The sequence below is a fragment of the Lacerta agilis genome, chromosome 5 (assembly GCF_009819535.1).
Source record: "Lacerta agilis isolate rLacAgi1 chromosome 5, rLacAgi1.pri, whole genome shotgun sequence".
Taxonomy (NCBI): domain Eukaryota; kingdom Metazoa; phylum Chordata; class Lepidosauria; order Squamata; family Lacertidae; genus Lacerta; species Lacerta agilis.
The window spans coordinates 91,810,148-91,881,266 of NC_046316.1; the positions used below are offsets into that span (position 1 = coordinate 91,810,148).

The 71,119-nt window shown below is 46.3% G+C and overlaps 2 protein-coding genes and 2 non-coding genes across 6 annotated transcripts in view; 3 read left to right on the forward strand and 1 right to left on the reverse strand.

The window, feature by feature from the left end:
- Window positions 1–41,218: 41,218 nt before the first annotated feature.
- On the forward strand, window positions 41,219–51,835 carry NCL (nucleolin). 3 transcript variants are annotated; one of them, XM_033150870.1, is made up of 15 exons: window positions 41,219–41,359; window positions 43,214–43,321; window positions 44,105–44,357; window positions 44,672–44,815; window positions 45,335–45,517; window positions 45,753–45,839; window positions 46,754–46,883; window positions 47,444–47,580; window positions 47,762–47,885; window positions 48,137–48,288; window positions 48,726–48,852; window positions 49,572–49,723; window positions 49,835–49,961; window positions 51,031–51,248; window positions 51,358–51,835. In XM_033150870.1, the coding sequence occupies exons 1-15, from the start codon at window positions 41,342–41,344 to the stop codon at window positions 51,438–51,440; spliced, it is 2,043 nt and encodes a 680-aa protein (XP_033006761.1). In that variant the 5' UTR covers window positions 41,219–41,341; the 3' UTR covers window positions 51,441–51,835. The 3 variants fall into 3 exon arrangements, with proteins under 3 accessions (XP_033006761.1, XP_033006762.1, XP_033006763.1); XM_033150871.1 differs by having other exon boundaries at window positions 45,335–45,509; window positions 45,751–45,839; XM_033150872.1 differs by lacking the exon at window positions 44,672–44,815.
- Window positions 44,948–45,013, forward strand: LOC117047649. The gene has a single exon (XR_004426715.1). It is a non-coding gene; the product is annotated as a small nucleolar RNA SNORD82 (small nucleolar RNA).
- Window positions 50,105–50,243, forward strand: LOC117047644. Its single transcript, XR_004426710.1, has one exon. It is a non-coding gene; the product is annotated as a small nucleolar RNA SNORA75 (small nucleolar RNA).
- A 10,823-nt stretch (window positions 51,836–62,658) lies between the features above and the next one.
- B3GNT7 (UDP-GlcNAc:betaGal beta-1,3-N-acetylglucosaminyltransferase 7) overlaps window positions 62,659–71,119 on the reverse strand; it is a 21,108-nt gene continuing 12,647 nt past the window's right edge. Inside the window, exon 2 of the mRNA XM_033150873.1 lies at window positions 62,659–64,024. Within this exon, the coding sequence (XP_033006764.1) occupies window positions 62,833–64,024 (1,192 nt within the window). The 3' untranslated portion in view covers window positions 62,659–62,832. The remainder of the gene's footprint in view (window positions 64,025–71,119) is intronic.

Sequence of the window (71,119 nt, forward strand, 5' to 3'; positions counted from 1 at the left end):
GATTTCCAAGCAGCTCTTGTTTATTCTCAGGCTGGAACAGAAGTGAGCTGAAGGGCTCAGCAGCCTGCTTATATGGAACTCAGCTACAAAGCAACAGTAACAACTTTCTGTAGTTACCCAATCCCTGAACGTCACTTTTCAATCCCTCATTTGCATGTGCGGACCTGAGTGAAAACTGCAGCAGAATGAACTATATACACACACACCCCTAGTGGCCTAGGGTGAGAACTTCAATACATAACACATCCGGTCCAACATCCTGTTCTCACAATGACCAACCGGGTGCCGCAGTGGGAAACCTGCAAGCAGGATGCAAGCACAAGAGCAGAACTCTCTCTTGCTGTGATTTCCAGCAACTGGTATCCAGAAGCAATGTTGTCTCCAACCGTGGAGGGAGAGCATAACCATGTTAGTCACTACAAAATAAAATAAAATAAAAAATTCCTTCCAGTAGCACCTTAGAGACCAACTAGGTTTGTTCTTGGTATGAGCTTTCGTGTGCATGCACACTTCTTCAGAGACACTGCTTTCCATTTCATGCAGCTCAATGTGGTGCCTGCGTATCTGAAGAAGTGTGCATGCACACGAAAGCTCATACCAAGAACAAACTTAGTTGGTCTCTAAGGTGCTACTGGAAGGAATTTTTTATTTTATTTTGTTTTGACTATGGCAGACCAACACGGCTACCCACCTGTAACATGTTAGTCACTGGTAGCCTTGATCGCATGGCACTGCTGCTGTGCACAGCAGGGATGGGAAACCTGTGGCCCTCCAGGTGTACACTTGTACTACTATTCCCATCATCCCACGCCACCAGCCATGCTGGCTGGTACTGCTGGGAGTTGAAGTCCAACAACATCTGGTTGCCCCCAGGGCATTTGCACGGTGCGTGTGTTTGTAACATCACATGCACAACATGTATCACGACAGTGCGCAGGCTGGTGCAGCCTTCTGCGACGTTGCACCAGGCCCCTTCAACATGGGGGGGGGAGGGACTGGGCCCCCTTCAAACAAATATTGAGGGAGCTGAAGACACCTGCACCCTCTAGAGTTGGTGGCCCTGATGTGGCGGGCTACAGGCAGTGGTACAGCTAGGCCAGGGGTAGGCAACCGAAGGCCCGGGGGCCGGATGCAGCCCAATCACCTTCTCATTCCGGCTCGCGGACGGTCCGACGATCAGCGTGTTTTTACATGAGTAGAATGTGCCCTTTTATTTAAAATGCATCTCTGGGTTATTTGTGGTGCCTGCCTGGTGTTTTCATATGAGTAGAATGTGTGCTTTTATTTAAAATGCACTCTGGGTTATTTGTGGGGCATAGGAATTTGTTCGTTGTTGTTTTTTTCAAAATATAGTCTGGCCCACCTCAAGGTCTGAGGGACGGTGGACCGGCCCATGGCTGAAAAAGGTTGCTGACCCCTGAGCTAGGCTCCCTTGCCCCCTTGGCAAGAAGCTGCATCAGTGCCGCCAAAGTTTGCTTTTTGTTGCCTTTTGCACTCTGCCTGTGACTTCCTCTGTGGCCATCGGGGTTGGGTCTGCTCTGCTGCACTGCCACTGCCTCCTCCTCCTCCTCCTTCTGCAGGTCCATCTGCCTGCTTCCCTCCCTCTGCCCACTGCTTTGCCTCCTGCCTCCCTTCCTTTTTCCTCCTCCAGCAACTCTCGTCCACTCTCTCCATCTTTCTTCCCTCCAAGCCCCCCTAGGCACCCCCACTCACATTTCTAATAACGCCACCGACCAACTGGGGAGTGGCTGCTGCGATGGCCCATGCCAGCTACCAGATTCAAGGTGCTCAGAGGAGCCTGTGCCCAGCTGCCCAGAGCAGCAGAGGAGTGACCCCGGCCAGGCTCCCAGACACTTGGTGCCAGAGAGGAGAGTCAGGATTTTTGCACCCCCTATCTAGGCCTGTGGGTGGCGCTGTGGTCGAAACCACAGAGCCTAGGGCTTGCCGATCAGAAGGTCAGTGGTTCAAATCCCCAAGACGGGGTGAGCTCTCGTTGCTCGGTCCCAGCAGTTCAAAAGCACGTCAAAGTGCAAGTAGATAAATAGGTACCGCTCCGGAGGGAAGGTAAATGGCGTTTCCGTGCGCTGCTCTGGTTTGCCAGAAGCGGCTTAGTCATGCTGGCCACATGACCCGGAAGCTGTACACTGGCTCCCTCGGCCAATAAAGCGAGATGAGCGCCGCAACCCCAGAGTCGTCTGCAACTGGACCTAATGGTCAGGGGTCCCTTTACCTTTACCTTTACCTATCTAGGCCTGCACCCCTGACAGGGGGCAGCCTATCCAACCCCTAGGTATGCCCCTGGTCAAAGGTTTCCCACCTCTTTGGCAGAGCATGACAGGAGCATGCTGCAAACCACAACCAAGCAGTCCCTGAAACAGGCAGGCAGGCTCTTCTGTGGCACGCACACAAAGCATTTTACTGATGTTTTCATTATCTCTTCCTTCTGTGGCGATCACTCGTAGCCAGGTAAGATTGCTTTCCATGAAAGTGTGTCTCTATACACACTGCAAACATTAACCAACATTCAGTGTGCCGCAGTCTCCTGCAATGTCAACTGATCAAGGGGAACAAATGGACAAGATGCACCTGTGGGAGGGTCATGGTTCAAGGGCCGGTGGATTGCAGCTGGAGATGTCTCGCTTTCCCTAGAATCACCCCGTTAACAGGCACAAGCACCCAATTACAGCTGCCTTAGCAAAGAGGGTTTCTCTGTTATTAATTCCGCAGCCAGCCTCTGCTACCCTTTCGACAACAGCAGCAAAGAGAAGCAAAAGCAATTGGTGCCAACCGATGTTGTTGTTTAGTCGTTTAGTCGTGTCCAACTCTTCGTGACCCCATGGACCAGAGCACGCCAGGCACTCCTGTCTTCCACTGCCTCCCACAGTTTGGTCAGACTCATGTTGGTAGCTTTGAGAACACTGTCCAACCATCTCGTCCTCTGTCGTCCCCTTCTCCTTGTGCCCTCCATCTTTCCCAACATCAAGGTCTTTTCCAGGGAGTCTTCTCTTCTCATGAGGTGGCCAAAGTATTGGAGCCTCAACTTCAGGATCTGTCCTTCCAGGGAGCACTCAGGGCTGATTTCCTTCAGAATGGATTGTTTTGTTGTTGTTCAGTCGTTCAGTCGTGTCCGATTCTTCGTGACCCCATGGACCAGAGCACGCCAGGCACCCCATCCTCCACTGCCTCCCGCAGTCTGGCCAAACCAATGCCAGTCGCTTCGAGAACACTGTCCAACCATCTCATCCTCTGCCGTCCCCTTCTCCTTGTGCCCTCCAGCTTTCCCAACATCAGGGTCTTTTCCAGGGAGTCTTCTCTTCTCATGAGGTGGCCAAAGTATTGGAGCCTCAGCTTCAGGATCTGTCCTTCCAGTGAGCACTCAGGGCTGATTTCTTTAAGGATGGATAGGTTTGATCTTCTTGCAGTCCATGGGACTCTCAAGAGTCTCCTCCAGCACCATAATTCAAAAGCATCAGCTCTTCGGCGATCAGCCTTCTTTATGGTCCAGCTCTCACTTCCATACATCGCTACTGGGAAAACCATAGCTTTAACTATACGGACCTTTGTCGGCAGGGTGATGTCTCTGCTTTTGAAGATGCTGTCCAGGTTTGTTATTGCTTTTCTCCCAAGAAGCAGGGGTCTTTTAATTTCGTGACTGCTGTCACCACCTGCAGTGATCATGGAACCCAAGAAAGTAAAATCTCTCACTGCCAACCGATAAGGCTAGCCAAATGCCTGTGAGAAACAGGACAGGCAAACACCCACTAATTATCTAAATATAAGACATTGGGTGCGGGGGTTAGAAATCCAGTCTGCAAAACAGGTCAATAAATGGGACAAAACCAACAATTAGAGGGACGTAGAATAAATTCAGCATTACAACGAAATAAGCCAGAGCTAAAGTGCAGAGTAAAATGAAAGTTAACAAGCAATAAATAAATGAATATAGTTCATCTCTGGAGTGTACATGGTCTTCTCAGCAGGCTAGATGATTCACAGCTGGCTCCCCTCGTTTCTTCTTCCGAGGAGGCTGATTGAAATCAAAAGGCTGGGGAGGATAATGGTGGCGCTGAGTCCTTTTCCCCGGCTTCCCAGATGCTGTTTCTGGACTTACTGCCTTGATGCTATATGGCTGCGTACACACCATACTGGAGCTTGGTAAGAGGCTGGGAATTGTAGCACTGTGAGGGGTAAACTACAGTTCACAGGGTTCCTTGGGTGCGTGGAAGCCATGTGCTTTAAATGTGATCCTCTGCATAAGCTTCGTGCAAGAGAAACAAAGGACCAAAGATTGTTTATGTATGCAACCACCGCAGCAAGGATACTTTTAGCCCCAAAATGGAAATTGTACAGGAATTACCGACGATTGAGGAGTGGCAGATGAAGATGATGGAATATGCTGAACTTGCAAAACTGACCGGTAAGGTCAGAAACAAGGATAACTCAAAATTCCAAAGGGATTAGAGTAAATTTGTTGAATATATAAGATTGAATCATGGAAGTTTGAAGACACTAGCGGGATAACCTTATGACACAGTATGATGGACTTAAGTAAGAAACTGTGCAATTAGAGTGGACTAGAAAACCGGCTGACAGGAGGGAGAGAAGTCGTAGCTCGGCAGAGTGAAGATATAAGTGGATTTGTATGTGTGCATTTATATGTTTTTGTTTGAGTCAAGTTGTTTAATTGGAAAATATAATAAAAATCATTTCACAGGGAATCCTGGCAAATGCCCCCAAAACAGGCTGTCTGGGGGAGCCTTGTGTGCTTGCTGTAAAGGGACCCCTGACCATTACGTCCAGTCACAGATGACTCTGGGGTTGCGGCGCTCATCTCGCTTTACTGGCCGAGGGAGCCGGCGTACAGCTTCCAGGTCATGTGGCCAGCATGACTAAGCCGCTTCTGGCAAACCAGAGCAGCGCACGGAAACACTGTTTACCTTCCCACCAGGGCGGTACCTACCGGTATTTATCTACTTGCACTTTGATGTGCTTTCGAACTGCTAGGTGGCCAGGAGCAGGGACCGAGCAACGGGAGCTCACTCCATCGCGGGGATTCGAACCGCCGACCTTCCGATCGGCAAGCCCTAGGCTCTGTGGTTTAGACCACAGCACCACCCGCGTCCCCTTGCTGTAAGACCCTCTCATTGTCTCATGAAGGATCACAGCCCAAGCGCCGCCACCTCTGCCTGGTGCCTGGCACTCTCAAGTTCTGTCACGTTAGCCTTTCTGATATTTAGCCTGGAGAAGAAAACACTAAGGAGATATGATCGTCATCTGCAGGTATTCCAAGGGCTGTCCCGTGGAAGGTGGAGCAAGCTTGTTTTCTCCTGCTCCAGAAGGGAGGACCTGGACTAATGGATTCATAGAATCATAGAGTTGGAAGAGACCACAAGGGCCATCCAGTCCAACCCCCTGCCAAGCAGGAAACACCATCAAAGCATTCCCGACAGATGGCTGTCAAGCCTCCGCTTCAAGACCTCCAAAGAAGGAGACTCCACCACACTCCTTGGCAGCAAATTCCACTGTCAAACAGCTCTTACTGTCAGGAAGTTCTTCCTAATGTTTAGGTGGAATCTTCTTTCTTGTAGTTTGAATCCATTGCCCCATGTCTGCTTCTCTGGAGCAGCAGAAAACAACCTTTCTCCCTCCTCTAGATGACATCCTTTTATATATTTGAACATAGCTATCATATCCCCCCTTAACCTTCTCTTCTCCAGGCTAAACATACCCAGCTCCCTAAGCCGTTCCTCATAAGGCATCGTTTCCAGGCCTTTGACCATTTTGGTTGCCCTCTTCTGGACACGTTCCAGCTTGTCAGTATCCTTCTTGAACTGTGGTGCCCAGAACTGGACACAGTATTCCAGGTGAGGTCTGACCAGAGCGGAATACAGTGGTACTATTACTTCCCTTGATCTAGACGCTATACTCCTATTGATGCAGCCCAGAATTGCATTGGCTTTTTTAGCTGCTGCATCACACTGTTGACTCATGTCAAGTTTGTGGTCTACCAAGACTCCGAGATCAATTGTAGAGTTTGAAGGGACTCCCAGGCAGTGGTGGAGCTTCATGCTCCAGCACCGGGGGCGAGAAGCAGGCGAGGATGGAGCTGGCACACATTCTGGGGGCGGGGCGCACAGAGATGGAACCCTATCGGAAGTGGCATAGGAAGGGTGGGGCATAGGGGGCGTTGCACCCCGGGTTCCAGGAGAGGGGGGTGACACTCCCTTGCCCCTCCCCCACCGCCCGGCACCCCATCCAGACGGGGCAGCCCCACAACCCACTGCTCGCTCCCCTGCTCGCAGCAGCACCGGCCAGATCCACTACACATTCAGGCATGCGCAATGCATCTGACGTGTTGTGGCGTCACGACGCACGTGCCATGACGTCACGACGCACGCGCCGTGATACCCCGCCCCCAAGGGGGCGCCTCCACACCGCCACCCCGGGCAGCGAAAAAGCTTCCTACGCCACTGCCTATCAGGATCCCGCTGCCCAGGGCGCCCTGCCCCCCTACTACCCACCCTTCCTACGCCAGTGCTCCCTGGGTCATCTATTCCAACCCCCTGCAATTCAGGAATCTCAGCTACAGCATTCAAATGTCAAGAAAGGAAATTCCAACTAAACATTAGGAAGAACGGTGTCCCTTGGGAGGTGGTGGACTCTCCTTCCTTGGAGGTTTCTAAGCAGAGGTTGGGTGGCCATCTGTCAGGGATTCTTCAGCTGTCATTCCTGCATTGCAGGGGGTTGGAATAGATGACCCTTGGAGTCCCTTCCAACTCTACAATTCTATGATTCTATGTAGGTTCAGGTCCTCCCCTCCGGAGCAGGAGAAAACAAGCTTGCTCCAACCTCTAGGTGACAGCCCTTGAGATATCTGCTGGTGGCTATCATATCTACAACTCTACAGTTCTGTGGCGCTCCAGTGTTTTCATTTTCCTGCTTTGACCTCAAGACTTCCTTCCCCACAATTCACAACTCATCTGTGGGATTATTCCCCCACCCCACTCCAATTTGCATCACCCCCACGCTTATTAACTTGTTGCCCGCTGATTGATGAGGTGCTACCGAGCAGTTTCATGTAGTAAATCATGTTCCGATTTCATAAAACCAGACTTTTTCTCTCTTTTTGGTGTTTATTTATTTAAAAGGCCAAAAACTGACAGTAAAGAGAGAGGAAAAGAATACATATATATTTTCCCCCTGGCTTTCAGACAGCCTTTAATTATAAAAAAGGCAATTTTCTCTGCTCACAGCCCAACAATTCTCTCTCTCCCATTGCCGCCCTGCTATTGTGTCTCAAGGATGTTGCCAGCCCCTTGAAGCTTCTGCTGAAGAAGTGGGCTGTGAAATTGACTAGGAGGAAACCCAAAACAGACCATGCCTGCAACCCAAGAGTGCAAAGCTGGGAATGTGAACGGCAAAGGGGGAAATGATGTGCCCTTCCCTTTCTTTAAAACTCTGCCTGGCATGGCGCATAAGCGCACACAGACTGAGTGCTTCACATCAACACCCTCCAAGGGGGAAGAGAAGGGCCTACTCATCAGTCCAAGTCTCCCCTTCTCTTCCCCGCTCCTCCCGATGGCCAACTGCAGGGGGCTGATTTTGGTGAATCACTTACCAAACCTTTATTAGGCATTGGACTGTGTAGTGGACAATAAAAGAGAATATGCTCTACAGTATCAGGGACATTCAGGGAACATCTGCAGTATCTCTTGTTTCTGGGAATATTCTGATATCTACCCCTGACAAATGCCGAGGGAAAGAAGGGGAAGAAATGGAGGCAATGAGAGATTTCACTTTCTTGGGCTCCATGATCACTGCAGATGGTGACAGCAGTCATGAAATTAGAAGACGCCTGCTTCTTGGGAGAAAAGCAATGACAAACCTAGACAGCATCTTAAAAAGCAGAGACATCACCTTGCCGACAAAGGTCCGTATAGTTAAAGCTATGGTTTTCCCAGTAGTGATGTATGGAAGTGAGAGCTGGACCATCAAGAAGACTGATCGCCGAAGAATTGATGCTTTTGAATTATGGTGCTGGAGGAGACTCTTGAGAGTCCCATGGACTGCAAACAGATCAAACTTATCCATCCTTAAAGAAATCATCCCTGAGTGCTCACTGGAAGGACAGATCCTGAAGTTGAGGCTCCACCTCATGAGAAGAGAAGACTCCCTGGAAAAGACTCTGATGTTGGGAAAGATGGAGGGCACAAGGAGAAGGGGACGACAGAGGACGAGATGGTTGGACAGTGTTCTCGAAGCTACTAACATGAGTCTGACCAAACTGCAGGAGGCAGTGGAAGACAGGAGTGCCTGGCGTGCTCTGGTCCATGGGGTCACGAAGAGTCGGACACGACTGAACGACTGAACAACAACAACATATGTAAAATCTAGAATTTCCTCCTGTTAAAGTACTCCTTGAAGCACTGCTGCCAAAAACTCGGCTACCCCCACAGTCACCCCTTGGTCAATGTCTGAGAGACAGAATCCAACACTTCCACCATGCTGCGGTTTCAAATCACCCAAAAGGGGGGACAACACGCGTTCACGCCGTGTACTGTGTAGTGAACAATAAAAGAGAATGTGCTCTACAGTGTCCGGGACATTCAGGGAACATCTGCAGTATCTCTTGTTTCTGGAAATATTCTGGTATCTACCCCTGACAAATGCCGAGGGAAAGATATTCAGTTGGGCCAGCATAAATGCCCTACGTTGGGCTGGTATTATTAGTTTAGTAACATAGTTGACCCTGCTATCTAAGATATTTAAATCACAGAATATGGGAGAGCATATTTTATTTACAGCTGCTGCAATATTTTGTCTCTCAACATCCTTCAGTCTAGTTAGGACATTGTGAAGGATATGTTGCTAGCTTGAATTGTACAAGGGCTCCAGCTCAATGCCTATCGATCTGATTTTATTTTCTAGGAGTTGGTACATTTAGATTTATAGGAGTCCTTAAGGAGGTCAGAGAGCAGGCTTGATGGTGGACAGCGGAAATGGCAGCACAGCCAGTATTTTATAGCGGTGGTCCAGGCCCAGTATTCCATTGTGTGTATGCCTAATTCTGCACACATTGTTTCATATTTAATAACATTTGGGAGTCCAAGGATACGTCTCAAGAAACGGGAAATCATAAGCTCCAGCTTTGCAAGCCACCCAAGAGGTATTTCATTTATTTATTTCATGAAATTCACACATTGCTTGATTGCAAAACACACACACACACACACCTCCAAGCAATTTACAAAGAGAATAAAACAATAAAATTATAGTATTTTTAAAAAAAACACCCAGCACTTTGAAACATTCAAAAGATAAGATTTTTAAATAAGAGCCAGTGTAGTGTAGTGGTTCGAGAGCTGGATTTGGACCTGGGAGAGCAGGGTTTGAATCCCCACTCAGTGATAAAACTTACTGGGTGACCTTGGGCCAGTCACCATCTATCAACCTAGCCTACCACGCAGGGTTGTTGTGAGGAGGAAATGGAGAGGAGGAAAACCATATGCACCACCTTGGGCTCCTGTGAAGAAAAGGTGGTCTGTGGATGTAATAAACACAAACACACACTCTCTTATTAATATCTTTAAGAATTATTTTTTTAAGTATCGGTAATTGCAATGATTACTATGCCAAGGTTTTGGGTTTTTTAAGCACATTTCACAGCATAAGTAGAATAAATACCACGGGAAAAGTCAAAAAGTACAAGACTTGCAGGAAAAAGACATGAACTTTGTTGTTGTTTAGTCATTTAGTCGTGTCCGACTCTTCGTGACCCCATGGACCAGAGCATGCCAGGCACTCCTGTCTTCCACTGCCTCCCGCAGTTTGGCCAAACTCATGTTAGTAGCTTCGAAAACACTGTCCAACCATCTCATCCTCTGTCGTCCCCTTCTCCTTGTGCCCTCCATCTTTCCCAACATCAGGGTCTTTTCCAGGGAGTCTTCTCTTCTCAGGTGACCAAAGTACTGGAGCCTCAACTTCAGGATCTGCCCTTCCAGTGAGCACTCAGGGCTGATTTCTTTAAGGATGGATAAGTTTGATCTTCTTGCAGTCCATGGGACTCTCAAGAGTCTCCTCCAGCACCATAATTCAAAAGCATCAATTCTTCGGCGATCAGCCTTCTTTATGGTTATGGTGCCACTGCAAAAGTCAAAAATTTCACAAGACTTGCAGTAAAAAGGCATGAACTACCGGTATATTACTGTATACATGAACCCCTTAAACAAACAAGGGAGAGTTTGGACCCTGAACACAGGGCGAAGTGGCACCATGAAGGAACAGGTACTATTCCACTGAACAAAATGTTTTTAGGAAACAAAACAACCCCCCCCCCACTAGATATAGTGCATTAATAGTAAATTTCCCATCCCATTCCCCCCTCCACCAGATACAGGCATATGGTACAGAAAGCATGAAACTTTGGCCTACAATACACCCATTGGCACATTTAAATGCAAAGTGCCCGTTCGGTTTCAGCAAAGGAGCATGGAAATCAGGAAGGTAACAAATGCAGGGTTGTGGGGGTTTGCTAGCATCCGCTGGCTCTGAAATAGGGACGCCTTCCAGGAGATGGCATTCTCTGTCAAAATATGCACCCCACTTCTGCAGGGCTGGAAATTATCATAAGGCAGATCCTCCGGGGGGACTTTCGGAGAAGAACAGAACAGCGTCTCTCCACTCTGAGTTCATGTAAGCAGAAGAGGGAAGTTTGGTAGAATATTAAAATGCTTCCCTGCCCCACCCCAGGGATGGCAATTAATACGAAGTTTGAAGATGGGTTTTTTTTTTTATCCAGGGGGAGAGGAAGCAAGGAGCAGGCAAGCTCTGACAGATTAATCGTGGCTTCAACTGCAGGATAAAAGAGAGCATTTTGTAAAGCCAAAAGATCTGAAATGATTAGAGATGTGGTAAATCTGGAACGCGGGTGGCACTGTGGGTTAAACCACAGAGCCTAGGGCTTGCCGATCAGAAGGTCAGTGGTTCGAATCCCCATGATAGGGTGAACTCCCTTCCCGTTGCTCGGCCCCAGCTCCTGCCAACCTAGCAGTTCGAGAGCACGTCAAAGTGTAAGTAGATAAATAGGTACCAGTCCGGTGGGAAGGTAAACAGTGTTTCTGTGCGCTGCTCTGGTTCGCCAGAAGCGGCTTAGTCATGCTGGCCACATGACCCGGAAGCTGTACGCCGGGGCCCTCGGCCAATAAAGCGAGATGAGCGCCGCAACCCCAGAGTCATCCACGACTGGACCTAATGGTTAGGGGTCCCTTTACCTTTTAAAGCTGCATATATTATGGGTTGTAGCTGCAGGAAGATGAGATGTGGAGGTGATGACCCCTACTTGATATGGCTTTCTTTTTTCTTTTCTTAAAAAAAGGATCAGACAAATTTGTAGAGGGAAATTGCCTTATTAAGAGCTCTGAACCAGGATTGTGGAAAGGAGCCTCCCTATTCAGAGGCACTCTACCTCAGAGTTCCAGCTGCAGGGACAATCAGCTGATTAAGAACAGGACTTAGGGTCTTAGTAGACCACAAGCTTCACATGAGACCACAGTGTGATGCAGCAGCAATGAAAGCAAATGCTGTTCTAGGCTGCATCAACAGAAGTATAATGTCCAGATCAAGGGAAATAATATTACCGTTCTATTCTGCCTTGGTCAGACCACACTTGGAATACTGTGTCCAGTTCTGGACGCCAGAATTTAAAAAGATTGACAAGCAGAAACATGTGCAGAGGAGAGTGACCAAGGGTCTGGAAACCAAGCCTGATGAGGAAGAGTTGAGGGAATTCGGGATGTTTAGCCTGGAGAAGACTGACAGGTGACATGAAAGCTGCCATCAACCTCAGGAAGAACTTTCTGACAGTAAGCGCTGTTAGTTAGACAGTGGAAAGGTCTCCCTCTGGAGGTTGTGGACTCTCCTTCTCTGGAGGTTTTTAGGCGGCGGTTGGTTGGATGGCTGTCTGTCATGAATGTTACAGGTAGGTAGCCGTGTTGGTCTGCCATAGTCAAAACAAAATAAAGAATAAAAAATTCCTTCCAGTAGCACCTTAGAGACCAACTAAGTTTGTTCTTGGTATGAGCTTTTGTGTGCTTGCACACTTCTGAAATAGAAGTCACCAGACTCTTATATATAGTGAGAGAGTGAGGAGGGGTATTACTCAGAAGGGTGGTGGGAATGGGAGATTGGCTGCTGGGTGTGGAAAACCTGTTGACGACTGTTAACGACTGCAATTAGTCCTAAAGGAAAAAGCAAAGGGTGAGATGGCTAAAGATAGCTTTGTCATGTATAATAAGATAAGAATCCAATGTCTTTGTTCTGACCAGGTCTCTACATGGTTTTGAGTTTGGTTATGAGTTGCAATTCAGCAACTTCTTTTTCCAGTCTATTTCTGAAATTCCTTTGTATTAAGACAACTACTTTGAGATCTTGTATAGCAGGCATGTCCAACAGGTAGATTGTGATCTACCGGTAGATCTCTGAACGTCTGCGGTAGAAGCCGAACAACTGTGGCTCCCTTTAAAAAACTCAACATTTTACCTCCTCCCTGAAAAAACTCAACAACTTTGACCTGAACCCCCCCAAAAAGGGTAGATCACTGCCAGTTTTTAATTCTGTGAGTAGATTGCAGTCTCTTGGGAGTTGGCCACCCCTGTTGTATAGAATGTCCTGGGAGATTGAAGTGTTCTCCTACTGGTTTTTCTGTCGTCAACAGGTTTTCCACACCCATCCCCTGGCTGAAACTCTGGGAACGTCCCCTGGCTGAAACTCTGGGGGGCTGCTGCCAGTCAGTGTAGGCAATATAGAGGTTGATGGACTGGTGGCATGACAATAAGGCAGATTTCTGTGTTCCTATCAGAACGTCTCCACAGCTCTCTGCTCTTGTGACCTAAACAATTAACAGACACTTTTTGATAACCTTATAAAGATCTACGGTGCAGCCATGTTTGGAGCCAGACCCCAAAACATATCGGAGAGCTGAAGAAACAGCAGCTAAGAAGATTAATGGGCTGAAGCATCTCCCCTATAAGAAATATTTACGACAGGGGGGGGGTATTTAATTGGGGGCAGGGGCATGATCAGCGTTTATAAAAATTACACATGCTTTGGAAAAAGTGGGTGCAGAAAGTGTTTCTCCTCCTTCCTTCCTTCCTTCCTTCTTAATTACATTTCTCTCCCACTTTTCCTGCAAGGAGCTCAACGTACATTTCACCCCTCACCATCTTATCCTCACAACAACCCTGCAAAGTAGGTTAGGCTGAGAGACACTGACTAGCCCTAGGTCACCTAGCGAGCTTCATTCCTGGGTGGTGATTTGAACCCAGGTCTCCCAGGCCCTACTCCAACACTGCCCCCCCACCGCCTCCCACAGCCCTCCAGGAAAGCCACGGCAAGGCTATTAATTACTGTATTTATGCCTATTGAACAGTACTACTGCCAACAATGTAGTCGGGCAAAAGTTAGGCCCCTGCCTCAGGGCGCATACAATCAAAAGAAGGCAGAGGTTGGGCAGAGGAGGGAGAGGCAGGGGTATCAAGCACACAGGATGACTAGTGTGATCATCTACTTCCAGTGGTTTATAATTAATCTTCATTATCCTTTGCCGGAGACTAGTTATTGATTTTATAAGTCCAGCAAATACATCTCCAGTCCACCTGACTTCCAGAATTCAATTAATCTGGAACTTTTTCAAAGGCAGGCAAATGCGATACGCTCTGTATAATGATTCAATGAGCTTTTTAAAATAATAATAATAATAATAATAATAATAATAATAATAATAATAATAATGGAAGAAGAGCCCATGAGAATTGCTGTTACTTTTCACGCCTCCCCCTTAAAATCCCTGGTCTTCCTTCTGCTGAGAATGTTTCACCTCACAAAACTATCAATTTGCCTTCCCTTGGTCCTTTTTCCAACAGAAGAGAATAAATCTTAGCCGACAGCCCTTTAATCTCCCCCAGGTTAATGTGAAATCTTCTCATTTGGTAATGGCCTGTAACAGCCTATTAAAAAGTGAAAAGTGGGACAGAATCTGACTTGGACGTCTTGAAGACCTGCGAGACCAACTCATATCACTTTTCAGCCCGTTCCCTTAACTTTCAGAAATTAACTCAAGTTTGTGGTCAAATTCCCAGACTCAGTGCTATTTTTCAGGTGCAAACTGGCAACTCTCCTTTTATCATTATTCAGCCTTGTAACATTCTGTACCCATTTCATGTGCAGAAAAACTGAGGCAGAGCTTCCATTCAAGTGACTCAGGGCAGGGGCTAGGATCCAGTCTGTCTGTCTGTCTGTCTGTCTGTCTGTCTGTCTGTCTGTCTGTTTGGTTTGTTTGATAAAATTTATATACCACTTGATTGTAGAAAGAACCTCAGAGCAGTTTCCAAAACGGAAGGAACAAAAAAAATAATTCAGTGAATATTTTATTTTTACAGCAATAATTTAAAATGTACAAAAAGTTAAAGCCACAATAGATGAAAAGAAATTAAAACTCACACCAGCACTCTGGGTTTTGTTGTTGTTGAGTCGTTCAGTCGTGTCCGACTCTTCGTGACCCCATGGACCAGAGCACGCCAGGCACGCCTATCCTCCACTGCCTCCCGCAGTTTGGCCAAACTCATATTAGTAGCTTCGAGAACACTGTCCAACCATCTCATCCTCTGTCGTCCCCTTCTCCTTGTGCCCTCCATCTTTCCCAACATCAGGGTCTTTTCTAGGGAGTCTTCTCTTCTCATGAGGTGGCCAAAGTCTTGGAGCCTCAACCTCAGGATCTGTCCTTCTAGTGAGCATTCAGGGCTGATTTCCTTAAGAATGGATAGGTTTGATCTTCTTGCAGTCCATGGGACTCTCAAGAGTCTCCTCCAGCACCATAATTCAAAAGCATCAATTCTTTGGCGATCAGCCTTCTTTATGGTCCAGCTCTCACTTCCATACATTACTACTGGGAAAACCATAGCTTTAGCTATACGGACCTTTGTCGGCAAGGTGATGTCTCTGCTTTTGAAGATGCTGTCTAGGTTTGTCATTGCTTTCCTCCCAAGAAGCAGGCGAGCACTCTGGGTAGGCTTGTCTAAACCAGAATGTTTTTAGCAGGTGCAGAAAAGAATACACTGAAGGCGCCTGATTGCTATCAAATGGCAGGGAGTTCCAAAGTGTAGCTGCTGTCACACTAAACAGTAAAGTTCCTACAACGGTGGAATGGGTATTATGTGGGCAGCTGCAATATGGCAATTCTGCCAATCAAAGCAGTTGTGTTGGAACATGTGTGGTAAGACGGTTTTGTAGGTAAGCTGGTCCCAAGTTGTTAATGACTTTATATGCTAATAGAAACACCTTGAACTCGGCACAGTAGCTAATCTGCAACCAGTACAGATCTCTGAGCCACGTGTTCTCTGCTGACAAAGCCCAGACTTGCACACTGTCCCACATCTCATGAGTCGGGGATACCACCTTCAGAGGGGCAAAAAAAAAAAAAAAATAGCACACAAAAATGCCGTAAATTAGGGAAATTTATTTGAGAGAATGAGCGTGCAAAGAGAAATTTGCCCTAAAATGCTGGTTAATTATCTTCTTTCCTTTTCAAATTGCAAACAGGTGTTGCAAACTGAAGAGAGAGAGAGAGAGAGCGCAAAATGGGCAGGTCCACCCACCCATGGCATATGCAGAAAATGGATAGGATCCAATGACAGCAACACTCATAAAGTTTAGCATTATTCATGCCTGACTTTACCTTTGTGGAAGCAGAAATAGAGAAATGTAATGAATGGGGAACGGGATTCATAACACAGTGAAGGGGTCTGTCTGTGTGAAGCAGATGAAAAAGAGCATTTTCTAGAGGAAAGTTAGAAAATACTCCCCACCCCCCAGGTCAGATGAGAACATAATAACATAAGAGGCTGCTGGATCAGACCAATGGCCATGAGTCCAACATCCTGTTTTCACAGTGGCCGACTAGATGCTTACAAGAAGCCTGCAATCAGGATCCGAGTGCAACAAAATCTTCTTCCCCACTTGCGATTCCCAACGAGTGGCATTCAGAAACACACAACATTTGACTGCGGAGGGAGACTATAGCTGCCCTATGCTCAATGTATTGGCCAAATCCTCTCTTAAAAGCCCCTCGAAAGTGATCCCCATCTTGTACCATACACCGAATTTTTCACCCCATAGGGCGCACTGGACCATAGGGCGCACCTCATTTTTAGAGGAGGAAACAAGGGGGGGAAATCTGGTTTTCCTCCTCTAAAAGCCCTGTTTTTTTGAGGATCAGCTAAAAGTTTTGCAGCTTTTTTGCAAAGGGAAAAGCCCTGGTTTTTTTGAGGACCAGCTAAAAGTTTCGCAGCTTTTTTTGCAAAGGGGGAAAAGCAAAGCTCCTTTTGCAAAGGGGGAAAAGCAAAGAGGAAAAGCCGCATTTTTATGGGGTTCAACTCACATTTCTGCAGCTTCTAAAGGAAAGAGACACTGTCCTACAGTTTCCAGACAGATAATCTAATCAGCCAGTCACATGTCGCTGGGGAAACAAACAACCTCTCTCTGCAGCACATTCAACAATGGAGGGCGGGGCTAAAAGGGAGCGGGGACTCTTATCTCTCACCCAATCTCTTGCTGCTCAGCTGCTGGGCGGGGTCCTTTCAACACCCCCTTTTTGCTCTGTAAAATAAAAAGCATGATCCTCTTTTGGCCCCTGGGCAATTCAGCTCCAGGGACCACCATTCGCTCCATAAGATGCACAGATATTTCTCCTTTTCAGGTACTTGTTATGTATTGAAGTTCTCACCCTAGGCCACTAGGGGCGTTTTGTATATAGTTTCACTCTGCCCACCGCGGCTGCAGTTCTCACTCAGGTCCACAACATGCAAATGAAGGATTGAGAGTGACGTTCGCGGATTGGGTAGATAGAGTTGTTACTGCTTGTTGCATGTTACTTGCGATGGCCTGGGATTCGGACTCGGATGCTGGACCCGAGGGATCCCAGCCTGCACAGGATTCCCCGCCTCCAGAACCAGCAGAGCCGGGGCTAGGGCTTGAGTCTGAAGGGTCCTCAGGTGCAGGCATCAGCGGAGTCTGCTCTGGCTCCTGATGGGATGGAGGACCCATTGCCTGCAGGTGCCCCACTCTCAGCCCCGTCAGGGGAAGCTGAGGTTGCCTCTGGGTCCGGTAACCCACCAGCCTCTCCTGAGCTGCAGAGGCTCAGGGCAGAGAGGCTCAGGGAACTAAGTTCCTGCAGGAGGAGTGCTCGCCTCCAGGCCAGGAGAGGCGAGCCACCAGAGGATCGGGGCCGCCCTATGCCTCGGGGGTAATAAAAGCCAGCCAGCCCCAAGTTGCAGGAGCAACATTGTTGGTGACCAGTTCCTGCCAGTGTTCCTGCCAGAGCTCCTGACCCGCCCTGGTTCCCTGCCTGCATACCTGTTCCTGACTTCACCCGACTCCCTGCTCTGCACCCGGTTTCAGCTACTATGGACTTCCTCTACGTTGCACCTTTGACCACGGACCAGACTTGGACCTCGCCTCTCGGGTAACCCACGGGACCAGCACATTGTTGTTGTTATTGTTGTTCAGTCGTTCAGTCGTGTCCGACTCTTCGTGACCCCATGGACCACAGCACGCCAGGCATTCCTGTCTTCCACTGCCTCCCACAGTTTGGTCAGACTCATGCCCGTCGCTTCGAGAACACTGTCCCACCATCTCGTCCTCTGTCGTCCCTTTCTCCTTGTCCCTCCATCTTTCCCAACATCAGGGTCGTTTCCAGGGAGTCTTCTCTTCTCATGAGGTGGCCAAAGTATTGGAGCCTGAACTTCAGGATCTGCCCTTCCAGTGAGCACTCGGGGCTGACTTCTTTAAGGATGGAGAGGTTTGATCTTTTTGCAGTCCATGGGACTCTCAAGAGTCTCCTCCAGCACCATAATTCAAAAGCACATTACTGAATACTATATAAGCAGGCTGGCTGAGCCCTTCAGTCCAGTTCTGTTCCAGCCTGAGAATAAAGAGAGCTGCTTGGAGAATCACTGTGTCGTCTGCTATGTCCACCCACAACTTAATAATTAATAATTAATAATAATTTATTTATTTTTTATACCCCAGCCATCTGGCTAGGTTTCCCCAGCCACTCTGGGCGGCTTCCAACAAAGATTAAAAATACATGTAAATGTCACACATTAAAAGCTTCCTTAAACAGGGCTGCCTTCAGATGTCTTCTTAATGTCATGTAGTTGTTTATCTCTTTGACATCTGGTGGGAGGGCGTTCCACAGGGCGGGCGCCACTACCGAGAAGGCCCTCTGCCTGGTTCCCTGTAGCTTTGCTTCTCGCAGTGAGGGAACCGCCAGAAGGCCCTCAGCGCTGGACCTCAGTGTCCGGGCAGACTTTGGTCTTCTTGCTATTAGCTACCACAAGACAAGAAATAACCTCCCACTGGAAATCTCGAGAGTCAATGCCACTAGAGATTGCTGGAGGGAGAACTTTGGGACAGAGATTGCTGCTCTGCAATGGCACAATGCTTCAAACATGTTAAAACTTGGCTAGATTTGCACCTGCCCTCATCCACATTTAAACAAACGTTTCTCACTTAGGCAAGAACAAATCACAGACACTTATCTTTGCAAATAAGTGAATGCTTTGCTCACAGGGTTTCCAGAAGTTACAGCAAACAAGTCTCCATCCGTCGGCATTAAAATGAAGACGAAGTACCGGTAGGTTCCTTACAAAAGGATCCTGCAATATTCTGGCTAACAGAGATGCAGGCTTCAAAATCTCCCTTTTGGAGATTCAGTTCACTTGGTTTTTCTTCCAGCTGGGAGCCAATAGCTGCATGGCTCCTTGCTAGTTCCAGTAAGCATGAAGAGAAAAAACTGGGGGGGGGGAAGCAAAGGCTACAGTGGTACCTACCTCTGGTTACATACTTAATTCGTTCCAGAGGTCCATTCTTAACCTGAAACTGTTCTTAACCTGAAGCACCACTTTAGCTGATAGGACCTCCCGCTGCCGCTGCGCCGCCAGAGCATGATTTCTGTTCTTATCCTGAAGTAAAGTTCTTAACCTGAAGCATTATTTCTGGGTTAGCGGAGTCTGTAACCTGGAGTGTATGTAACCCGAGGTACCACTGTACTGAGTCCTGCTAAGCCCCACCCACTTGCAACTTGAGCTCAGGGCTCAGGTTAACCCTTTTGTACACACAAGTGTGAGTTAGAAACTATATTACAAAGAGATGTGGTATAAACTCCATAAGGGATTATAGCTCTCTTAGAACCCCTAATTTACCACCTTCAAGTGATTCAAGGGAGACTAAACTCAAGTCCTTTGACAAAGAATGGCTCCCCTTTTTAAAGTTTATTAAGGATGGGTGCGGATTAGACAGCCTCCAGTGATTCAGTCATCTTCATGGCAGGGTTATTTGATGTAGTTTGGGCTTGCTTCAGGATAAGAACAGAAATTGTGCGACAGCGGAAGGCCCCATTAGCTAAAGTGGTACCTCAGGTTAAGAAATTAATTCGTTCTGGAGGTTCATTCTTAACCTGAAACTGTTCTTAACCTGAGGTACCACTTTAGCTAATGGGGCCTTCCGCTGTCGCACAATTTCTGTTCTTATCCTGAAGCAAAGTTCTTAACCTGAAGCGTTATTTCTGAGTATGTAACCTGAAGCGTATGCAACCTGAAGCATATGTAACCTGAGGTACCACTGTATAGAAGACTTAATATTTTATGTAATTCTGTCATACTCCATTTTACCAAAGTTGCCCATTATTTTTGTCTTTTGTTTCTGTTGAAGAGAACAAATCGTAAAGTGAATAAATGAAGGAAAGCCATCCAAGTTGGTGGCCACCTCTGCTGCCTCCTGCGTCTCTCTTCATATTTTCACTTAGCATGAGGTTTTCCTCTGCCGGCTACTCTGTGCCCGTGTCATTCCTCCCCAGCTTGTGAATTTGCAAGCTGCTTTATAGAAGTCTCTGCGTTCTCTCCTCCCAAAAGAAGCTGAGGCGGCTTGCTGAGGACTTCTCGCCAGCCAGGGCAAGGAAATCGAAACCATGGTGCCTGCTGTCGGAGTCACCTGCCGCGGCGCCTGAAAATGAATCCGCCCCAAATCTGGCCACTTCCATGAAAAACAACTCATCATCTCGTTTCCATGTGCGGCTATGGCTTCAGAAATGGAGGCATGAGCACACACACAGCCTGCCGCCGGGATGCCCTTTCGCAGGGCTAATGAGCAAAGGCAATCAGGGAGAGGAATCATAGAATCCTAGAGTTGGAAGAGACCACCAGGGCCATCCAGTCCAGCCCCCTGCCAAGCAGGAAACACCATCAAAGCATTCCTGACAGATGGCTGTCAAGCCTCCGCTTAAAGACCTCCAAAGAAGGAGACTCCACCACACTCCTTGGCAGCAAATTCCACTGCCGAACAGCTCTTACTGTCAGGAAGTTCTTCCTAATGTTTAGGTGGAATCTTCTTTCTTGTAGTTTGAATCCATTGCCCCGTGTCCGCTTCTCTGGAGCAGCAGAAAACAACCTTTCTCCCTCCTCTATATGACATCCTTTTATATATTTGAACATGGCTCTCATATCACCCCTTAACCTTCTCTTCTCCAGGCTAAACATACCCAGCTCCCTAAGCCGTTCCTCCTAAGGCATCATTTCCAGGCCTTTGACCATCTTGGTTGCCCTCCTCTGGACACCTTCCAGCTTGTCAGTATCCTTCTTGAACTGTGGTGCCCAGAACTGGACACAGTATTCCAGGTGAGGTCTGACCAGAGCAGAATATAGTGGTACTATTACCTCCCTTGATCTAGATGCTATACTCCTATTGATGCAGCCCAGAATTGCATTGGCTTTTTTAGCTGCTGCATCTGGGCTGTGCTGGGAAATGATCTATGGTATTAATAAAGCAAGAGGGTGGATCTCCAACCGCAGGCCATGTGCCATGATACTATTCATATTTCTTGTGCCTGTACTCTTTTGCTCTCCACTAAATATGTTTTATGTTAGAGGGCTTTTGCATAAATTAGCTCAGAAATTATTTCTATAAACAGAACCCCTGTTGGGGAAATTGCCCGGCCGATCAGAGAAAGATTACACCAGATATCTCCTAGCAGACAAAGATTTAGAGACCACTAGGATCGTTGCAAAATTTTGTTATATCGCGACAAGAGTAAGACGAATAATGATGCCGGCAAAGAACAGTGACTGAGATTCGAGCTTTACCTTCAGAAGGAATGTTAGTAGGTGGGAAAGTTCCATTAATCTATAATTCTAAAAAATTTAATCTTAAATTTTAAGCCTAAAAGTAAGTACCAATTCTATGAATTGATTGTAATTTTATTTTATACTTTGTCCTTCAGTGCTGTATCCGATTACGGATTGTCATTATCTGTTTTCTGGTCTTTGACCGTAATAAAGATATTTGATTTGATTTTGATTTCTATAAACACACATACGTGCAGCTTATTCGTGTTCAGTGACTGCAGTTGTTTGTTGTTGTTGTTCAGTCGTGTCCGACTCTTCATGACCCCATGGACCAGGCACGCCTATCTTTCACTGCCTCTCGCAGTTTGGCCAAACTCATGTTGGTCGCTTCAAGAACACTGTCCAACCATCTCGCCCTCTGTCGTCCCCTTCTCCTTGTGCCCTCAATCTTTCCCAACATCAGGGTCTTTTCTAGGGAGTCTTCCCTTCTCATGAGGTGGCCAAAGTACTGGAGCCTCAACTTCAGGATCTGTCCTTCTAGTGAGCATTCAGGGCTGATTTCTTTGAGAATGGATAGGTTTGATCTTCTTGCAGTCCATGGGACTCTCAAGAGTCTCCTCCAGCACCATAATTCAAAAGCATCAATTCTACGGCGATCAGCCTTCTTTATGGTCCAGCTCTCACTTCCGTACATTACTACTGGGAAAACCATAGCTTTAACTATACGGACCTTTGTCGGCAACGTGATGTCTTTGCTTTTTAAGATGCTGTCTAGGTTTGTCATTGCTTTGCTTTTTAAGATGCTGTCTAGGTTTGTCATTGCAGTTGTTTAGCATTCCTTTTTTTAAATATCTCTCTTTATTATTTAAAAATACAAATACACATATACACAAACACACAAAATAGACATATACATACTACTATCCTTTTCTTTTCTTATTTACAAACAAATTCTTGCACCTCCAATTATCCTCATTGCAGTTTGAACTATTATATTTATATCGCGTACAGTTATAGATTTCATTTACAAATCATATTTTTCCATCCTTAAGTCTCTATTTATTACTTTAAAGGTTCAGTCTGCATCTGCCATTAGGATTCCACTTATACCACTATTCCTTAAGTATTCTTTAAATATCCTCCACTCTTTCCATACTTCTTGGGTCATCTGTTTCCTAACTTTACTTGTTGTTTTTGCTAATTGCAGATATTCTATCATTAAGTTTTGCCAGTCCGTTATAGTTGGTGCGACTGGGTTTTTCCAGTTCCTGGCCACTAGCATTCTTGCTGCTGTTATACCGTACATACATAGTACTCTTTCTGTTTTTTTAATCTCTTCCGGCAAAATACTTAACAAGAACATTTCTGGTCTTTTTTTGAATGTGTACTTTAACAATTTTTTATGTTCTTCATATACAGCATTCCAATAATTACATATAACAGGACACGTCCACCACATGTGTCTGTACGACCCGATTTCTTTATTGCACCTCCAGCACAAAGGGGATCCATTTCTGTACATTTTGGCTAATTTTTCTGGTGTCTGGTGCCACCTATACATCATTTTTAAGATGTTTTCTCTAAGGTTGTAGCAGGCAGTGAATTTAATGTCCTCCTGCCACAATCTCTCCCATTGTTCCATCAGTATATTGTAACCTAAATCCTGGGCCCATCTCACCATTACTGATTTTACTTCTTCCCCTTTAAGTTCCCATTCCAAAAGTATGTTGTATATACGTGAAATAAATTTCCCTTTGCTTTGGAGGACCTCTTTTTCAAATTTAGATTTTTCTTTTGCTAAGCCAATTTTTTTGACAGTCACAAATCTCTGGTATATTTGAAAGTATTGCAGCCAGTCGGTGAGGTGTTCCTTGATTTCTTCGTATTTTTTCAGGTGTAGTTCATTCTGTTTTTCTTCTAACAACATTTGATATGTGGTTCTTCCTCCTTCCATATTTACCTTTTTAATTGTTATTACATTGTCGGAATACACTGCGTGGATCTGTTAAAAGATCCACGGTTAATTGTTTATTTTAATGGTTATTGAGAACTACTTTTGGTATCCTTACGCGTAAAAGCGAAAGTGAAAGTAAGAATGAACAGTCGGTTTGCCAATAAGATTAATCCGCCTTTACTTCCGGCGGCGACGCCATTGCGGGTGGTCATGGGCTGCTTCGGCTGCGAAGCGCCCAGTCCATCCCGGGGGTTTGGAGCCCCGCTACCGCAAAGCGGGGCTCCGGTGGGGTGCGGGAAGAGCGTCCCGCACCCTGGGCTCCCCGGCTGTGCCCGTTGTGGCTCCGAACCCTTCCCTCGCTCCCCCTGTAAAGGGGGAGTGGGGGTGAAGGGACGACGGAGCCGGGCTATAGGGGACATGCCCCAACCGCGATGTAAATGCGGCGACAAATCCTGTGATGAGCGTCTAAGTTCTACCTTTGATGCATGGATTTAAAGAAACCCGGTGGTCGAGAGTACTAGATTGGACTAGATAGTATGTTTTTTTGGACGATCCGGGGGAAGGAGAAAGGCAGCCTGCCTCCCTCCCTTCGAGTGTAAGAAGTTAGCCAATTTGAGTGACTGCTGCTACAGAACTAGCTACAAAGTACTTGAACTTTGATACATGAGACTGTTAAAATTTTCTTTTGGGAAGTAAATTCGCGGAAAATATCTCCGTCTAAAGCTGCGGTCTTTGCGCTCCGGCTTAGGAAAAATGGCGACGGAAAGTTTAAACTGAGGTGAAAAACAACTCTTACAAAAGGAAGAACATAGAGACAGAAACTGTAATTTGACACTCACTCCCACCCCCTCTACCATCATGTTGGGCTTTGTCTTCGAACTTGTTTTGAACTCTGGACTAACGGAAGAACAAAGGCTCAATGCTTTGAGGCTGGAACTGCTTTATCGGAAAGTGAAAGTCTTGTGTGGGGATTTGAAAAGAAATCTACTTCCCACAGAGGAGGCTCTCAAAAATTTTGACACTTTGGAAGAAAACCTTGGCAAGGAGCTGAGAGGGTTGCTGGAAGGATGGAGAGAAATGATAGGGCGACTCCGGGAAAAAGATTCGTTCTTGGGGGGTGGCAGCCCCAGGACGACGATAAGATTTGTTATATCCAGACCCCGAGGTGTGAGCTCGGGGGCAAGGGACAAAGAATTAAGATATTTACAAGAAGAAGAAGAATGGTATAAAGAAACGGAGCAGCTGAAAGAAGATGAGATGGATACCCTGAGGCTCGTTGCAAGGAGTGTTCTGAACTGTGCCTGGATCTGTGGACATTTGGAAAAAGAAGGCAACTGGAAGTTTGGTTCTGGCGTCATCAGGAGAAGGATAATGGATAGAGGGGGAGTGGGGTGAAGTATTAAGTAAAATCTAAAATGGTCTGTTATGACATTCTGAAATCGGAGGGTGAAGACTGTTAGCTGTATGTAGTTTTTCTTAATAAGAAAGGAGATATTTGAAGTTTTTATGTTATTAGCAGCAGATTAAAGAACAGAGGAGATAGTGTAGATTTTATAAGAACGATTTGTGAAGATTTATGATGATGTATTGTTAGTAAATCTAGTATAAGATGATTAAGTTTATAGACTAAGACGATTAAGATGATTGTTTTATTTTATATATATAATTGTGTTTAATTTTTGGTTAAAAAGCAGATTAGGGGTATAAAACCGAAGGTGAAAAGGTAGGGGAAGTCAACCGTCAAGATTCAGAAATAGAAATTTTTTTTTTATGAGATGCTTAAATAAAAAGAAGAATCCTGGCAATGTTTGTATTTGGTTTATAATTGTATTTGTTTTGTATGTGTATAAATGTAGGTGTGGATATGGGTGTATGTTGTTATAAGGAAAAAATGCCAATAAATTCTTATTAAAAAAAAAAAAAGATTAATCCGCCTTTAATTTATAGTCCCGGTAATGTTTCAAAGTTATCAATGAGCGTTAACCCTGCTTCCCGCCTTTTTGGAGGGCAGCAACAGTAGTTTTATTGGTTGGAGTGTCAATCGTGATGTCACATCTGTTCCCTAATAAAAGGCTGAGGCTCCCCGCTTAGGCACGTTTTTCTTCTTTTGGGTCCTTTTACTTTCAGTTCAGGTCAAGTTTAGTTTAAGGGTTTTTGGGAGCGGGCTGGATGGGTTGGATGGGTTTTTTCTTTTAGTTAGGTTTAGTTCGCGGAAGATATTCGGTTTAGCTTTAGTTAGGCTTTTAGGTTTAGCCTAGGGCTAGATTTGCGGAAGATATTTCGGTTTAGTATTATTTAGTTCAGTATCGCGGAAGATTGGGCGCGCAGGGACTGAGAGCTTAGGGAAACTTAGCTTAGGGCAAGAAACGAGCCTACGCGGGTTTTGCCAAAGCCACTAAAAGATATACTCGGTGTCTGTCGTTCTTTGGGGAAAAGGGAAAAAGGTTTAAAGATTTTTTTTTAACTTTAACCAAAACTTAGATAACGTCCTTAGTTTGGTTTTCCTGGTTCAGATTCAGGGCATCCATTGGTTTTCGAGGCATCCATCAGTTTTCGAGGCATCCATTAGTTTTCGAGGCATTATTTTAGTTAGAAGGCATTCAAGAACTCACACACCTTCAGAGTCATTTTCCGTCTTACTCAGCTTCCTTCAGATTGTGAGACTTGGCCGGCGCCCGTGCTCATAAGCATGTGGAACGCTGGCCGCTTTTCCCCGCTACTGGTACCTCGTGCGCGGGCAGCTTAAGCTTACACACGAGGAGCTCCAGCACCCGAACCCCGGCATTACATCTATTGGTGAGGTCCACAGTGGTATTTTTGGTTCTATTGCGCTTTTGAATTTAATCCAAATTAAATATAACGATTTTCTAATTAGATGGTTAAGAAACCCCTTGTGGACCTTCACCTTTTCATAAAATAAGTATGAATGCCAGCCATACCTGTTGTCCACACCTTCCAGGTCTAGTAGTTCAGTATCTTTCAACATTACCCAATCTCTTAACCAATTTAACCCTGCCGCCGCATGGTAGAGCTCTAAATTTGGCATGGCGAATCCTCCCCTTTCTTTCCTGTCTGTTAATAACTCATACTTTATCCTCGGTCTTTTACCATTCCAGATGAATTTGGAAAGATCTCTTTTCCATTCTTTGAAACACTTCATTCCCCCCAGGATTGGTATTGCTTGAAACAGAAATATCATCCTGAGTAGGACATTCATTTTTACAACCGATATCCTACCCCAAAAAGAAAGGTGTAATTTATTCCATATTTCCATTTTTGTTTTAATTTCCTTCCATGCCTTTTTGTAGTTATCCTTGAAGAGATTAATCCATCTTGGTGTTATATAGATTCCTAGATACTTTGCTTTATTTTTAATTTCTAGACCTGTCAGTTGCTGTAACTCCTCTTTTTCTTTTTTATCTAATTTTTTAGTTATTAATGTCGTTTTTTGGTAGTTTATTTTCAATCCTGCCACTTTGCCGTATTCATTAATTATTTCTAATGCTACAGGTATATATTCTTTGGGATCTTGTGTTGTTATTATCAGGTCGTCAGCGAACGCCCTTACTTTGTAGGTGTTTTTCCCAATTACTATCCCTTTTAAGTTTTTTTCCTTTCTGATATTATTTAGAAGAACCTCTAATACTACTACAAAAAGTAGAGGTGAGAGAGGACACCCTTGCCTTGTTCCTTTAGTTATTGGGAAGCTATCTGTTACACTCCCATTTATTATAAGCCTAGCTCTTTGATGTCTATAAATCGCTTCTATGGCTCTTCTCATGTTTTCCTTTAGACCTATTTTTTCTATTTGTCCTTTCATGTTTAGCATTCCTTTTAACAAGGCTTGAGAAACATTTGGATTCAGTTCTGGAAGGCTGAAATCTTATATACCCTTCCACCATTCTCTGGTGAAAATAAAATAATAATAATAATAATAATAATAATAATAATAATAATAATATCACTCCTGTTCTACCCTCACAAGGTCTCTGGACGGAGTAACTCCCATCTGACTGGGTTGCCCCAGCCACTCTGGGCAGCTTCCAACATATATAGGGACACAGGTGGCGCTGTGGCCTAAACTACTTGAGCCTCTTGAGCTTGCTGATTGGAAAGTTGGCAATTCAAATCCTTGCGACGGGGTGAGCTCCCATTGCTCTGTCCCAGCTTCTGCCAATCTTGCATTTTGAAAGCACACCAGTGCAAGTAGATAAATAGGTACCGTTGCAGCGGGAAGGTAAACGGCGTTTCTGTGAGCTCTGGTTTCCGTCACGGTGTCCTGTTGCGCCAGAAGCGGTTTAGTCATGCTGGCCACATGACCCAGAAAGCTGCCTGTGGACAAACGCTGGCTCCCTCGGCCTGAAGCGAGAGGAGTGCCACACCCCTTTGACTGGACTTAACCGTCCAGGGGTCCTTTACCTTTTTACCTTATATAAACATAATAAAACATTAAACATTTTTTAAAAAACTTCCCTAAAGGGGGTTGCCTTCAGATGTCTTCTAAAGGTTGTCTTCTTGGCTTGGGGGTTGCATAACCCCATACCCTCCAACATTTCTCTGATGAAAACAGGGACATACTACAAAAATCAGAGGTTTCTATCTTCACACACCTCTCCATCCTTCACCAAGCAAGAAGCACAATCACTGTTCTGTTCCACCGCCGTGGAATAGGTCCAATGGCAGGTGTGGCATGTAGAGACTCCTGAGGGCCAGAGAGAGAGGTATGGAGGGATGCATTTGGGCCCCGGGTCCTGACACTTACCACCTGAACACTGAGACATCAACCACTCTGATGAAACTGATAACATCTGGAAACAGAATCTCTCTCCGATGGCAGCAAAGGAAACCAGCAGTGGAGCTATGGAAAGGGGGGGGGGGGAATCTGTGGAACACCAGCAGAAGAATATTGACAGTATCAAAATACCAATTTATTTGAATCAAATCTGACCAGATTTATTGCAAGCCATTTAGGAGTCTCTTCCAGAAAAGGATACATGATTTGATAAAGAAAGCGCATGATAGGAGATATGGGCAATTGAGAGGTGTCTTAATAAATTCCTTCACTCTTGTGAAAAATACAATAGAGAACATATATAATTATGTTGAGATGATATCCGATTGGGTCGCTTACTTAATTGTGAAATATGATGAACGCCAAAAGGCTAAATATTTTTAGTGTCTCTGGTGCTTTTTCTTTCGGCCTCTGAATATATTGGTACTTTTATTGTATTTGTGTGGTGTATTTGTGATTTGTTGTTTAATGTGGAAAACCAATAAACTTTAAAAAAATGAATATATTGGTACTTAATCTAGGAATCAGTGAGTAATATCTGTCTTACTTTAAATGTGGTTTTAAAAAGGGGCGGGGAGCGTTTCGGTTTTAATAATAATAATAATAATTTTTTATTTATACCCCACCCTTCCCCGCCAAACCGGGCTCAGCGCGGCTAACACCAATAAAACCACAACAAAAACATAAAACAATTCATTAAAATACAGATTAAAATACAATTTAAAATTAAATCTAAACTGCAGCCTCATTTTTAAGTAGCCCACCAATCACACCAAAAAAAGAAACATCAGGGTTAAACTGAAACCAACCCAAAGGCGCAAGCAAATGCCACGCCACTTGTGATATTGTTTGTGATACGGTTAATGTACAGAAACTTAAGCATGCACCTCCTGATTGACCCCAAAGTCTGATTTCCCAGCAGTGGTTTTTAAGGCCGGACTCTTGGAAAATTCATTTTATGCTATTACAATTGATTGGGAGGTATTGTGTAGCAAACAACCTTTCCTGAAAGATCAGACGTTTTGTGATAAGGAAAATGATGGGAAGATACACTGCAGAGGAGTGTGAGGAAACACTTGTCATGGCACAATCTTCTAACTTTCCGGCAAACAGATCAGAGTGAATGCTCATAGAATAGCCAACATTTTCTCCCTGCAAACAAATCAGGATGGATGCTCAATAAGCAAGTGGTCTGGAGGCGCCCCGTGATGCTATGCATAATTCAGGTTGCCAGCGTCCAGAAAAACACATGCCTGGTGTGCTCCTCTAATTCTAACAGCAGCTCAGTCTGCATAATTGAACATGCAAAGCATTTTGCATCAACATTTTCACCTGCAGACCAGGAGCATTGCTAGAAAACCTGAAAGGAGCTGTGGGCACGGGCCAGCCATGTAAATTTGCAGGGGGAAACAGCCAAGCACAGAGAAGCCAGGCTGGGTGAAAAAGAGACAAATTGAACTAAAATAAAAATGAGCAGTGGCACCACCTCAGCAGCCTAAGGACACACTCACAATTTCAAATTGCAATGCTGTGCCGTCCATCGTGAGGAATGCAAAGGGAAAGTAGAGGATTTGTAATGCAAATGTGCATTCTGGCTAATTTAGCATTTAAGTTGCCTAAGCAATTTAGGCGGCAGGAGCAACAATCCACACGCACACCTGCAAACTTCTGAGCATAAGGCACTTCGCTTTAAAAAAACAACAACAACCCACATATTTTTAATTAAAGATTTCTTGGTTTACAAAAGTATGTGCAATGTCTCTTTTTTCAAGTTAAATTTTCTACAGATCAGTTTCATTGTTGAGACATTAGTGCTTGAAAGATACTCGGAGTCCAGTGTGACTTTCATGCTCTTTATTCAGCTCATAGTAGTGAGGAATGTAGTTCCCCCAAAACGTTTGCTTTATATACACTATTTACACAATGGGCCCCACGTGATTGGCTAATTCCGGGATACTCCTGTATGCCAATCAGAGTGCGGATTCACTTCCACCTGGAGCTGGATTGGGTGGCTCCTGCGGACCAATCAGACTGCTGCAATCTCAATCCTATTGTTCTGGGACCAATCAGACTGCTGCAATCTCAATCCTATTGTTCTGGGACCAGTCAGACTGCTGCAATCTCAATCCTATTGTTCTAGGACCAATCAGACTGCTGCAGTTTGGATCCTATTCAACTCAGTACATAACAGTGCTACATTAGGAAGAAAAGGGGGAAAGAGTTGGAGGGACTGTTGGTGGGTGGTGGTAGTCGGCTCTTTGCAGACGACCTACCGGTAATGATCACAACACCAGACCCCATATACACAGCAACTGCCTTAACCAGAGAACTCAACACATTTGCAATCGTGTCGGGCCTGCAGGTAAATTTTGCAAAGTCGGAAGCTACGTGCTTCAACACCCACCCCCCTCACACCCAAAAAGAATTCGCTAACGTCACCAAGACAAAACTTTGCTGTACCAAGTTCAGATACCATGGGGTACAAATAACCAGAAACCTCAACAAATTATACCTCCACAACCACAACCACTTCTGGTGACAAATTACCGGTAATAAATACCTAAAGAGATGGAACAACACGTACTTCACTCACTCAGACAAAATAGCCATGATCAAAATGATCACCTTCCCAAAACTAATTTACCGGTACCTATTCCAAACACTCCCAATCTGGATTTCCCCAGCCCAACTCTGCAAATGGCAGAAAAAACTACACTTATTTATCTGAAGGAGTGTCTCCACCCCCATCGTTCAGCCCGGACACTGAGATCCAGCGCCGAGGGCCTTCTGCCGTTTCCTTCACTGCGAGAAGCAAAGCTACAGGGAACCAGGCAGAGGGCCTTGTCGGTAGTGGCACCCGCCCTGTGGAACGCCCTCCCATCACAGGTCAAGGAAATAAACAACTACCTGACATTCAGAAAATACCTGAAGGCAGCCCTTTTTAGGGAAGTTTTTAATGTGTGATATTTTTGTATTTGATTTCTGTTGGAAGCCGCCCAGAGTGGCTGGGGAAATCCAGCCAAATGGGCAAGGTACAAATAATAAATATTATTATTATTATTATCTTCTCGCACTTCGCTTCTGAACACCAGTTGCAAGGAATCTGGGGAGACCTGCTGCCCTGCTTAGGTGCTGCTCGCAAGCCTCCCAGAAGCATCTGGTACCCCCACCCCCCAGAAGAAGATGCTAGGCTAGGTGGGCCTTTGGCGGCCTGATCCAGCAGGGAAATTCTTACGTCCAGGTTTGGCAGGTGCTATGGGAATAAAGGAATGCTGCTTGTGCATTCCTAGCAGACGGGTGCTTATTCACTGTCGTCAAGACTTTCAAAACTTGGGATGGAGTAAGAAAACAGCCTCATGTCCTGGTTAGACACATTTCTGGCTCCCTATCATTTGGAGACTTTGGAAAGCAGAGGAGCAGGTGCAAAAACCAAGCACCCAATTGCAGCTGCTTTACCTCGGAGATCCACGCACAAAGGAGGTCGTCTAAGGTTAACTTGAAAGGTTATTCTGCCTGCAGCGACGGGAGAGGTGTGGTGTTGGCTCCCTTTGGATCTCAGCCCCTGCCTTTTCGCATTTGTGCAAAGCTTGGAGGACATGAAGAAACTCGCCCAAGTAGTTGCTGACCCTCAGACTAGTGGGGTGTTCTTAAAATTAGGGGTGTTTGAGGAAACAGTAGTAATAAAGGGTAGTATTCAACCAAGTTTTTCTCAGAAATTAATGGACCTCACGGATTCATTTCAGTGTGACTGCTCCGAGTCAAACACAGCCGAATTCTCTTCCTTGACGGGCCACTGAATTCTACTCAATACTGATCCAGAGCAGATTCCAACGTATAGTTAGCACATTAAAAGCTTAACCACGTTGCAGGATTCCCCCCAAAATAGACCAGAGGCAATTGATATTTCATCCAGCAGAGCTTTACTGCTACTGAAGGCAAATGAGCATAATGGTCACAAATCCAATGCATTCAGGATTGGCACTGTCCATAAGAAATCCAGTTGCAACAGACTTAAACTTAAAATAACGTTGTTTAGTCATTTATTCGTGTCCGACTCTTCGTGACCCCATGGAACAGAGCATGCCAGGCACTCCTGTCTTCCACTGCCTCCCGCAGTTTGGCCAAACTCATGCCAGTCGCTTCGAGAACACTGTCCAACCATCTCATCCTCTGTCGTCCCCTTCTCCTTGTGCCCTCCATCTTTCCCAACATCAGGGTCTTTTCCAGGGAGTCTTCTCTTCTCATGAGGTGGCCAAAGTCTTGGAGCCTCAGCTTCAGGATCTGTCCATCCAGTGAGCACTCGGGGCTGATTTCCTTCGCCACGACAAGGCAGTGATCCATGAAGGAGTACAATAACTTACAATAAGTCTGAACCTTAACAATATGTATCTATGTACGGAACACAACACCAGCAGGAAGGGAGAGAGAGAAAGTGTGAAACTCAGGCTCCTTCTGGCCTCTTATTATAGTCAGCGTGACCTTGACGGAAAAAGATAACAGAACCAGTTTAAACCAGCTGCGCACAGCTTCTCCGAAGGAATAGCCCAAACACCATGAACCTCCTGCTTGCTTATTTCACACAGAGAAGCTTCCACAACAGTCTTGAATTAATTAGAATAGGAAAGATCTCTACACATCAGATCAATACTTTCTGCACTATGAAATACAAACTGACAGGTACAGTCCCTGCAGAAGCTCCCAGGTTCAGTCCCCAATGGCATCTCAAGGGGGGGCCTGAGAGAGACTCCCTGGTCTGAAACCCTGGAGAGCTGCTGCCAGTCTGTGTAGGCAGTACTGAGTGGGATAGACCAGAAGGTCTGACTAGGGGCATAGCGTGAGGGGTGCCAGGGAGACTGTGGCCCCAGGCGCACAATTTTTGAGGGAAGAACGTGAGTCAGGAGAGGGCTTCCATTCATTTACTTCATAAAATTTATACATCACTTCTTATTTTTTTAAAAAAACCAAAAGTGATTTACCAAAAAAAACAAAGCAATAAAATTATCATTAAGAAGAATTAATAACAATTTAAGACTTTTAGAAATATAAAATAGCAATAGGCTGATTAAAACTCGCTTTGACTTTCTACGCATCTGGGTAGATTGTCTAAACCAAAATGGTTTTTAAGCAGGCACAGGGTACAGGGAAAGGCAACTGCCTGATATCACTAGGCATGGAGTTCCAAAGTGCAGGTGCTACCCCACACTTTTGTGTGAAAGGAGAGTTCATTTCTGGCACCGAGAAGCAATTCATAGGCTCAGAATGTGCTCAGAGGCAGCCTTGCCCTTTCACTCTATCTTTCTGGGTGGTGGAGCTTGGGATTCTTCTAAGAGATTCTTCTAAGAGAAGGCGAAGTTGATCCAAGGAGCCCTGCCCTAAAATTCAGCCACAAAATGCTTCCCATATCTGCGAGTTCCTTGGCAGAAGGGATCCCTGAAGCCAAGAAATCTGAAAGAGGTAAGACAGTTTTGCATAGGTGCATATCAACATCCTTTTAAAACAGTCGTCCTTTTTTCCTACTGTCACCAGTCTCCCAATATGTTTGACAGGTAAACTAATCAGGCATTTGAATGCTGATTCCATTATCTGCTTGACTCACATGCCCCCCTCCTCTGCCCCACAGGAGACCACCTGCCTATCTGCTCCTATTGAAAAGCTCAGTTCAATTGATTTGCTTTTGTTTTTAAGTTCATTCAGTTGATTTGCTTTTGTTTCCAGCACTCCTCCTCCTTCTCAAATAACCTCACTTTCACAATGCAGCTTCCAACATCCCCTTCAGCAAAGGCTCTGAGCTAACGGTCATAATGCAGCCGTCTGTTGCCACCTAGTGGAAAAGAAGAATGAACACCTGGAAATCTAACCAAAGGCAGTGAAGAATCAAAGGCCTTCCTGTGTCACACCCAGGCAGGCCTGATGAAACTCTTGGTGTGAGATTTCAATGGAATATTATGAAGGATGTCATCCCTGCAGCCTTGACCAACCTGGAGCCATCCAGGCGCTCTGGACTACAATTCCCATCAGCGCCAGCCAGCACAGAATGAATGCTCAAAGATTCACTGGGACGTCCCACACGTGCCTCTACAGGTGAAACTCGAAAAATTAGAATATCGTGGAAAAGTCCATTTATGTAAGCAATGGTTTTCATTAGCTACTGGAGTTTAATATATCAATATGAGATAGACTCATGACATGCAAAGCGAGATATGTCAAGCCTTTATTTGTTATAATTGTGATCGATTATGGTGTACAGCTGATGAAAACCTCAAAGTTGAAATTGTTAATTTGGGGTTCTAATCAGCTGTACGCCAAAATCATCACAATTATAAAGGCTTGACATATGTCGCTTTGCATGTCATGAGTCTATCTCATATATTAGTTTCACCTTTTAAGTTGAATTACTGAAAGAAATAAACCTTTCCACGATATTATAATTTTTTGAGTTTCAACTGTATTTATTTAGAGCAATTTTAGCCCACTCTTCAGACAAAAAGGCTCCCAGAGTAGCTTACAGGCAGTAAATTAAAACAACACTGTCCCTGCCTGCAGGCTATCTTATTGAAACAAGAAACAGCACACAAGGGAAGAGGGACAGGGAGGGAAGAGCAAAAGAACAAACTCGGGCACCAATTCGTAAACAGTTGTTTTTATAACCGGTACAGTTCAGGGACAGGAGGCAGCCTCATGGAATGGCTACTCCCAAGGGACTCTTGAGAGTCCCATGGACTGCAAGAAGATCAAACCTATCCATTCTCAAGGAAATCGGCCCTGAGTGCTCACTAGAAGGACAGATCCTGAAGTTGAGGCTCCAGTACTTTGGCCACCTCATGAGAAGAGAAGACTCCCTGGAAAAGACCCTGATGTTGGGAAAGATGGAGGGCACAAGGAGAAGGGGACGACAAAGGATGAGATGGTTGGACAGTGTTCTCGAAGCTACTAACATGAGTTTGGCCAAACTGCGGGAGGCAGTGAAGGATAGGCGTGCCTGGCGTACTCTGGTCCATGGGGTCAAGAAGAGTCGGACACGACTGAACGACTGAACAACAACAACAACAAAGTGACCTTTGAGGAAGAGGAAGCCTTGATGGAGCTAGTGGAGGGTTTTTTTCTCAGCACTGCCTTGGTGATGGGCACTGCTTGATCTGCCCCCTGCTCAGTTTTCCTGTTCCAATATGTTCTTTCCTGCTCTGCAGCTTATAAGAACCTAAGAAGAGCCTGGTGGATCAGCCCAATGGCCCCTCTAGTCCAGCATCCTGTTCTCACAGTGGCCAGCCAGATGTCTATGGGGAAATCACAAGCAGAATCCAGGCACAAGAGCCCTCTCTGCTCCTGTGGCTTCCAACAACTGGTATCTGGAAGCAATTTTTTTGCCTCCCACCATGGAGGCAGACCCTCTTCTTCTTTCCTAAGAATAGCAAGGAGAGACAAGAGGGCCTTTCTAAACGAGCAATGCAAAGAAATAGAGGGAAATAACAGAATGGGAAAACCAGAGATTTGTTCAAGAAAATTGGAGATATGAAAGGAACATTTCGTACAAAGATTACCACAATTAAGGACAAAAGTGGAAAGGACCTAACAGAAGCAGAAGACATCAAGAAGAGGTAGCAAGAATATACAGAGGAATTATACCAGAAAGATATGGAGGTCTCATACACCCCAGGTAATGTGGTTGCTGACCTTGAGCCAGACATCCTGGAAAGTGAAGTCAAATGGGCCTTAGAAAGCCTTGCTAACAACAAGGCCAGTGGAAGTGATGATATTCCAGCTGAACTATTTAAAATTTTAAAATTTGTCTCCTGAGAAATCTCTATGTGGGACAAGAAGCTACAGTTAGAACTGGATATGGAACAACTGATTGGTTCAAAATTGGGAAAGGAGTACGACAAGGCTGTATATTGTCTCCCTGCTTATTTAACTTATATGCAGAATTCATCATGCGAAAGGCTGGACTGGATGAATCCCAAAAATTTATGTCTGACTTCTTGGGCATGAATGATTCAGACTCCCAGTGAATCCTATTTAATCCCTTGTCCTTTTTAAACATCCACGTGAATCGGCCAAGTAAGATAGTCCAGAGGTTTAAGATGAGGTACATCAATTTCTGAACGGCACAGATGCCAACAACCACCTCCAAACTCTACTCTTCACCTAACGCAGGTAAAGCAGTGGGAGTGCTAAAAAAATCTGTGTTGTAGTGCAATAAACTGAGGCTCAATCCAGGCAAGATGGAGGCACAGATAGTGTTAGGTTCACTTGCTCTGGTAAGATTCAAGTAGATAATGTTTTTTCATGATGCCAGGGATGATTGGGGTGGCAGTCTTAAAGGATCAGGTTCATAGCCTGCAGGTGCTCATTGATCCACCTTTGTCACTCGTAATGCCCGTATCTGGGCAAGGAGAGCTAGCTTTGCCTCGGTTCTTCATCCCTGGTATAGTAAACTCCCTTTTTGACTACTGCAGTGCTTTGTGCATGGGGCTGCCCTTGAAAAGATTATAGAAACCTCATGTATTGCAGTCAATGGCTGCTAGTCAACTAACTGGGACTGGATTATACGGGCACATCACACCATTCTGCTTGCAGCCCAAGGCAAGGTACTGGCTTGACCCCTTCACAGATTGGGAATACTTCTCCAGTTACCCACCCAGTTTGTGGCGGCGGGTGGCTGTGAGCCAGAAGTCCTCACCAGCCTGCTTCTATTCACCCAGAGTTGACAGTCAAATGTCACCTGCCTTCTGCCCACTCCAGGAATAAATATAATGTACTCTCGTGTACAGAAGGTTCTAGGCATCTCCAGCTAAAAGGAACATGTAGCAGGTAAAGACAAACATATACCAGGTACATATACATGTGTGCCTGCCTGGAAAGGAGTCCATAGCCCAAGCAGGCAGTGCTGGGTTATGTAAATAGACAAAACAGTGCGATCCACTTAGAAGGACGGCATCAAATGGCCAAGACTTGCCTGTTCTTAAGAGGTTCAAATAGCGGGGGAGAGAAGGCAAGCAAAATGCGAGGGAGATCGTGAAAGATTCAGGAAATTGAATGCAGATTTCCAAAGAATAGCAAGGAGAGACAAGAGGGCCTTTCTAAACGAGCAATGCAAAGAAATAGAGGAAAATAACAGAATGGGGAAAACCAGAGATTTGTTCAAGAAAATTGGAGATATGAAAGGAAGATTTCGTACAAAGATTACCACAATTAAGGACAAAAGTGGAAAGGACCTAACAGAAGCAGAAGACATCAAGAAGAGGTGGCAAGAATACACAGAGGAATTATACCAGAAAGATATGGAGGTCTCATACACCCCAGGTAATGTGGTTGCTGACCTTGAGCCAGACATCCTGGAGAGTGAAGTCAAATGGGCCTTAGAAAGCCTGGCTAACAACAAGGCCAGTGGAAGTGATGATATTCCAGCTGAACTACTTAAAATTTTAAAAGATGATGCTGTTAGGGTGCTACACTCAATATGCCAGCAAGTTTGGAAAACTCAGCAGTGGCCAGAGGATTGGAGAAGATCAGTCTACATCCCAATCCCAAAGAAGGGCAGTGCCAAAGAATGCTCCAACTACCGCACAATTGCACTCATTTCACACGCTAGCAAGGTTATGCTTAAAATTCTACAAGGCAGGCTTAAGCAGTATGTGGACCGAGAACTCCCAGAAGTGCAGGCTGGATTTCGAAGGGGCAGAGGAACCAGAGACCAAATTGCAAACATGCGCTGGATTATGGAGAAAGCTAGAGAGTTCCAGAAAAACATCTACTTCTGCTTCATTGACTACACAAAAGCATATGACTGTGTCGACCACAACAAACTATGGCAAGTTCTTAAAGAAATGGGAGTGCCGGATCACCTCATTTGTCTCCTGAGAAATCTCTATGTGGGACAAGAAGCTACAGTTAGAACTGGATATGGAACAACTGATTGGTTCAAAATTGGGAAAGGAGTACGACAAGGCTGTATATTGTCTCCCTGCTTATTTAATTTATATGCAGAATTCATCATGCAAAAGGCTGGACTGGATGAATCCCAAACCGGAATTAAGATTGCCGGAAAAAATATCAACAACCTCAGATATGCTGATGACACTATCTTGATGGCAGAAAGTGAGGAGGAATTAAAGAACCTTTTAATGAGGGTGAAAGAGGAGAGCGCAAAATATGGTCTGAAGCTCAACATCAAAAAAACTAAGATCATGGCCACTGGTCCCATCACCTCCTGGCAAATAGAAGGGGAAGAAATGGAGGCAGTGAGAGATTTCACTTTTTTGGGTTCCACGATCACTGCAGATGGTGACAGCAGTCACGAAATTAGAAGACGCCTGCTTCTTGGGAGAAAAGCAATGACAAACCTAGACAGCATCTTAAAAAGCAAAGACATCACCTTGCCGACAAAGGTCCGTATAGTTAAAGCTATGGTTTTCCCAGTAGTAATGTACGGAAGTGAGAGCTGGACCATAAAGAAGGCTGATCGCCGAAGAATTGATGCTTTTGAATTATGGTGCTTGAGGAGACTCTTGAGAGTCCCATGGACTGCAAGAAGATCAAACCTATCCATTCTTAAAGAAATCGGCCCTGAGTGCTCACTAGAAGGACAGATCCTGAAGTTGAGGCTCCAGTACTTTGGCCACCTCATGAGAAGAGAAGACTCCCTAGAAAAGACCCTGATGTTGGGAAAGATGGAGGGCACAAGGAGAAGGGGGCGACAGAGGATGAGATGGTTGGACAGTGTTCTCGAAGCTACTAACATGAGTTTGGCCAAACTGCGAGAGGCAGTGAAGGATAGGCGTGCCTGGCGTGCTCTGGTCCATGGGGTCACGAAGAGTCGGACACGACTGAACAACAAAGAGGTTCAGAGTAGCATGAATTACAACTTTACACATGCAGTCCTTTGAACTCTCTAATTATAGGATCAGGGCCGGATTTAGGTTTGATGATGCCCTAAGCTACTGATGGTAATGGGGCCCTTTATATGTGCAGCTGTCCTTTGTCAACAACAAATTGTCACCGTTTTTTGTGTTGAATATATGCTCTTTGGTAACTCATGGAACTAATGCGTATCTAAAACCATTTGCACATAACAAAATATGTATTTTATCAGTGATTGTTGAAAAGTCCATGCAGAATGCAAAGTCCATGCAGAATGTAGGCACCCTATATATAGAAATGAGCAAACCAGTGATATTTTAGGGAGCAGGCTAGCAGGCGGAGCCCATTACTTACATCTTAGGAGCCTACACAACATAAAACACTGTTGCTGTATGTAGGGTTTATTTGATTTTTATCTTATATTTTGGAAGTGTACATCCAGGTTTTTTTTCTTTAATTTTTTTTGGGGCCCCCCAAGAGAGTGGGGCCCTAAGCTTTAGCTTATACGTAAATCCAGCACTGAACTGGATACTGAAATAATAAAAAATTCAGGGTTGTGGGTTCAAGCCCCATATTGTGCAAAATATTCCTGCACTGCAGGGGGCTGGACTTGATGATCATCATGGTCCCTTCAAATTATATGATTCTATTAAAATCACCCAACAACTTCTTCATCTTGCTGCGGATTCCACATGTGGTTGGCCGGGGTGGGGAGGCTGGGAAGCAAGTTCAGAATCATTTTTAAAAGTGAACAGTAACCATCTCAATTTTGCATGCTTCAGGAGATAGAAGACTGAAAATGAAACTTGTTGTAACACTGGAAGCATTTAAAATAATTCTGAAGTGGTATTATTTTACTTGCTGGGAGAAGGGAGAAAAAGGTACGGCATCTGTTAGCAAAGCGAAATGTTTGCCTTGACAAATAGATTTTACAGTGTGGTCAGCTAAACTGTGTAGAATTTCCAGCAGGCGGATCGGGGGATTCTGCTTGTTTTCTACCCAGCATTCTTTAGCAGCAACAGCACACAGAATACATTCACACTGGATATTTCCGATGAGCTGATAGCTTTGGAATATTTTCAGCACAGATCAAATTAAAGGTGCCCAGAACTCCATATTCCATCCAGTGACTCAAAGAGACTCAGGAAAAAGGAGATTAAAACTGAATTCCCAAATCCTTTATGTTAATACAATCTCCATATAAATTCACATTGCCTAAGCTGCATATTCACCATCTACACCCCCCAAAGGCTCCCAGGAACTATAGTTTACCCCTTAAATACACAATATTTCCCCAACATGTTGGAATAAAGGTAGCTGGCTTATGAAAAGTCAGATGACTGGTCTATCTAACTCAGTGCTATCTATGCTGACTGGCAGTATTTCAAACAGGGGATCTCCAGCCCTACCTGGAATTACTTGGCAGCAAAACTGGAACTTTTTACATACAAAGCACATGGTCTAACACAGAGCTACCACTCTTCCCCCAAAGCTGCTTCCTCACCCATTATGGAAAAGGCCTATTTTTTGTCGCACTTCTGGAAGAAAAACGTGCCTGAATAGTTTGCCTAGGATACAATACAATTCCTTCTGATATCCTAGGGCCTAGGCATGGTATCTACTACACATGCACACAGACACAACCGTTTATTCCTGCACCTGACTAACTACCCTAGATCAGCCTCTTCAGTCCGGAACACTGTATGCTAGAACCATACAGCAGATAGCTACAGAATAAATACTGATGGCCTGTCTCCGGGCTTGACCTAATTTGTCCTTCGGTTTTGACTCTCCAAACGAGTATGAGGAACGGACACGCGTCCTGACTCAACCCAGCGGGTCCTTAATCTCCCTCCAGCCTCTCCAAATCTCTGCTTCACCTAGATGCTTGCAAGCACACGGGCACTTTCCGGGAGGTAAACCCCACTGAACCCAGCGAGTAAGCATGCATAGGTTTAGTCCCAATTCCTAAAACACCCGCTTCTCCACCACCACCTGCACTGCACGTCTTTACAACGCTGTGTTCTGCGGGGCTTACTGCCAGGTAAGTCTGCAGAGTGCTGGATCCTTCTCTCCCACCTCGCTAGAGCAGGCAGTTTCCCAAACCCCACATAGGAACCAGCATACAAAATGGGCAGCCCCACATGGTGGAAGACAGAGACCAGCGCCACGTGCTCCTCTTCCTTCACTCCGCCACTTCCGCCCGTCACCGCGGGCCTATCGCAGCGCTCGCACTTACCAGCGCTGCCGCCCTATTGGCTGGGGCTCTTCGACCCGCCTCCGAATTAGGCGCGGTTTCTGATTGGGCGGGGCGGGCCCTGCTGCTACTGGCTCCCTCCGCCTACTCCGAAAAAGCCCGAGGAGTGGCTACTCATCTCTGCGAGTGGGCGGGCGGTGGGCCCCGCGACCGCCGATTGGCTAAGGCAGCGCTGCGGGGCGGGAGAAAGAGTTAAGCTAGTCCTCGACCTCACTCTTTTCGGTTCGGGCCGAGACTCGAGCGAGGCGCCAGGAGCGAGCGGAGGCTTCTTTCGACGCTCTAGACATCCGGACATCCCCGCCGCCATTATGGTGAAGCTCGCCAAGGTGAGCGCCGCGGCCTACATGGTGGCAGATAGAGAAAGAAAGACACACAACATGGAGGCCCCTTTCTTTGGCCCGCGCGGAATTCTGAGGGAGGGGGAAAACGAGGGCGGCGTGACGGCGGCCTTGCGCGCGCGCGGCGGTTTCTAGGCCTCCCGCAGGTTTCACTGAGGGGGAATTAAGCGGGGGGAATGGGAAGGGGCTGCGGTTTCAAGGCCCCCCCCACCAACCAACGGCCTCTCAGGGGCGCGCGCACGCTACGGTAGTAGAACGTTGGGCGGTTTCTAGAGGCCCATCCTTTCTCTTCCCTTCCAACGGGATCGAGAGGGAGGGAAAGAGCGCGCGCGCGCGCGACACGAGGAGTTTCTAGGCGCCCTCCGCTCCGTCTCAGCCGGAATCTTTAAACGCGCTCGACGTCCTACTGGCGGGGGCGCGCGTATGCATTCGCGCGCGGGTCAGCCGAGCTTAGCTTAGCGTAGCCTAGTTTGGCGGGCGCGCGACGCGCTGGCGGGAGCGGTTTTCGAAGGGAGGGAGGGGGGGCGTTGGGAGCGGGCCTCGCGGCTCTTCGCGCGCCCCCCCGCGCGCGCTTCGGCGTCGCCGCGCTGTGGCCACGTGATCCCGGCCGTGCGTAGCGGAGCACGTGGGAGGGGAAGGAAGCCGCTCTCCAGGGGGAGTTCCACGTGGTGCAGCATCGCGGGCCTTGCGGCCTTCGTCGCCACCCGGGTCTGGTCTCTCCGGCCACGCGGCCGCGGAGGGAAACATCAATAGTTTAAAGCACACACTAGTTAAAGAAATCGAGCAACGGGTCATCCGACGGCTGGTGGCGGGGAAAGCGGAGCTGGGACTGTGTTTGCGCCCACGAGGCTCCCGGGGGAAGCAGGGCTCCGCACGGGAATCCTGAGGCCAGCCGACCGTTTGGAGTCCCGTCTCTCGTAGGGATATTGGGTATCTTTATGCAGGACCAGATTGGTGCTCCGCCTGAGCACAGGCGGTGGAGACTGGATGTAAAGGCGCAAAAACACGTCCTCCCTCGAGGGAGGCTGCTGTAAAGCGGGCGGGAGCAAATAACATTTTATAATTGCTTAATAAGCTAGAGAGTGAATCCCACGTGCCATCTGAAGTGTTTGTACGTGATGCTTCAGTGGTGGGGGGGCATTTGCTCCTGTAGCACAGTGAGCTTACATACGGTTGGGCAGAATGTGTCCGTATTAATTGAGTACAGGATACAGTATAGTTAAGTCAGAGGTGAGGCCTGCTGATCTTCATAGTATAACTAAGCACGTGGCGTTAAGTCCCAGTGAGACTTAACGTGTTAGTTATCAGTGAAATCAGTGGGGCTTTGCATTGCCTGCATGTGGTTGGATTGTGCAGTAGTAAGAGGGAAGCAAGGCTGGAACGCTTAATGTTAATTCGTTAAGCATTCCCATTCAGATGGGAAGATCTTATGTATGAAAAAGAGGAAGGTATAAGGTACGGGTGTTCTAAGCCAGTGGTCAGCAAACTTTTTCAGCAGGGGGCTGTTTCACTGTCCCTCAGAGCTTGTGGGGGGCCGGACTATATTTTTTTGGGGGGGGTGGGATGAACGAATTCCTAATCCCCACAAATAACCCAGAGATGCATTTTAAATAAAAGCACACATTCTACTCATGTAAAAACACACTAATTCCCGGACTGTCCGTGGGCCGGATTGAGAAGGCAATTGGGCCGGATGTTCTAAGCAATTGTGCTTCACTGCGAAGTACTAAAAGGAATAGCACACTTTTCAGTAAGTAAGGGGACTTCTTATAAGTGTATCCTCATAGCAGCAGTTTTGAGCACTGGGAAAAACAGACTTCTAACTCTTACTGTGTCTTCCAGAACGTTAAGAGTCAGCCTAAACAGAAGAAAATGGCTCCTCCTCCAAAGGATGTGGACGACAGTGAAGAGGAGGAATCATCAGAAGAGGAGGAGAGCAGTGAGGAAGAGGTAAGAATTTGGCCTTTGATGCTTAAAGCCAGTCAGTGTAACCTTAAATCCAATGTCTTAAGGTGCATATCAATATTTAGCCTGAAGTTGTGTAAATGATAAAGTACACTTTCCTGCATAAATCCTTACAAATATTTGTCTGGGGTTCCCATCCATGAGACTGGAAAGTATTTGTAAGCCACGTGTATGTATGTATGTATTATTATTATTATTATTATTATTTTATTATTAAACACCCTCGTTTCAGATGTCAAGGAAATAAACAACTATCTGACTTTTAGAAGAAGGCAGCCCTGTATCGGGAAATTTTTAATGTTTTATGTTTATATATATGCTGTGAGCCACCCAGAGTGGCTGGGGAAACCAAGCCAGATGGGCAGGGTATAAATAATAAAATATTATTAATTTTATAGATTTTTTATTATTAGGGTTAAAGTAGCTCATTAGCTGAAAAATCAAGTTTTGGGCAGGGGGGAAAAGATTGCATGAGATGGAAGGCACTCCTATGGGCAAAGGTCAAGGTCTTAAATTAATTTCTCTTCCTAAGTCCCATCTATATATATATATTACCTCATAGTTCTTAGTGATAATTTCTAAGGATATCCAACTGTGTTAATTTGTGGAGCAAACTAGTGGTTAGAGATTGTTGTACCATGCAGTCCTATGGAAACAAGCCTTGCTGTGTCCCAGGTGAGGGAGCATGGATCATAACAATATTCTCAGTTTTTCATCCATCTTAGATTGCATGGTGTCTTGTTGACTGGAATACTTCTCTTCCCACAGATGGTTCCCCAGAAGAAAGCAGTTACCCCAGCAAAAGCAGCAGCCGTAGCCACTCCCAACAAAAAGGCAGCAACTCCTGGTAAGAAGATAGTGGCTACCCCAGCGAAGAAAGCTGTGGCTACCCCAGCAAAGAAAGCTGCTATTCCAGTGAAGAAGACGCCGGTTCCTGCCAAAGGAGCAAAAAATGGGAAGAACGCCAAGAAAGAAGAGAGTGAAGAGGAGGAAGATGATGAGGATAGCGAGGAGGATGAAGGTGAATTTGGTGGGGTAAATTACTTTAGTAAACTGAAGTTGCCATTGCCAGATTCAGAAAAGTTTCTGGCTTTTGCAGCAAAGCAGCAAATAATTGGAAGCAAGTAAAAATGCACGAGAACAGTATGGTATTTCTGGCATATATATGTATATAACGTGTGTGTGTGTGCTACTACGTTTTGTAGTACAAGATGGTCACCGTTTGGAGTCAGTGCTGCTGTGCATGAACCATATGATTCCTGTCAATCCTTTAGGTAGTTAGGTCTTGAATAATGGTTTATCTTTCAACAACTGCTGATAAATTACTTCATGCAGATGAATCTGAGGAGGAACCTGCAGTACCAGTAAAGAAAACCGCGCAGGCAGCAGGAAAAAAGCCTGTAGCCACTGTAGCTGCTATATCAGCCAAACCAGAGTCTGAGGACGATGAAGATGACGAAGATGAGGACGACGACGATGGTAAGGCTGTTTCATTTATGGGAAGCATATGTAGGGTATATTCTGAGTCTTCCAGTTTGAGAATAAATAGTTGGGTTGGGAAAGGCAGAATAGGGTTGAGATAACTTGCTGCCTTGTTTGAGTCTGGATACCAGCACAGATGATGATTATTGGGACTTAATGCTGATCTTGTGATGTCTCTAGTATGAGCTGATGTGTTGGATGTATAAACAGCCCATAGCGGGGGCGTACTAATCCTGCTTCCCAGCTGAATCAGGACACAATAAACTTAAATCTGGACAAACAGGCACATCAAAATGGAGGCCCAGGCAGTGTTAGGCAGGCTTGACATTCGAAACTGTGGTTTGCACAGTGACATCACGGGCTCTTGACTCTCATGTTCATAAGCATAGTTTTGTAGTAACTATAATTTTGTAAAGGAGTCCCAAGTGAGCAAAAGGAACTGTTCTTGAGTGCATCTCTTTGACACAGTGGCTATGCACTGTGAGTGTTACCTAAAAGAGCTCCCTGTGGTTCTAGAATCTGAAGATGAGCCCATGGAGATCACCCCAGCAAAAGGGAAAAAAGCTGTGCTTGCAAAAACGGCACCAGTGAAAGTCACACCCGCTAAACTCGCCCAAGAAGATTCTGAGGATGAGGAAGACGACGATGATGAGGAGGAGGACGATGACGAGGAGGAGGACGATGAGGAGGAGGAGGAAGGTGAGTTGGCCATCTCCCAAATCCCTCAGAGCTCTCAAAACATTGCAGTTGTCTTGCCTTCTCCTTTGGTCCTAGAGCTGGAAATGATGTATCCTCGCTGAGCTGATGTGGTATCAATCACATATGAAAACATACTAAAGATAGTCAAGTCCTGATCCAGCTGCCCCCTTCTGGTGTGCTCCATGCACCCCCTGGGATCTTTCTGACACCTGTTTTGCTTCTCTTCCCGCTGCAGAGAACGTGCAAGAAATATCTGGAAAAAGAAAGAAGGAAATGGCCAAGCAGAAAGGAACCCCAGATGCCAAGAAAAAGAAAATGGAAGGTGAGAAAGCCACCATGTTTTCACTTGTTCTTTTGATTAGCCCTTGAAAAAGCATAGTAACCTATCCCATAATTCCTCTGCGCAGAGTAAAGTCAATTTCCAACACCTAACCTAAAAGGTAAATCCAAGGATATGTCTCTTTAAGTAGTAGAGGGTTTGATTCTTGGGGTGCTGAAGCCAAGTCTAGCACCCACATACTGTTTGTGACACATCCAGGGATCCCCTACTGGCCTTTTTTCAAGGGTTATTTTATGTATTGGTGAGATGTGGAATGTAATGTTCAGTTTGATAAGAATAAGATACGAGATATGTTGATTATAATTGTAAGATTAAGATTAGGTGTAAGAAAGAAGATTTTACAAGGTTGCAAAGTTACTAAAGGAGATTAGAAATGAACGCAGAAGAGAGGACGTGAGGAAGTCCCAAATTTAGGATTATAAAAAGGATAAGGATATTTAGGATTATAAAAAGGATTTTGTTTTGTTGTTTTTGTAGTGTTTGTATTTGTATTTTGTGTATGCTTATTATTAAAATCCAACAAATTCTTATTAAAAAATATTTTATGTATTAGCACACTGCCTGTTTAAATGGACATCCCTGCAAGGCTTTAAAAGGGTGCTATGAAGGAGCAGGAGAATTAAGAGCAAAAGAGACCAGAAGAGGCGGGTGAAGGAAGGATATGGGGTAGTTCCTTTGGTATGTGTTCTGGAGAGTGGAAGGTCCTTGTTGCACTACTCCAGTGAGTGTGCATTGTACTCTTAGCGTAGCATAGTTACCAGCGGAAATGACAGCTAATGTTGGAAGATTCCCAAGCTGGGTGCAATAAGAGTTATTTGCAGGTGGCTCCAGCCCCTACTGTGGTCATTTCCTAGAAGTGTTTGCATAACTCGTTTAATCTTCAATTAACTTTTTAGAAACTGCCTTCTCCATCTTCATGGGCAACCTGAATGCAAACAAAGACTTTGAGGAACTGAAAGTTGCCATCAAGGATTTCTTTGCCAAAAAGGATCTTGAAGTCCAAGAAGTCAGAATTGGCAACTCAAAGTAAGAACTAAGTTTACTCGTGTATATTACGAAATCTTAAGAGTTCTTTAAAAGCAAAAACTTCACTTTGAAACATCTTTCTGTTGTGTGTGGCAATATTAACAAAGTTCTGAGGAGGAAGTGAATGCTGCTTAGATCTAGGGATGAAGAACAGATGTTGGACAGCAACTCCCATCTCTGGCCATGCTGGTTGGAGCCAGTGGGAGTTGGGAGGCCCAACAGCAACTGGAGGGGGACACATGTTCTCCATCCCTGAATTAGACACTCATGCAAGAAGTAGTATTTGTTCCGGAGATAAGGAGACTGCTGCATCTTACAGTGGTTCTTCCCAGGAGTAGAGTGGTTGGCAAAGCTCTGCAAGCCGCCATCACCTAAAATGTGATATAGCTTCTTCTGTGTCCCCTTGCAAATATTCCACTTGTCCTGCCTAGTGTATCCATTGGGTAGACTTGCTAGTTTTTAGGTGCCAAATTAATGCTGTTGTCATTACTGCCTAGATTTTGTAGCAGGTTACTTTGTGGATATTTGGGTTGAACACTAAAAATAAATCTGTTCTGCAGGAGGTTTGGATATGTGGATTTCTCATCGGAAGCTGATGTGGATAAAGCACTTAAGCTAAACGGAAAGAAATTCTTGGGCTTGGAAATAAAACTGGAAAAAGCAAAGACCAGGGAGTGCATCCAAGAGAACAAGAAAGGTAAGTGCTCTTTTTAGCACAAGCTTGGTATTCTTGGACTCTCTTAATGTTGCTCATGCAGCCTTTGCCTGCAAATGCAGCTCTCCAGATAGAGTGAAGTTTTCAAATAGATGCCACAGAGTGTGAGAATTTAAAGTACTTTTCTCTGGGTCTATAACCTCTTGTGGTGTTTGCTTTTTAGAGAGAGATGCAAGGACTATCTTTGTGAAGAACCTTTCTTACAGTACAACCCAAGAAGACCTGCAAGAAGTCTTTGACAATGCCCTGGAAGTCAGGCTGGTGTCCAAGGATGGAAATAGCAAAGGGTATGTAGCCCCATTAGCACGAGATTGTGGGCTGCATTGTTGCGGACCCTACCATTCAGCAGCAGAATTCCCCAGCTACTCTGCATATGCTTTTCTATCCAGGAAATCCTAAAGTTCTGACCCTAGTTCTACCCAACATGCTCAGATTTGATGTCACACTATGCTAACGTGTTATCTATTTTCTTCTAGAAAATTTTCTTCCCAATACTTCATAACAAACTTGACGTTTTTGTGTTCTCCCCATCCCTCAGGATTGCCTACATTGAGTTTAAAACGGAGGCAGATGCAGAGAAGGCGATGGAAAAGCAAGGGATGGAGATAGATGGTCGTGCCATTATGCTTGACTACACTGGTGAGAAGAGCCAGCAGGATGGCAGAAAATCCAGTAAAGGAGCACAGCCAGGTAAACTGCTGTGGTGGAGTCATGTGGTGTCTGGTGTTGGAATCAGCTTGGTATGATAGAACATACTCCCAATTCTCAAAAGGCATCTCTTTAGAATTTTGGTTGCTGTGGGGCTTCAGCTTACCTCACTGTAAGTGTGCGTGGGTGTTTGTGTTTACCTTTCCTGGAAACATTTCTTTAGCCTTCTGCAGCCTCCTCAGCTACCAGCGCTTTTTGAACCGTACATAAAGTTCCATGAGAGCCGTTGCATCTTAGCGTGGGTAACCAAGAAAGCTAACAACAAACACCTGCACCCCACCTGCAACTAATCAAACCAAAATGTTCTCTCTTTGACTGTTTGTCAAGGCAGCACTGTTTCTTGTTAATAGATGGTGAGAAAGATAAGAATCAGTGGGGAAATACTGGAGTGACCCTAGAATGAACTTTCTATTCTGCAGGTGGAGAGTCAAAGACCCTTGTGGTGAACAACCTCTCATATGATGCGACAGAAGAATCTCTCCAGGAAGTCTTTGAGAAAGCGGCAGCAATCAGGATCCCACAGAACAACCAGGGGAGGCCAAAAGGGTATGTAGGAACAGGCGTGTGGCAACTTGATGATTAAATCCTCTCCCTTGACTAGGCAACACATCAGAACATTACATGTCATTGCCCTTGGAAGTTGTTGTTGTTCAGTCGTGTCCGACTCTTCGTGACCCCATGGACCAGAGCACGCCAGACACTCCTGTCTTCCACTGCCTCCCACAGTTTGGCCAGACTCATGTTGGTAGCTTCGAGAACACTGGCCAACCATCTCATCCTCTATCGTCCCCTTCTCCTTGTGCCCTCCATCTTTCCCAACATCAGGGTCTTTCCCAGGGAGTGTTCTCTTCTCATAAGGTGGCCAAAGTATTGGAGCCTCAGCTTCAGGATCTGTCATTCCAGTGAACACTCAGGGCTGATTTCCTTCAGAATGGAGAGGTTGGATCTTCTTGCAGTCCTTGGGACTCTCAAGAGTTCTCCAGCACCATAATTCTAACTTAAGGAGTTAGAACTCATTAAGACACTTACTTACTTACTTGCCTGGTGTCTTTGGACTCAGATAATGATTGATGCTTGTTTAGCTGGAGGGCGGAGTAGATGGGTTAGAAGCTAGGCTGCTGAACGAAGGAAATAATATGGCATTGTTGGGCTCGCTTTTGCCTCTGGCTGCGCCCACCACGGGCTTGGGCTGAAGCTGTTTCCCCATCTACCCCTGTGAAAGGTGACTCAGTTTCTTAACTTGACTCTGGCTTCTCTTTGTGCAGGTACGCATTTATAGACTTCCCCACAACTGAGGATGCAAAAGAAGCAATGAATTCCTGCAACAACACAGAAATTGAAGGCCGGACAATCAGGCTGGAATTCAGCACACCAGGGGGACAAAACAGGAATTTCAATGCTAGAGGAGGATTTGGACGTAAGTCTTTGTCCGTGCCCTAACTTAAAATCATTTGAGGGTGGGGGTGGTGTTATAATTAGCCCTTGCTGTATCAACAGGGCTAAAAAAATTATGTTTGTTTTTATTCAGAGCAAAGCAAAACACTGTTTGTCAAAGGCTTGTCTGAGGAAACAACAGAAGAAACCTTGAAAGAGTCGTTTGATGGCTCCGTTGGTGCAAGAATAGTCACTGACAGAGATACTGGCTCATCCAAAGGGTAGGTGTAAAGCTGCCTCTGTCCCAGAGTTTTTGACAAGATGGCAAGCTCAAAAGTCTCACTCTGCTGCTGACCTCCCCTTGATCCCACCCTCCACTAGGCCTCTGCTTTGAGCTTCTCTGTGTAAACTCTGGAGCCTTCCTGCCTTCTCAATGAGCTCCTTCCTGCTGATAATCCAGTGGCAGGCTATGGATTCGCACGAGAAGAAGAGTAAAACTGCAGCCCTGACCTTGGGTGCCTTGTCTGCTTCAGATGAGCAACTGTCATTGCTGTGGGACAACCCTGCAACTTGCCTGCCTGCAGATTCATAGCATGCAGTGCAGCCTGGAGTTAAGTGTGTGGATATCTTTTAAGTCTAGGATGGGCAGTGCCCCCATCTGTGCAGCTTTCACAGGTGTAGACTGTTGATGTCAGAAGCTTAGAGGGTAGAGCAGGAGACTCTTAGTCTCAGGATTGCAGGTTCAGGCCCCATGTTGGGGGAAAATGATTCCTTCATTTCAGGGCCAGGGCATTTGAGCAGCATTGTTTGTAGCCATGCAGAAATTAGAACTACCACACCAGCATTAAATGTAATATTTATTGTAGTTCAGTTGACTTGGAGCATAACCTTAGCTGGTGCTTACCTACTTTTAAAAACAAACTAATCTGGCCATCCTGTACAGGGGAGACCTGCCTTTTGTATGCATTTCCTGGACAACTGAAAGTTAGCTGATACCTGGCTTATTTGCTGCTCTTCTTTCAGGCTAAATACTTTCAGCAGGCAAGTTCTGTCAGCGAACTGAGTTTTAACAGTCCTTGAGTCCCTTTGGCAGGAAGGTGGGCTAGGAAATCAGATGCCTCCGGGGTGTATTGCAAATACCTTGGGGCAGTCTGAGTCCGTCCTCTTTCTACCCAGAAGGGCACCTGTTGTGTCTGTGCTTGTGTTGCTCTCAGTTTTTTGTGATGCACGGCTTGGATGTGTCTTAATGAGGAGCTGTAATGATGACTGCAAGTATTAAAGACCCCTCCATCTGAAGCAGTCTTTCAGCAACAGGATAAATGGTTAAAACTGTCCTCTGCTCTTTCCTAGATTTGGCTTTGTGGACTTCAGCTCCGCAGAGGAAGCCAAAGCAGCAAAGGAAGCCATGGAGGATGGAGAGATCGATGGAAACAAAGTGACCCTCGACTTTGCCAAGCCCAAGGGCGATGGGCCACGTGGTGGTGGCGGCGGCTTCGGTCGTGGCGGCAGAGGAGGCCGGGGCGGCAGAGGAGGCTTTGGCGGACGGGGTGGCGGCAGAGGATTTGGAGGTACTTGTGCTGATGCCATTTGTCCTTCCACGTTTGAATAATAGCAGTGTGTGAAGAGCTGGGATTTTTAAAATGATTCTTTTCCCTCCACCCTCTTTATCTCTTTCAGGCAGAGGAGGCGGCTTCAGGGGAGGGAGAGGAGGCGGTGGCGACCACAAACCACAAGGGAAAAAGATAAAATTTGATGACTGAGTGGCTTGTCCCTGTATCTGAAAGGACTCTGGGGTTTTTAATTCTGTCACTACCAATATGACGGAGCCTTCTGAGGACATTCCAAGATGCGTTGCAGTCCCCCTTAAGAGCTACTTGGAAAAATTCCTTTCAATGAAGAAACAGCCATCTGACTGCCTGGCCACGCATACGAACTTTTAAAAAGCAACAAGAAATGTGGGAGTTGACCTGTGTCAGTGCATTTGTCCTGAATTTATAACGTTTTACCCCATGTACAAAATTAACTTCCTTATACATTTCTGTAGGGTTTTTCCTTTTTTGTTTTGTTTTTTGTTTATTTGCTGTAAAAATGCAAAAATGTTTTATCATTTGTGTCTTGGCACACTGTCTTGGACAGATTAAAGGGCCTAAACAGATTTCTTGTGTGTTTCTCAGCAAAGTTCCAGGGGAATCCACAAAGTAGCCAGGCAAGTGGGGTTTACACAGAACTTTGAAGGATTGCTGGAAACGGGGAGAGAAAGGGGCCGTGTACCTTCACCTGCTCCATACATTTGTATCCCCTACACCTGAAATTGTGCTTAAGCTGCCATCACGGGCAGAGATGCCATCAGTGATTCTTCATTTTTCAAAGCGGGCAAATAATTTTTATGTTGCTTTTTTCTCAAGCATGGTACAACGTACACAAATGGGTGGAAGCCAGTTTAAAGCAGGACCAGATTGGGGTCGAATGTTCTGTTGTAGATCTGGTGAATTCAAAGTGAGACAGTTGTGTTCTCTCAACTGAGATGGGAAAATTCCTACTATAAATTACTACCTTGCTCTTTGCCTAGCTATACTTCTAAAACCAAAGTGTTGCCATCTAGTGATGTAGCCGTGTGCTAGAGCCTTTCAAGCAGGAGTTCGCTAAAATGGGGATTATGAATCCTGGTTGGCTGCTCATATTAATACCTAATGCTGTGGGCATTTTTTTGTTTCTTGTGAGTATGAAGAAAGTATGATCTGCAGCGTGCTGCTGTTTTGTCTGGGTCTTCACTTATCACAGCCCAGAGTGACCTTGGGCCAGTCCCATTTTCCCAGGATTGTTTGGGGCAGAGGGGAGCAGCTGCAAAAGGCAGGATAGAAATGGCAGTTGAGTAATAAATTGAACTCCAGTGTACATTGAAAGCCTGTGGACTCCTGCACAAACAAACACTTATTGAGGACTGTATTCAGTGATGCTCTGGTTGCCCTGCAAAGAATCTATATTCCCAATTTCTTCAGAGGCAAAATAGGGGGTTGGTTGCTTTTCTTGCCCTGCTGGCTTTGCGCAGGTATCTCATTGCTGCTAGTTGGCCTCAAAGCAGCAGGCTGCCTCTTTGTGCCCTTTGGATGGCTTGATAATTTTATGTGTTTTCTTCCTCTAGTCCATTGGAGCCCATGGCATCAGACAAAGCAATAAGGAAGTTTCTAGCATGCAGGAACAATAAAATTGTTCTTGTGACAATTTATAGTGTGGGGAAGGAAGAGTGGGAACAGGAAGTGGGGAGGACTGAAGTGGAAAGTCTCTGGGCTTCTGGTTTTTCTCCAGAAAGAAGGGGCTAATTATTTCTTCAAAACTTGGAATTAAGAGGACAAGGGAAGTTTTAACAGGTGCAAGAAGTGAATGCTGTAAGCCGGGAGGAGGGATTGAAAGAGACTGGCTGTTAGGGAGGTGTAGGGTCCAAATTAGGAAAGTCAGAGCATTGTGTCTTCAACTCCCATCAGACCTGCTTCTTGGCCAGGCTTGCAGAGGCCAATGGGAGTTGTAGTTCAGCAACACCTGGAGGGTCAAAGCTTCCCTGGTCCAAACCAGCTGCTGAATGGCTCTCCAGGGCATGGGTAGGCAAACTCAGACGGGGGGGGGGGGCTGGATCCAACCCAATAGCCTTACATGAGTAGAATGTGTCTTATTTAAAATGCACCTCTGGGTTATTTGTGGGGCATAGGAATTTGTTCATTTCCCCCTCCCCCCAGAGAAAAAATACAGCCCGTCCTTCCACAAGGTCTGAGGGACAGTTGGACCTCTCCCCCCCCCACACCCCCGCTGAAAAGGTTTGCTGACCCCCTTCTCCAGGGTTTCAGGCAGGATGTTCCCAGGGATTAAACCATGCAAAATGCAATGCCATTGGGGGGGGGCGGAGTCTACCACCTCGTGAGAAAAAGCAGCTGTCAACCTGTTACTTTGTCTAGTGTGAATGATAGCTGTGCAGGCAAATGACCCAACTCTCTAAATCTGCTCTGATCCAGAGCTCGCATTGGTGGATGGGCACGAGGAGCACTGGCAGCGAGACTCAGCCATTTTGGAAGCTGTTAGCAGAGACCCTCTTGAGGAAATGGTAGATGAGGTCGTGTTGTTCCATGGGCTGAGCACTAGGTGGCAGCAGTGCCCAAAGGAACTGGTTTGCTGGCAGGAGCCTCTAACCACCACAATTTAAGGAGGGTATTGACAAGCTGGAAGGTGTGCAGAGGAGGGTGACAAGGGTCTGGGAAGCAAGCCTGATGAGGAACGGTTGAAGGAGCTGGGTATGTTTAGCCTGAGACCGAGAGGCGATATGATAGCCATCTTCAGATATCAAAAGCCCTGGTTGCATGGAAGAAGGAAGAAGCTTGTTTTCTCCTGCTCTGGAGGGTGGGACTCGAACCAATGGCTTCAAGTTGTTGTTGTTCAGTCGTGTCCGACTCTGTGACCCCATGGACCAGAGCACACCAGGCACGCCTGTCTTCCACCGCCCCCTGCAGTTTGGTCAGACTCATGTTGGGAGCTTCAAGAACACTGTCCAACCATCTCATCCTCTGTCATCCCCTTCTCCTTGTGCCCTCCATCTTTCCCAACATCAGGGTCTTTTCCAGGGAGTCTTCTCTTCTCATGAGGTGGCCAAAGTCTTGGAGCCTCAGCTTCAGGATCTGTCCTTCCAGTGAGCACTCAGGGCTGATTTCCTTCAGAATGGATAAGTTTGATCGTTTTGCAGTCCATGGGACTCTCAAGAGTCTCCTCCAACACCAGAATTCAAAAGCATCAATTCTTTGGCGATCAGCCTTCTTGATTTCCATACATCACTACTGGGGAAACCATAGCTTTAACTATACAGACCTTTGTTGGCAAGGTGATGTCTCTGCTTTTTAAGATGCTGTCTACGTTTGTCATTGCTTTCCTCCCAAGAAGCAGGCGTCTTCTAATTTCGTGACTGCTGTCACCATCTGTAGTGTTACAAGAAGGGAAATTCCGACTAAGCATCAGGAAGAACTTTCTGACAGTAAGAGCTGTTTGGCAGACGAACGGTCTCCCTTGGGAGGAGGTGGACTCTCCTTCCTTGGAGGTTTTTAAGCAGAGGTCGGATGGTCATCTGCCATGGATGCTTCAGCTGAGATTCCTGCATTGCAGAGGGTTGGACTAGATGGCTCTGGGGGTCCCTTCCAACTCTACAATTCCATGATTGCCTGTGACAGTGGTGAAGGCAGGACTCGGCAGGCTTCAGCCGTCAATACCCTTAATCCTCCATGAATTTGTCTAATCGTATTTCAAAGTCATCCAAGTTGGCCGCCATCACTGCCTCTTGTGGGAGCTAACCACACAGGAGTGAAACAGACGGCGTGTTTGCAATCTCAACATTCCCGCAAGGCAAGAGGGTCTCGCAGAGGGACAAAGAGCCATGACGGCTCCCCGTTCTCAGCAGGAGACACAGAGAAGGATGTCTCCTCTCCCAAGGTGAGGAGGGAGAAGGAAAAAAGAGAAATAACCCCAGAGTATCGGAAGGCCAGTGCAGGTTAAAGGACAGTCTAGTGAGCTTGGAGCAGGGGTAGGCAACCTAAGGCCCAGGGGCCGGATCCGGCCCAATCGCCTTCTAAATCCGGCCTGCAGACGGTCCAGGAATCAGCGTGTTTTTACATGAGTAGAATGTGTCCTAGAATCTTCACAACAACCTGGCGAGGTAGGTGAAACGGAAAGGCTGTGACTAGCCCAGTATGACCCAGGGAGCTTCTGGGCTGAACAACTTCTCAAAATTAGTCAAAGGCATACACTGCCTGTGGGATTGCTTCGAGGTAGGTTTGTGTACGCAAGCCCTCGAGCTTTCAGGTGGTTCAATGTTTATTCCTGGATGGAGGTCAGATTCCAGTAGGTTAACGTATCCTTGGCATGTTTCTGGGAAAACTTTGACACCTGCATCGCTGCTGGTGGCCAAGTCCAGGAATCCAGCAAGCAATTCCTGCAGCACCTCGTTCACCTGTCAGCCAATCCAGAGTTCACTCAGTGCATTCCGCTTCCCTATTCAGGGATGGAGTGATTGTCTCAGTTCAGTTCATGCAGAACCACAGAATTCATTCCTCGGGAGACATCTAGTCCAGCCCCCTGCAATGCAGGAATCTCAGCTAAAGTATCCCTGACTGTCATCCCACCTTAGTTTAAAAACCTCTAAGGAAGGACAGTCCAACCACCTCCTGAGGGAAACGGTTCCACTGTCAGACAGCTCTGACCGTCAGAAAGCCCTTCCTAGTGTTCAGTGGGAGTCTCCTTTCTCGAAATCCGAATCCATTGGTTCGGTTGGGTCCTGCCCTTTGGAGCAGCAGAAAGCAAGCTTGCTCCCTCCCTCCCTCCCTCCATCTGCCACGTGAAGTTGTTTGATCAGCATCATCAACTGGTCATGAGCCTGGAACAGGTGTAGTCTAATCACTTACCTTACCTGCCCTGCCCTTTTTCAATTGACCTTCTTCCCTGTTGGGTTTCTAGTCTTATCAGTTTCATGTAAGTGCCAAGCAAGATTGTTAAGAGGCTAAATAAAAAAATTCTTTCCAGTAGCACCTTGGAGACCAACTAAGTTTGTTCTTGGTATGAGCTTTCGTGTGCATGCACACTTCTTCAGATACACACACTTCAGATACGCATGCACACGAAAGCTCATAGATGGTCTCTAAGGTGGTACTGGAAGGATTTTTTTGTTGTTGTTTCGTCTATGGCAGACCAGGGACGTGGGTGGCGCTGTGGGTTATACCAGGGCTTGCTGATTGGAAGGTCGGTGGTTCGAATCCCCGCGACGGGGTGAGCTCCCGTTGCTCGGTCCCTGCTCCTGCCCACCTAGCAGTTTGAAAGCTCCTCAAAGTGCAAGTAGATAAATAGGTACCACTCCATCGGGAAGGTAAACGGCGTCACCGTGCGCTGCTCTGGTTCGCCAGAAGTGGCTTAGTCATGCTGGCCACATGACCCGGAAGCTGTACGCCGGCTCCCTCGGGCAGTAACGCGAGATGAGCACCAGAACCCCAGAGTCGTCCGCGACTGGACCTAATGGTCAGGGATCCCTTTACCTTTACTTTAGGGCATACCAACATGGCTACCTACCTGTTAAGAGGCTGTAAAGCTGACTCAGTGTGGGAATACACTTCGTGGATTCTTTTGAACCCATGGTTATTTGTTTATTATGCACTACTTTTCGTATCCTTCCGTTTAAAAGTGAAAGTAAAAGTAAGACTCAGTGGGCATTTTGCCACTGAGATTACTCCACCTGAAAGTTTAGTTCCAGAGGTTTTTGAAGTTGTCAATGAACATTTATTCTGCTTCCCGCCTTTTTCGGGGGCAGCAACAGCGTTTCTATTGGTACATATATCGATGGTGATGTCGCACTTGGTTATCAATAAAAGGCTGAGGCTCCCCGCTTAGGTATGCAGTTCTTTTAGGGTCTTTTGTTGCTTATCTTTAGTTCAGTTTAGTTTAGTTTAAGGGGTTTTCGGGGAGCGGGTTGGACGGGCTGGACGGGTTGGAAGCGCGTGTAGGACTTAGCTAGGATTTAGTTTGCGGAAGATCTTTCGGTAAAGGTTTAGTTAGGTTTTAGTTTAGCATAGGCTTAGATCGCGGAAGATTTCTCGGTTTAGTTTTATTTAGCCTTAGCATTGCGGAAGATTTGGCGGTGCAGGGTCTGTTAGCTTAGGGAAAGCTTAGTATAGGGCTAGGAACAGTGAAGTGTAAAAGCCTATGCGGGTCAGCCAAAGCCATTCAAAGAAACATCTGTGTCTGTCTTTATTTAGTGTTAATTTGGAAAATTTTCGGGGTCTATTTAGCCTTAATGCTTGGGTACGTAACTTTAGCCAATAACTTAGGAGGTCACAAGTGTTTGTAGTTATTTTCACGAGGCATTTTCATCCGAACCAACTCACGCACCTTCAGACTTAGCCTGGCGGACAGCGGTGCGGTGTGGGTTTATGCCCCAGAATTATCGGCCGCTTCGTTCGCAGGCTCGGCCGGCGCCCGTGCTTTATACGCATGTGAGGTGCTGGCCGCAGATCCCCGGCAACTGGAATCCCACGTGTAGGTGGCCTAGACTTACACGTGGGAAGCTCCAGCAAAGAATCCCCGCAACTCAGCTCAGTGGTAGAATTGCATGCAGAAGAGACCCCTTCTGAAGTCTTTGAGAGCTATGCCCAGTCAGGGCAGACCACTACTGCACTAGATCAGGGTGGTCCAACCCTATTTTGGAGGCTAGAAAAAAAACATCTTAAAAACCTTTTAAAATCAAGTTTTGTGTCCTGCGTTTAACAAGCATACACCTGTTTACGTTTAATCGTATAATCTATTAAATGTGTATTTCACTATATACAAGATGTGACTGGAAAGTTCGGTAAATGGCCACAGAAATCGGATAGCGAGAAATAGTCAAACATACAGCCTTAGAGATCTTCAAAGTAGGTCCCCTCGGATACCCCCCTCCAGCTAATAACTATGCCCACTTGGCAGTATCTCCTCTAACTGCTACCCAGTTGCCATTGACCCCCCCTGACAGGGCTTCCTTGGTGGTGGCTCCCCATTGTGGGATGCCCTCTCTGGTGAGGCACCTTCTTCTCTCTCTCTCTACTGATTTTTGGGAGAAATTTCAATACCTTCCTGTTCATACCAAGCATTTGACAGCTGCCCACTGCAACCTTGAAATTAGCAACTGCGAAGGAAAGTGTGTGGTTGTTTTTTTAAAAAAATGTTTTAGATGGTTTCCATTCCCTTAAATAGGTTTTGTTTTATTTTCAGTTGCAGTGCTTTAGCCTTTTGATGTTTGCTGCCCCTGGGCTCCTTTGTATTTGATATACAAATTGAATACATCATTATACACCAGGTGAAAACGCTCCTCTTTAACCAGGCCTTTGGCTGGTTGACATCCAATGCCCTTTGTGTTGTGGAACGTGGAATTATTCGGTTGTTCTAATTTTGATTGTATTTTGTATTTTTTATGTTGTGATTTTGTGTTGTGAACCACCCTGAGATCTACGTGCATAGGGCAGTATACAATTTTAGTAAATAATAATGATAGAATTGCAAAGTTAGAAGTAACTCCAACGTTCATCTAGTCCAACTCCCTGCAATGCATGAATCACAACTAAATAATCCCTGACAGGTGGCCACGAAATCTCTGCTTATAACCTCCAAGAAGCGGGAGTCCACCACTTTCCAAGGGAGTCCATTCCACAGTCCAACAGCTCTTACCATCAGAAAGTTCTGGCAGATCATAATCATATACTCTCTCTCTCTCCCTGATGCGCTAGTTTTCTACTTGCGGGGAAGGGCAGGGGTGTGGGTAGGTGTCCATTTACTTGATGTTGGGGGAGCATTCAACCAGGTCTATTGACTGACTGGCTGCAGTCCTAAGTGCTGGTTTTATTGCCTCACCCTGCTAAATGTGCCTTATGAGATCCTATGGGTTTTCATAGAATCCTAGAGTTGGAAGAGACCCCAAGGGCCATCCAGTCCAACCCCCTGCCAAGCAGGAAACACCATCAAAGCATTCCTGACAGATGGCTGTCAAGCCTCCGCTTAAAGACCTCCAAAGAAGGAGACTCCACCACACTCCTTGGCAGCAAATTCCACTATCCAACAGCTCTTACTGACAGGAAGTTCTTCCTAATGTTTAGGTGGAATCTTCTTTCTTGTAGTTTGAATCCATTGCCCTGTGTCCGCTTTTCTTGTAACACGAACACAGAACTGCGGCGTAAAACCTGCAGGGAACTTTTGGGTATGAATAAACAACCCCCACCCAAACACCCAGCGGAATCATGCTTGCTTCCCACTTCCACGCCGGCGCTCCCCCACATTTGCAACCAATCTCCTTTCTTCTTTTTAGCACAAACCTTTATTTAGAAACCCAAAAAAATATCCATAAATCTCATGGCAATTGTATGTACAACTCCACTATGTCGAAGCAACACGCGGAGAGAGATTTGCAAGCAGCCACACTGTTTCTGAGTGTGCAACTGCACCTGCTATAAATAACAGACATTCAGAGACGCTGCAGAACATATAAATTACGAGGCACACAATACAGCACGTGTGTCTTCTCATAAATAGAGATCGCAGAAGGATTTCCACCGCGAGCGATGGTCGTCAGGCACAGCCCGGGATGAGATACCGTGCCAGCCGTTCCCACTGGAAGTGAAACTGAGCAGGAATTTAAAAAATCAATTGCTTCTTGGAGGGAGGGGCAGATGTCCCTCCTCCCCTCCCCCTTGGAAAAAAAAAATAATCGTCATAAATTAAAAGTTTCACAGTAAATAAACGTCCCTCAAAAGTCCGACCGGAGTCTTTGCCGTTGGAATGACCTTACAGCACAAGAAGCCATTTCCTGGAGCCGGCTCTGTCGTTGGGGAGCTTGAACAACTTGCCTGTGCAACTGCTACACTAAGCAAAGAGGGGAAGATCCTGCAGGTGGCTATGGAGGGCAGCCAATGAACAAAGAGGTGCCCTGGTTGTGGCATCGCTCAAGAGTAAGTCCCCCATCACGCTGCGGGCTGGTTGGCACATGTTCGAGATCCCCTCTCTAAAACATCCTGCCTTCCACTGGTTCAAGCAACCGGCGGCCACATCCTAAAGCTTTCCTGCTCTTCACCCATCAATATGAAGGGATATGGGTCGGAATTGCCCCCATGCCTCTCCCAACTCATCCAAGCCCCCTTTGCAACACAGCAAATCGCGCCCAAAGGATCTCTTCGCACTCCTTCCAAATAAAACTGGGAGTGCCTCAAAGATTCATTGAATTTCAGCGACACTGGAGGGGCATTTTTAATTAAAATCAAGTGAAATGGGATGACGCTTTGAAGATGTCTTAAGGACCGGCTTGCCAAATGTATATTATTTACTTATTGGGTAAGCGCATGCTTGAAACGAAGACAGCCAACTCTGCCACAGACAGGAACAAAACATCTGATCAGGGTGGATTTGATTTAAATCAAACTGATTTAAATCACGATTTAAATCACTAGTCAGTTAAGGCTCAGGGTGGATTTAAATAAAAAAAAAATCCACCCTGACCCTTACTGACTAGTAATTTAAATCGTGATTTAAATCAGTTTGATTTAAATCAACTCCACCCTGCATCTGATGCAGCTGGTGTGAGATGGGATAGGACGGGAGAGGAGGCATTTTTTGTACAATTTACCACTTGTAGGGAACCAAGCAAGATGAAGTGGTCCCCCAACACCAGAGCCGGAAGGAAGCACCTGCCTCAGGCGGCACAAGTGCGAGCGGCCGCGCTCTGCTGGCGAGGGAGCTGTTCCGGCGCACGGCATTGCCGCTCATCTTTTCTTTCCCCAGGGGAGAAGCCAAGCGGCAACCCTTTGAGGAGCACCGGGGCTCCCACTGAGTTTGGCAAGAACCAGGGTGCGGTGGTGGCAGAAGAAGTGGTGGGATGCGAAAGGGAGCAGGGCAGGAGCTGGCAATTCCCATTTCGCCTCAGGTGGCAAAACAGGATGAGCCGCCCCTGCCCAACATCAAGGGGAGTGAACTAGGCGAGAGTCAATTACAGCAAAATTAGAGGTAGCATTTAATTGGAGATTGTAGTTTCAACAGCAAGAGTTTGGCTGATAAGGGCCTAGTCAATACTGGGCGAGAAATGGCAGCGGATAACTCAAGTTAGAATTGGCAGGCAATCAAAAACATCTCCTGACTTTTCCCTTATCTAAAGAATCTTCCTTTGTTGAGTTTTGGGAGTTTCTTACAATTTGTCAGAAGCGTTTTGTCCCCTGCCTATTGTTGAATCAATCTTATTTTATTCCTTTGGATTCTGCCTGTTCCTTTTTAAGTATGGACTTAAAATGAAATATGGGAATTGGGATAGGACTAAAGGATGGGCGGGCGGCCAGGGGCGGGAACAGCATGCGGACGTACCTGTGTGTGCAAATCTTGCCCGGTTTCACACCAGGGCGTTGGGAGGAAGCAGTTGCTCACCTCGTAACTTCTATGAAGGAGGCACACGGTGCCCGATGTACATTCCACCCAATAAGAGAGCCGGCTCAAGGTCCTGGGATTGGCTTTTGCCCAAATAAGTCACAAGGATAACAATGCAGCTGGAACACATCTGACATAGCTTGTCTTTTAAAAGTTAAATATACCCCCATGTGATATATAGCCAGCCAAGAGAGGGGGACAACTTGCTTCCCCCCCCCTCAACTGGAAGACACTTGGTGGGTGGGTTTTCTTTCTTTCAATTTTGGATGCGTTTCTTGTTTTAAGTTACCACACGGAGAGAAAATACCAACCCCCCCCCAAAAAAAATCTCTCTCCCCTCATGGTGACACTTTTCCCTCTTAAAAAAAAACAAAAAAAACTGGACTCCAGTTTATAGATTGTGTCGTTTCAATAGATGTTTTAGACTGGGAGTTATAGTCCCAACACGTCTGGAGAGCACCTGGTTGGCAGAAATAGCAATCGAGTGTTACACAGCTTAGAGGGTGCTGGATGACGGTGGTCTTTCCCTCGTGAAGGAATTTCTGTGAGAAAGACGTACAGCCAGCCATGCCCGGAGGAGATGCTAGCTGGCCTTTTAGCAACATCACTCCCCTCCACACACACATACCCCAAGCAGAGCAATTTCCAAACTGTTCTTTCTTTTGAAATTCCCCGCAACAAACAGCAAGGAAGGGAGAGGAAGAGTTTGCACTTCGAGCGTTGGTTCAAAAACTCAATCCGCTCGCTTTCGAACGGCCCACTCTCTCTCGCACATACACAAACGCGCGCACAAGAGTTGTGTCTTAAGCTTCGGGACCAGCCCTCAGCTGAAAAGGATGCGAACGGCAACAAAAGGGGCATCTCTGCCGTACTTTGGTCTGGTCACCACAGAGAACCTTCCGGAATCTCCCCAAGAAAGCTGGTAGAGGAACCTCCAGGGCTGAACAGTCCTTCTTTGTTAGACTCTCTTCTGTAGCATCCGGGGGGGGGGGGGGAACCGCCAAAAGGGGAATAAAATACCCCACCCCCCAAAATCAACTTTTCAGAGCTTCTGGTCCCCATTCAAACACCCCCTTCCCAAAAATATATGGTTCCTCCTTCAACACCATTGGAAAAGACGGCGCTGGGTGTTGGCCCATGGCTCTGAGCAATCAATGTCTTCCCCTTAAGCGTTTCCCCCTCAGACAGAGATAACAGGGAGAGCTAAAGGATCTGGAGCTTTCTGGAGCACGTCAAGTTACTGTGGACCAGATCCCACATGGCCAGCAGCTCCGAAGGGAGGAGTTTATGGACCACCAGCATGCTCTGGTAGAAGCAAGGCTCCTTGTTCATCTTGCTGTTCTTGTTTTTCACAATGCCAAATGTTTTGAAGCCGGCGTGGGCCACGGGCGTCACCTTGAGGACCTCCAAGCACATGCCCAAGAAGACGTCGTCGATGGGGTAGAGCTCCAGGCTCTCCGAGACTCTGTGGAGCTTCTTGGCCAGGGGGCCATCCATGACGAAACCACCGCCCCCTGCATAAGGCGGGTAGGTGTTCTTGTTGTACAAGGCGTTGGGGATGTAGTACTTGTTCTCCTTCTTGCGAATGGGCCGGGCCTTGAAGAGGACATCCCCCACGAACAGGTTGTCCGCCTTCTGGTCCTCCAGGAACTCCAGGATGTTGCCGGGGCTCACGTAGACGTCGTCGTCGCCCTTGAAGATGTACCGCACGTGGTCGCAGTAGATGTTGAACCACTTGAGGAAGTGCACTTCCTTGAGGGTGAGGTTGAAGAAGCTGTCCAGGAAGTCCCACTGCAAGATGTCCCCGTAGATGCGGTCCTCGTAGTCGAGGAGCTTCTGGTAATTGGCCCGCTCCTCTTCCTTGGAGGCAACGCCCAGGAGGAAGAGGGTCCGCACCTTCCTGCCCTCCACCTCTCTCTCCTGGCCCCACGTCCTGCGGATGGCCTCTCGCCGGTCATGCTGGGTGATGACGGACTTCACCACAATCAGCAGGTGGATGTCCCCGCGGCACTTCTCCGCGTGGTTGATCAGCATGGGGAAATAGCGGCAGTGGCGGTACAGCATGAACTGCCGGAAGTTGGGCTCCAGGCCTTTGAACCAGTCCTCCTTGCTGAAGTTCTGGTTGGCGGAGCAGTTGACGGAGGTGACGTCCCAAGACCACACCGCCTTCTCCGTCGCTTCCGTGGCCTTGAGACCCGGGCCCTGCTTCTTCCAGAAGTCACTGGCGACGGGGAGCATGCCGTCCCGCTTCTGAGCTTTCACAGACTCCTGGGCCGCGAGTTCTTTTTGCGGCTGGCCCTGGAGCAACTGGCTGGGTGCCATACCCCGCTGCAAGACTGTCACCGTCACCACAAGCAGGAAGGATAGGAAGACGCTTCTGTAGAGGGTTTTCTTCCTACGGTAAAAACAAAAGCAAGGCAAGGGGGTCAAAGCTGGGAGCAACGCAATAATAATAATAATTTATTATATATACCCCGCCCATTTGGCTGGGTTTCCCTAGTCACATAATATTAAAAACACGATAAAACACCAAACATTAAAAACTTCCCAATACAGGGCTGCCTTCAGATGTCTTCTAAAAGTCAGATAGTTGTTTATTTCCTTGACATCTGATGGGGGGGGTGGCGTTCCACAGGGCGGGCACCACCACCGAGAAGGTCCTCTGCCCGGTTTCCCGTAACCTCACTTCTCGCAGGGAGGGAACCGCCAGAAGGCCCTCGGCGCTAACAATACTAACACACTGCAGTCATCTTCTTGGAGAAAGGCTCTGATTAGATGACTGCTGCAGGTTACAGACTCCACTAGTATTTTTCGCTCCATAAGACGCACATTTTTCCTCCTAAAAAGTAAGGGGAAATATCTGTGCGTCTTACGGAGCGAATGGTGGTCCCTGGAGCCGAATTGCCCAGGGGCCAAAAGAGGATCATGCTTTTTATTTTACAAAGGGAAAAGGGGGTGTTGAAAGGACCCCGCTCAGCAGCTGATCAGCAAGAGATCGGGAGAGAGATAAGAGTCCCCGGCTCCCTTTCAGCCCCACCCCCTTGCCATGCCCTCCATTGTTGAATGTGCTGCAGAGGGAGGTTGTTTGTTTCCCCAGCGACATGTGACTGGCTGATTAGATTATCTGTCTGGAAACTGTAGGAAAGGCTCCCTTTCCTTTAGAAGCTGCAGAAATGTGAGTTGAACCCCATAAAAACGGGGCTTTTCCTCTTTGCTTTCCCCCCTTTGCAAAAGGAGCTTTGCTTTTCCCCCTTTGCAAAAAAGCTGCGAAACTTTTAGCTGATCCTCAAAAAACCAGAGCTTTTCCCTTTGCAAAAAAAGCTGCAAAACTTTTAGCTGATCCTCAAAAAAACAGGGCTTTTAGAGGAGGAAACCCATGAAAAACAATTTTCTGGGTTTCCTCCTCTAAAAACGAGGTGTGCCCTATGGTCTGGTGCGCCCCATGGAGCGAAAAATACGGTAGTAACTTGGGTTAAGAACTTCGCTTCAGGATGAGGACAGAAATCGGGCAGCAGCGGCGCGGAGGGACCCATGAGCAAAAATGGTGCTTCAGGTTAAGAACGATTTCAGGTGAAGAACAGACCTCCGGAACCAATTAAGTACGTAACCAGAGGCACCACTGTAGATGGCAAACTTTGGCTATTCTCCTACATAACGTTGTTGTTTTGTTCTTATTTCTTTAAAGACCTCACAGGTACATTCATTTGAATGACAGCTTTCAAAAACAAAGGGTGGGGGGGGGAGAAGCAAGTTAAAAAGTTTACTCAGAAAAGATATTAATGGAGATTATAGACAGCCCAGACAGGTTTCCAAAAACTACCGCTTGTTTAGTGTTGCATCAGAAGTATCCTGTTTGTTCCTTAACTTATAACTATGGTTTTATCTGCTCTTATAAGAGTTTCCGCAACCCTGCACTGCTGAACTTTGTTCTGTGAGCTGCTGATGAGGGCTCCGATTTAATCTTACCGTAAATCTCTTTGTGAAGTTGCTTATGCCTGGGAAGCAGGCTATAAAAATCCTTGAAATAAGAAAGTGGTGACGTCGTATCGGTCTAACTATTTACGAGCCCTGCTCACACTGATTACATTAATATCTTTCTTCAGGTGTTCTGGGCAGACATGTGCGGGCTACATTAAGTAAGAAGTGATGTGCCGGCCCTATTGGGACTAACTGGTCCCAAGGTGCTGGGGAATCATTTGCAAGTTTTCAGTACTTTCCACCCGACCTGAGACATCCCACCAAGTGGCAGCAAGAGAGAGACGTCAGCAGCCGAAATTTATTCCATTAGCAAAAAACTGAAGTCCTACCCAGGGCAGTGTCCAATTTCCGCAGGCTTACACACGCACACACCCCTCCCTGTGTTTCCAAATCCCTCGCATTCCAGTCACCTGGGCTCTCTCCATCAGTTTGCAACCGGCATTGGGGGGGTGGGGGTGGGGGGGAAGGCAGCAGTCAAGTTTCTGTTTGCGGAATGGGGCCTCCCCTGAATAGAAGGAGGTCTGTTTGCCGGCCTGGCCTCGGGGTCTACGGAGGACATTCTTCGCCCTCAAAGCTAGACCGAAGCGGGGAAGGGGCCGGGCGGGGGGGGGGGAAGAAACAGGGAGTTCGTCATTAGGGCTCTTTGATGCTTGTTGCATCGAATAAGTGCGCAATGTTCAGAGAGGCACACCTCCCAGCACTTCGGCCAGACAGGAACTGGGAGGTTTTCCCTCTGCAACTGCCATACGCTCCTCTCTCTTTATTTTTTAAAATATTTTTAAATTAAATTTTACATACATTCTTTTAAACACCCAATAGTATCCATCTCTTATACATATTTTTGACCTCCATCAACCACTTCTCAAGATTTTCAAATTTCCTAATCTCTTCTTGTATTTCCAACTTTTTAATCTCAATAATTGATTATTACCTTCCAAAATTATCTCCGCAACATTTCCTAAAATTAACCTTACAAAACCTCTTGTAAACCTATTAGCGTGATTTGTTGTTTACAATTGTCTTTCAAATATTTCTCAGAGTTAGTCCAATCCTTCAGGAATTCCTGGTCCCGCCGGTTTCAAATTCTTCCAGTCACCTTATCCAATTCTGGCGTAGTCCATTAACTTCATCTGCCATTCTTCGACCGTCGGTAATTCTTCTTGCTTCCATTTCTGTGCCAGTAACATTCTTGCTGCCGTCGTTGCGTAGAGGAACAATTTTTTTATCTTGTCTATTAATCTCTTTAAATCACAGTTTAAACGGTGGAACTCCCTCCCACAGGAGGCAGGGATGGCCACCAACTTGGGTGGTTTTAAAAAAGGATTAGACAAATTTGTGGAGGAGGAGAGGGCTATCAATGGCTACTAGCCAGGATGGCTATTGCTCTGCCTCCACAGCTGGGAGGCAGCAATGCTTCTGTATTGCAGGAGGGGAGTTCGAATCCTGCTCTTGTGTTTTGAATCCTGATTGCTGATTTCTCACAGTCATCTGAGCGGCTACCGTGAGAACAGGATGCTAGCAGTTCCAGCAATTCTAGTGTTATAGTAAAGGGAGAACATGTTTTCTCTTTCCACTTTCTCCATGCTGTGGATTATTTAATAACCTTCTACTATCATGTCGCCGCTTGCGTTTTCTCTGAAATTAAAAGTCCCAAACCCTGCTAATCTTTCCTCATGCAAAGGGTCACGCCATCCCAGGGGGCGGCAAGGTTTACCTCGCCTGGGCAGGTTCACTCCAGCGGAGATCCCTTCATGGGCTGGATCGCGCGTGAGCGCACGCACCCGTGATTTCCGGCGTCTGCGCAGACGTGATTTCCGATGCCGCAGAAGCGAGTCGCCGCACCAGTTTAGCGCAGCGCGCGGGCACTCTTTATGCGCGCAGCTCGGTTCGGGGACAGCTCGGGGGCCGGTTAAACGACCCCCGTGGGCCACTTGTGGCCCACGGCCTTAGCTTGCCGACCCCTGCTCCATCCCCTCGATAATTTTGGTGGCCCTTTTCTGAACCTTATCCAACTCCGCAATACAGTTACTGTACGTTTTTTTGGGTTGTACTCGCACCGAACCAGGAAGTACCGGAATGGGTTACTTCTGGGTTTTGGTGCACGCACATGCGCAGAAACACTAAATCACGACCCACGCGTGTGCAGAAGCGGCGCTACAGGTTGCGATCGCTGCGGGTTGCGAATGTGCCTCCCGCACGGATCACGTTCGCTACCCGAGCATCCACTGTATCCCTTTTCAGGTGTGGTGACCAGAACTGCGCAACAGTCTTTCGAATGCGGTCGCACCATTGCTCCGTATAACAGCATTATGATTCTTCATTAACTGCCAGGCCTCCCAGCTCCTCTCCTGCGCAATATCCTTCCTCCACCAGCCTCCACGGCTTCATTCACTCCTCCTTCCACAATGTGTTGCTCAAAGCAGCTTGCAGGTGTCAATGACAACACAAAAACACAACCAAGAGGACACAAAACTACCAGACTAAAAACATCAGCAAGAAAACGACAACACCAGGAAGGGTGGCACCCATAACAGCACCCTAAGCAGCAACAGAGTCAGAAGCTGGTTTAAACGGGAACACTTGCATTTGCCAGCAGAAGACACACAAAGAAAGGTATGATTAGAACCTGGGGCTCATGTACACCCGCCTTTGCCCTGCATTTCTAGACAGTGGTCCAGGCTTTCCAGGTCTGGATTCGAGCCCTTTTATTTTTTTTGTTTCTGGCGCTTCCCACACGAAAACCTGCTCTTTTCTGCTGAACAGGGCAATCTGCAGAAAACCCAAATTGCCATTTGTTCCAATTCAGCGTTAAAGAGCAGGTTTTCCTGGGGAAAGGGGCAGGGGGTGGGGGGAGCGCCCAGCCCAGGCCGTGACAGCGTGAACCTGTGCCTTAGAAAGCACAGGGCAAAAGGGAAGCGGGGAGAAGTCCCTAGTTTCTCGGAGCAATGGTACCCCAGTTTGGAATTAGCCAGGCGCCAGGCGCAGTTGGCCCCTGGCTTCTGACCACTTGCGACCAAGTGAAGATGCCCAGATGCCAGGATGGCACCTGACATCTCCGCCATCCGGGGATCATTGGATCTGGACTGTTTTCGCACACTAAGACCACATCCCATAGAATTCTACCCATTATATTTTATCAGCACGGTCAGAACCAAATTTCAGGAACCCAAATGCTTTTTTCTGCGCAACCTCAGCAGGAGCAGAGAACAACATTAATTGTTGTCGCTTGTCTCCACTTCCTCCACCGCACTGCCCTGCTCACAGCTGTGAAGAATATTGCTACATTATGAATGGTCCATGTCACCCTTAAGAAAAAGAGGTAGGTTTAGGCCAATATACAGGTGAAACTTGAAAAATTAGAATATTGTGGAAAGGTTCATTTCTTTCAGTAATTCAACTTAAAAGGTGAAACTAATATATGAGATAAACCCATGACATGCAAAGCAAGATATGTCAAGCCTTTATTTGTTATAATTGTGATGATGATGATGATGATGATAATAATAATAATAATAATAATAATAATAATAATAATTTATTTGTACCCCGCCCATCTGGCTGGGCCTCCCCAGCCACTCTGGGCAGCTTCCATCAAACATTTAAAATATCACAGTTTAAAAACTTCCCTAAACAGGGCTTCAGGTTTTTTCTGATTATGGCGTACAGCTGATGAGAACCCCAAATTAACAATCTCAACTTTGGGGTTTTCGTCAGCCGTACGCCATAATCATCACAATTTTAACAAACAAAGGCTTGACATATCTCGCTTTGCATGTCACGAGTCTATCTCGTATATTAAACTCCAGTAGCTAATGAAAACAACTGCTCACATAAATGGACTTTTCCACGATATTCTGATTTTTCGAGTTTCACCTGTTTTAACTTTTCTTCTTTAAGCTTTCAAAGTTCTTAACCGAGCTCAAGGTTGTCATCTGAATTAGTCAAATGTTTAACTGAGGATCAGTCACCATCAGTCCATCATTTGAAAAGAAAGACGTATGGGATGCTGGACAGATCCTGCAAGCTGCTCTGGTGTTCTTCTTTCATTGTTAGTGTGGGGTAGCAGCCGCCAGCCTCTCTGAAAACCACATTTCCCAGGATCCTTTAGGGAAAGCTGTTAACACTCAGGAACACATTAAATGTTTGCAGTTAGAACAGGAACCATTTTTATCAGGCTGGCTATCCTGGCGAACGGCTGGTGGGGACGGGACAGACCAGTTTGGCTCGATTCAAATTCCCACGTAGAGCAAAGGCGAAGCATTCCTCCTCTTGGTTTCAAAAGATGATCCTTTCAAGTGCCCAGAGGGCATCAACCTAGTGTCAGATCTTATCAAGAACTGAAATCACTCCTGCCCAGTGGCTGGTGCAATTCAGAAGGGCAGTTTCCATCCGTTGGGCCTGGAAACTACAAAGAATAGTTGCACGTTCCCAAGAATCACCTTTTTTATAATAATGCTTTATTCTTTTTTTTCCAGACAGAAAGTTACATTTGTTACCCAACAACTATAGTCCAATTCAACAAATCTAATGACTTTCTGCTCACCCAACACTGGTATTTATAACCCAAATTACATACAACTGCATTTTAAGGTTCCGTATGGAGACTCTTGAGAGTCCCATGGACTGCAAGAAGATCAAACCTATCCATTCTTAAAGAGGTCAGCCCTGAGTGCTCACTGGAAGGACAGATCCTGAAGTTGAGGCTCCAAGACTTTGGCCACCTCATGAGAAGAGAGGACTCCCTGGAAAAGACCCTGATGTTGGGAAAGATGGAGGACGCAAGGAGAAGGGGACGACAGAGGACGAGATGGTTGGACAGTGTTCTCGAAGCGACTGGCATGAGTTTGGCCAAACTGCGGGAGGCAGTGGAGGATAGGGGTGCCTGGCGTGCTCTGGTTGGACACAAAGAGTCGGACATGAATGAACGACTGAACAACAAATTATCTAATTGCATCCTCTCTAACATGTTTCTTAATTATGCTCTGCTATTTTCTGACACTCCAATTTCCAGTCTTCTTTAAAAGATTCTATCTTTTATCAGTGCCATCAATTTTGCCATCTCTGCGAATTCCAAGAGTCGCCTTTTAAGAGGATCACTAAATCAATTCAGATAATGCAAGACACTGTGAAGGGTGGGGAATCTAAGACCCTTTGGGTGTTGCCACACTCTGACTCTCAACAGCTGTTGGCCTACTCAAGACTTTGTAACCCTTCACAAGGCCAGCCGCCTCACAGACCTGTAGGCTGAGGGTCACGGGACATATAACCCTTTTCTCCTCTGCTACCGTAGGTGCTCTCCTGAAGTAGAGTATTTGCTGGGGGTGTATGGAATTCCTCCACTGGCAGCTTCAGGGAAGAGATAGTTCCCCTGGACTTCAGCAGGAGAGAAAAGGATTAAATTTAACACCTGCTCTGATTCAAGAAGACTAATAGAGGAAGAATTGATGCTTTTGAATCATGGTGCTTGAGGAGACACTTGAGAGTCCCATGGACTGCAAAAAGATCAAACTTA

Excerpts from the sequence above, each read along its gene's own strand:
- NCL (XM_033150870.1), top strand. Across the intron at positions 44,358-44,671 it reads GGATAGCGAGGAGGATGAAG|ATGAATCTGAGGAGGAACCT; the intron begins GTGAATTTGGTG and ends TACTTCATGCAG. Across the intron at positions 45,840-46,753 it reads CAAGAAAAAGAAAATGGAAG|AAACTGCCTTCTCCATCTTC; the intron begins GTGAGAAAGCCA and ends TTAACTTTTTAG.